At 38.8% G+C, this 60,948-nt stretch overlaps 4 protein-coding genes across 6 annotated transcripts in view; 2 read left to right on the plus strand and 2 right to left on the minus strand.

Moving 5' to 3' along the window:
• cmc1 (C-x(9)-C motif containing 1) overlaps positions 1-14 on the minus strand; it is a 5,840-nt gene extending 5,826 nt beyond the window's left edge. The window contains exon 1 of the mRNA XM_026293376.1: positions 1-14. This exon is cut by the window's left edge and continues 95 nt beyond it. The gene's annotated coding sequence lies outside the window, so the exon portion shown is untranslated.
• A 13,896-nt stretch (positions 15-13,910) lies between these two features.
• Positions 13,911-19,180, plus strand: eomesb (eomesodermin homolog b). Of its 2 annotated transcripts, none has more exons than XM_026294386.1 (7): positions 13,911-14,146; positions 15,304-15,985; positions 16,131-16,297; positions 16,575-16,696; positions 17,201-17,359; positions 17,553-17,614; positions 17,856-19,180. In XM_026294386.1, exons 2-7 carry the CDS (start codon positions 15,462-15,464, stop codon positions 18,631-18,633), a joined length of 1,812 nt encoding a protein of 603 aa, XP_026150171.1. In that variant the 5' UTR covers positions 13,911-14,146; positions 15,304-15,461; the 3' UTR covers positions 18,634-19,180. The 2 variants fall into 2 exon arrangements, with proteins under 2 accessions (XP_026150171.1, XP_026150173.1); XM_026294388.2 differs by having other exon boundaries at positions 13,914-14,146; positions 16,131-16,285.
• An 845-nt stretch (positions 19,181-20,025) lies between these two features.
• On the plus strand, positions 20,026-47,940 carry LOC113122146 (ankyrin repeat and IBR domain-containing protein 1). Of its 2 annotated transcripts, none has more exons than XM_026293213.1 (20): positions 20,026-20,167; positions 22,415-22,699; positions 23,718-24,018; positions 24,799-24,981; positions 25,693-25,810; positions 28,691-28,899; positions 29,964-30,052; positions 30,185-30,329; positions 31,486-31,652; positions 32,313-32,401; positions 33,205-33,335; positions 36,582-36,716; positions 38,340-38,426; positions 38,824-38,890; positions 39,746-39,891; positions 40,322-40,500; positions 40,613-40,664; positions 43,580-43,691; positions 43,851-43,894; positions 44,769-47,940. In XM_026293213.1, the coding sequence occupies exons 2-20, from the start codon at positions 22,512-22,514 to the stop codon at positions 45,693-45,695; spliced, it is 3,369 nt and encodes a 1,122-aa protein (XP_026148998.1). In that variant the 5' UTR covers positions 20,026-20,167; positions 22,415-22,511; the 3' UTR covers positions 45,696-47,940. The 2 variants fall into 2 exon arrangements, with proteins under 2 accessions (XP_026148998.1, XP_026148999.1); XM_026293214.2 differs by lacking the exon at positions 20,026-20,167 and adding an exon at positions 22,154-22,224.
• Positions 47,941-49,567: 1,627 nt separating this feature from the next.
• On the minus strand, positions 49,568-57,015 carry LOC113122570 (protein lifeguard 1). Its single transcript, XM_026294005.1, has 11 exons — positions 56,980-57,015; positions 55,977-56,085; positions 55,555-55,723; positions 55,103-55,181; positions 54,587-54,640; positions 54,057-54,147; positions 53,853-53,890; positions 53,104-53,191; positions 51,279-51,368; positions 50,718-50,765; positions 49,568-50,144 (listed from the first exon to the last, which is right to left on the minus strand). Exons 2-11 carry the CDS (start codon positions 56,079-56,081, stop codon positions 49,992-49,994), a joined length of 915 nt encoding a protein of 304 aa, XP_026149790.1. The 5' UTR covers positions 56,082-56,085; positions 56,980-57,015; the 3' UTR covers positions 49,568-49,991.
• Between the last annotated feature and the right edge of the window lie 3,933 nt (positions 57,016-60,948).

Genomic DNA, 60,948 nt, shown 5'->3' on the forward strand with positions numbered 1-60,948 from the left:
GACGTAATACCAATGCTAGGTTGACACAGTACGGAGGCCCTCTGGTGACAATCACGAAAAAAATATATGAGCATAAACTGATAACAGATCAGTGCAAGAAAAGTACAGAATATTGTAACTAAGTTCAAATAGTTTTGCGTTTGAGTATTTTCGTTTGATTTTTTTCAGTTTCAGTGTATTAATTATTATTATTAATAATTATTAGATGCTTCTGTTCACTTCTTTTTGAAACACATCAAATAGATGTTAGCTTCTTAAATGAATATTGAACTCTGATTAACTAAACCTGAACTGCATTATTTCACGGATCACATAAGGTGAGATCAGGACCCAAACCTGCACTTTCAGGCGAACACCTTTTTTTGAACAAATGTAATTTTTCAAGCCTTTGCTATACATCTATCTGTAGCCATTTAGTTTCCCAGGTCCTTCAAGCTTATGCACTATGAAAAACTCCAACTTTCCTGAGGTCAGCATGGCAACCCATGCATTTTGAGCAATCAAATTAAATGTTTCACTCAGAATGTCATTCTTACATATCTCACTCGATTCACTCGTTCCTGCGCCTCAATTAGTCAAGGATATTTTTCCCAATGTCAGAGAAGCTCCAAACATACAGTCTGTGGTTATAAATAACGCTCAAGTTAAGTTTGTTACAGCTACCTGCCTATATCAGTGAGCTAGCTAGTCCACTAGAAACACCTCCCATCCACATATAAACAAAAGGGCTTTATTCTTTAGGCTATTAAAGTCTGAAGTAGGAAATGTAGTGTGCCTCAAAAAAATGATCTAAATTAAAATCACATTTTTCCCAAAATCATATTAAGCTGTGCTTTCATCCCATTTAATAAAACAACACATTACATGGGGTGGGCATAATATCAGTTTACACCTGAATGGAAAACAAAACAGCGCAAGAAGAGTTGCCACTTTCAACTTAATTTTGAAATCTTCAAAGTATTTGATATTCACACAGCAAGATTTTCTTGTGTAGGTGTTTACTCTTCACACAGCTAGATTTTCTTGTGTAGGTGTTTACTCTTCAGGTATTTATTTGTATTTTTTTACATGTCAATGCAGCAAAAACCTTAAGTAGTAAAATTAATGATGGCTTAATTTATAGCTGTTTCAGTTTCAAGTTCCTTCATTGTGAATATTGACTGTCACACTGGGACACTTAAAAATAACAGATCCATTTTCAATGCTATTATTAATGTGCACTTTTCCTTTGTTTAACAGTCCAGAAAGTGCTGTAAAAACATTTTAATAACCTATTATAAAATTACTGTGGAAAGTCATTTAACAAGTTTCCCAGTTTTGGCTATCAGACAAATTAAACAATATTCCAATAAAGAGCTGAAGATATGTAGCTGCAGGATTTAATTATTAATTTGTTTAATGGAAGTGTCTTTTTTTTCTCTGGCAAATATTGACATTGTTCCATATGCTGTCTGTGCAGAATGGCACAAAATAAAAGAAAAATATACATAAATCTGTAATTTGGCCCCACTGGCAACAGTGGATTACAAAGGTGGCAAAATGGTGAAGAACTACTCCTCAAAGAACATCAAGATTCAACCACAATATATCTGAGCCTGGACCACAGACTGTATGTGGAGCATAGTAAGCCTGACCACAGTCAGCGGTGTGGTGGACTGACTGTCTAGATCCTATGCAAAGGGTCCCCACCTGTTCAATCAAAGCGACAGGTACACACTCACAGACCCACACACACCTTGAAGGAAAACACAATCTTTAAACATACAGTTACACTAAAGACTACATGAAGAAACAGGCGTAAGGTACCCACCTCTACATCCAAACCACACATGCACACCTGCTGCGCCTTCACAACTCACTCACCCACACACCACCAGCAGAAAGGATACACTGAATCTATTGCCTGTCTGCCTAAGGTTCTCACAGCTTTCTGACCTTGCAATGGTAAAGCTGCCACTTTCTTCTATGATGGAGCACATTCTTTTGTTCTACAAATCAAAGGCCTGAAAGCAAAAAACTAAGAGTTTTACAAAAAGAGAAAAAAAGATTATTTCAACAAACATAGACCACAAGGCATCACTTACATGTAGCAGATGCTTTTTTGTTTACACCAGATTTCGTCTCATAACCAGATGGACCCATACATCTCCAAGACCAACCAAACACCTCCCAGACCTACTGACACCAGGTGGGCATCTGCAGATTTAATATAATCAGATCTCTCCAACCTGCAGCATTAGCCAAATTTCCACAACATGACCAAGTGGGGCTCATACGAATGATTGCACAACCATTCGACTGAACCGAATCTATGAAAAACGATATTTTAATTAAAATGTTCAAATACTGGACAACCCATGGACATTATTCAGTAAGTTTCATCCTGCATGAAATCCAGTCAAAATCTGCACTCCACAAATATTTGAAACATACTATCCTCAAAAGGTCTCTAGCACTGTGAATTGTTCTTTATAGAAAAACGTTATGTGAAATTTTCAACATAAAACATAGGCCTGATGGCAATATTTTGGTGAGTAAACATATTACAAGAGAAATAAAAAGGTGCATCATCTATTTTATTTATTTTCTTATTTATTTACAACGTTCTCATTTGACCAAAATATAAAAAAAGATCAGCACACAAAAACACAAGATACCTATTTATCAAATGCAAAACCTCTTGTTAGTAGTCAAGTTGAAGAAAAAAGTAAACCAGTGTTAAGATGCAAAACTAGTCAAACTGAAATACTCATGTAGCTACTGTTGCTCTACTCACTGCATTTTCAAAAAAATCCAGGATGGCCTCCACCTTTTTCTGTGTGCATCTCACCACCACAGCCTCCAGTGAGTCCAACCTTCTTCCAGTAACAGAAACAGCTTTTTTCACCAGTTTGTCCTGCCACCTTCCATCCTTTCTGCTTTATTCTGGGACCTAAGCTTTCTTAGGAGGAAAAGTCATCTCTGCCGTTTTTTATATAGAACATCTGTGTTAAGTGACCAGTCCAACTTACCGCCCAGGTGTACACCAAGATATTTTTAGGCTGGCACCATTTCGATGTCCATACCTCAAATATTGACTAGATAAAAATGGGGCTTAGACATTTAAAAATCCACTACCATCTCCTTGTTTTTAGAGGTGTTCAGTAGGAGGCAGTTTTGGTGACTCCATACACTGAAGGCTTTTGTCAGACCACTGTAATACTTTTCCTGTCCTTTCCTGATATACTCAACAATAGTGGTAACATCAGATTACTAATGAATGTGGCAAGACTCAGTATTGAACCTAAAGTATGCTGCATATAGTATGTACAAGTATGGAGCCACAACAGTCCCCTGTAAATCTCCCGTGCTTTCCACAACTGTACCAGAAATGCAATTCTCCAGCCTGACGAACTGTGGCCTTTCTCTCAAGTAATCTGTGATCCAGGAAACAAGGGGGGGGGTCTACCCTCATCCCTTTGAGCTTTGAGGATGATTGGTGGGATGGTATTGAATATCCTTGAAAAAAATCAAGAAACACATGTAATGTGTCTTTAAAAAATATCCTCATCGATCCAACATAATAAAAAAAAGTCCATTTGGCTCTCTGGTGGAAACTGCTCACTACTGCAGGTAGCATGCTGGCTGATATGGCAGGGGCACAGGCTCCCAACACTCATCCAATATTACCCAAGCAGCAGGGACCCATGAACCTGGCAGAAGGCGGTTAGCAAAGTTAAACCCTCTTACTACATGCCTCACTGCTCAGGGCCAACCACCAACTCCGCCAACTGTCCACTGACAGCCACAAAACAAGGCCCCTGTCAGAGAATGTGAAAGGGTCACTGACACTGACACCTACTGCATTTGTTAGTCAGAGAAAACCAATGACTAATTTGCAATTTAACAATCTTATTTTTGAAAGTAGAGTACAAGAGAATCCAATTTAAGCACTATTAAAGGCTTAGAAAATCTGTTGCAACAAGGAGGATAGACCCCAGCTGAGATTTTAACTTATAACACAATGGAAAATATAAAGATTTAATAACTAAAACTTTAATTATTTTGTTGAGCATAATGCTTATCTCAGACAATGTGTTTTCCTAGAGGCTCATTTTCTACACTGCACACAGCCAGAGGGAGTTGTATTCTGTCTTTCTCATCTACTCTGCCTCACTCCCTTATCTATAGCTTCCAAGACATCGTTCCACCGGCAGATGGGGTGTGGAGATGGGATTTTAGAGAGTGTTTAAGCCCAAGCCATGGGGAGTCTCTTCAGGGTCGATGGAGAACAGATAATCCAACGGCTCGGGTGATGGGATTACAAACCTACAGGCAGACCTCTGCTGTTGACTCCTGCTGTGGGGCACCTTCCACAGGTCACCCCTGTGAAATTTGGCAGTGGCAATTATTGTCAATTCAAGTAAGCGTATCTTCATGTTAGAATGAGTCACAGCTTGAAGGTCTCATCTTGTAAATATTCTGATGGAATAGTAAACTCATCAGAAATAGTCATTTCGGTTTAGGTTTAAGTGGCTGATGGCAAATTTGAAGCATGAGTTTCTATTGCTTCTCTCAGCTTTCTAACCAGATCATAGAGTATGTGTGTCAAGATGGACATAACAGAGAATGATGATCAACTGAGCTACATTGAAGTGAGACAAGTTTTCAACAAATGCAACACTGGTATGTAAGAAATTTAGAAATGACCAAATGCCTAAAAGCTAAAAATCACCCATCCCAAGTTTAACAATAATAGAAGTAACACAAATATTTCTGGACAGGTCAACCATCTTTCAAACTTAAAGTTACACTGTGAAATTTAAATGGGCCAGAAAGCACTTTTGCTTAATCTGGCTCTGGTCATGTTGGCACCACCCAAGCAATGTCAGGATGCATTTCCTCTCAAGCAAGTGAAGGGGTCTGCCACTGTGCTGCAATCTGCACCCGCTTCTCAGGCAGGCTAAACCCTTTGACACCACAGTTTTTAATTAAAATTACATTAGGAGTAATCAGCCAGAAGAGGTGGGGATGGAGGTCAGAGGGATCATGGGAGGGGTGTGTGAGAGGAGGAAAGGTTTGGATAGATGGTAGTGGGGGAGAATTTGATCTCTGCTGCCAGGTCAATAAAGATGTTGTCATTGTGATACCTGGCCAGTTTGTGCTAATTTTTCTAATAGTAATGATTTCTCCTTCAGTCTTAATCTAACATACATGTGAAAGCAAAAGACGTAACGATAAGAGTAAAACTCATAAAAAATACAGACAGGGGGACTGTGCTAATTAACATAAAAATAAATGGTAAGTATAGAATAAAGGTTTGACAGCTCCTTGCACTGTCATGTTCTGATATGCTCAGCTGTGATTACAAAAACATGTAAAATTAAGTTTCTAAAAGGGTCTTTTTAAAAGACATGTCTGCCATTCACACTGCATCTGTGTAAGGGATAGACCAAATGATAATATGACTTCCTTCTTCCCAGAAACAGGAGAGGGTTGAAGATAGAAAGGTACAAAGACCCTATTCGTTCTCACTTGAGGGGCTCTCGGCAAGATAATTATAAGCTTTATGAAAGTATACTGCAAAAAGTGGACGAAACCTACTGAAAGAATGGCTAGACAGGAGAAGAAAATTACTTTTCCCCTCTGCCTTTGCTTTATGCCCCCTCTAACAAGAGATGAGACGGCAATGGATGGAGGAGGCCTTCTTCAGGAGGCATCCTGGGGCTTTTGCAATGAGGCAAACAGGAATGAGGCAGAGCATTCAGCCCTTCTTGTGTTTCTTCCATTCATTAAGGCAGCAAACCTTTGACCATTTTACAATGACTGGAGTTTTCCCTCATTACATGGTCCATCATGATGAAAAGATGAACCTAACAGAGATGAGGGCGACAAGAGCAGAAATGAAGACCCTGCCATTTGAATAGGAGTTTGGTACAGAATCCAGTAACACTAAACAATACCAAAGAGAACATCTTGTCTTTTGATCAAGTTTTTTCACCATCTCCCTCCCCTGTATGTCCTTTTTCCACCTAGAATATGATCCTCTCTAGGCTTCTGTAGCCACATAGCCTACACTGTGCTGAGTGTCTGAATGTGGTTAATTATCTAAAAGGAAAAGTTTGTACCTGTTGAAAAGCTATCCTTGGTTGTTTGGCTTGTTAATACCAACAGAAAGAAACTATAGTGGATGGTCAGAGGACACCACATGCTGTGGAGAGCCTTTCAGACATATCCCTAATAAGAATGCAGTGGTGAGAGCTCCTCTGAATGCACGCAGGAGAGAAGGAGATAGGTAGGAAGAAGAAAAGAAAAGAAAGGGAAAAAACATCTTTTACCTCTCCATCTATAATTACTCCAAATGAAGAATAGGCTGAAGAAATGGCCAGGGAGACTTTCCATTATCACAGAAAAAAAACCCATCAAGTAGAGATGGCAAAGCACAAGATCGATAGTTTTTTAATGGATAAAAGAGAAGTTTTTATAACATCTCACAAGTAACGACGAACATGCATCAACGTGTGTATGTGTGTGAGTGTGCTTACGTGTGTGCACAAGTAAAATAACATTTGTGACTTCCAATTGTACAAAAGCACTGTCCAGACTCAATAAAATGTGCCATTAAGTCTTCACTCTCTCAGTTCTACAGTCAGTATGCTTCTACAGTCAGTATGCTTCACAGTAGTCTTGCTACATACACGTTTTAATCAGTTCTTTCTGCATGCATTCTCTAAGAATTATTTTAATATGCAAGCACATTCTTTGCAAGCATCTTTCTTTTCACTTATTTTATCTAATGAAATGGATCAAGAAAACTGTTTCCTCTTTTCTCTGTCAGCATCAGAGAGATGTGATGTGTCTGTTGGGTTGACAGAGATCTGTGTATGTGTACGTGTATGTATGTGTGTGTGTGAGGGTGTGTGTGTGTGTGTGTGTGTGTGTGTGTGTGTGTGTGTGTGTGTGTGTGTGTGTGTGTGTGTGTGTGTGTGTGTGTGTGTGTGCGTGTGTGTGTGTGTGACCTGCTGACCTGGGAGGAAGTGTCATCTTGTGCTGTAAATGGCTGGTAAATGCTTTCACACTTTCACTGGAAAACTCATGCGGGATGAAGCTTTTGGACAGGTCAAGCTTGGCCCACAGTATTTATCTTGTCATCAGGCTTTTCACACTTTATAATAGTACACAAATACACACAGCTTCTCCACACACAGACACACACCCTACAGGGTTTTGCACTGCAAGAACCACAAATTTCAATGTACAAATGTACACACAGGCAAACACAGACGTTTCCATTGCCAGTTTACAGTTGGTTATGAGTTATCAAAACAATCCCTAATTGAATATTTTATGCTTCATTTTCTTAGCAAAGATAAATGTCATTCACAAATAAGTTAAGTATCTGTCAAAACCTGCTGTTTATTTCTCTAAATGACAATCTTAAGTTACAGTTCTAGTAACAAATGTGTAAATGCTAAGCCTAAATTAAGTCAACAATTGGTTTCAAAAAGCAAATTTAATACCACATTCACATTAGAGGCAATATTAGTCAACCCCTATCTTAGTGGACACACACACTAAGGTGCTCTTGTAGGTAAGAGCCTAGTACCTTGCTCAGCCTCTATGCCATGAGCAGAATATGATGATCCTCTTTGAGAAGGTGCCTAGCACTGAAATATTTTGAGCAATTGACAGTGCTTTTATAGGATCACTTGGTATGTGTAAGTCTATAATAAATTACACTAAAAATTGTGAGAAATGTACCTTGCAATAGATGATGTAAATCAGACCCCTGTTTAAAAGCAGTATGTTTATTAAAAATAGTCTTGTTGATTCATCGATCTATGCATCTCTGTGTGTATGTGTGTGCGTGTGTGAGACGGGTGCAGAAGAACACAGGCCTCACACAGGGGATAGGTGCTAAAATATACAGTGAGAAAAACTTAGTGAGAACGTGACAGCTGAGCAATAGGGAGAATGGGGCCAGTATGGAGGAGTTGTGTTTTGCAGACAGTAACAATCTATTTTTTACTAGTGATGTATTTTCATCCAGAAACAAATGTATTTCTGAAATAAATTAAATTGTTGTTTATATTTTCTATTCCAGGCATATTTTGCATTTTTGGACTATCAACTGTAGCTCAACAGTCATCTATTAAATATATATATATATATACATATACATACATACATATTATATATATATTTATATATATATATACATACATACATATTATATATATATTTATATATATATATATACATACATACATATTATATATATATATTTATATATATAATATTTTACACACACACACACACACACACACACATATATATGTAAAATATTTTATAAAAGATATGTAAAAGATTTTATACTGTCTTGCCAGTTTCTCTACTTTCACTTCCAGTTTCTCTTCTAGCCCTCCTAAAGTCAGCATACACATAAACATGCACACACACACAGCCTACACATAGGCATCGACAGATCAGGGAGCAAAGAAGGAGCCACTCAATTATCAACCTCTCCTCGCTGCTCTCAACACCTCATGTTCCTCTGTTAATGACTGGATTAAAGCTCTGATTAAGATGCACTTAACCCATAAACAGCAGTTCCCATTCACATACCATCAAAAAGCCAATTAAAGCAGGCTGGGACTTCAATTAAGACTGACAAAGCCAGATAATATTAGGGGTTTTGTGGGTGGAAAGGTGAGTGTGTCATTTTAGTTTCTGACAAATTTTTAAAAATTGGTCATAACATTGAAGCTCTATTAGCTTGCATGTATTCATTTTACTACTAAGTACCACATTTTATTGTTTTACACTGATTTGTATTGAAGTGTGTGTTGATTGCTAGGTTCATTGTAGTTGGGAGAGCACTGACTGGATTTTCAATTGAACAAAGAGTTTTCCAAAGAGTGTGTTTTGGACAAAATCAGAAATTTCTACCAAGAAAAAAAAAAGAGGGGTAATCATGAAGCAAGGTAAATTATCCAGACCTAACTGTGCCTGTTTATCTGCCTAGTTTTGATCTTTTGTCTTGGTAAACAAGGAATTCTAAGTCACAGGGACTGCTGTCATCCTAGCAGTTGCCAATTCAAGGCGTCAATTCTACTTTCAAAACTTCTAAACAAAGCCGATTAATTAACTCTCAGGCTTATACCTCTGAACCATAAAGAGCTTACAAATTACCTTGGGGGAAGTGATTACAACCATGGAAAACAATAAATCAATCAACAAATCTAATGAAGCCTGCATGCCGTTGGTGGCATTTCACTCTTACTCTCAGTCGTCTGTGGAATAACAATGGGGAAAGAAGGGTATCGTAGTTAAATTGTTAATCATAATGTGATATCACAGTCAGCAGATTGCCCATATAAGGGTACTGTCTGTCTGCTTGGAGAAGGAACATAAATATTCCTTCCACCCCACTGGAGAAAGGGACATTCTTCTTAACACTAGAGAGAATATATTTTGTTCTTGTTTGTTTTGTTCTTTGTTTTTGCTATAGCTGTGTTTTTGTACTGCTGTTTTATTACTGCTGGGTCAATATATAGGTGTGTAATCTCTATGGATGGTGTAAATGAGAAAATACATATTTTCAATCAAATATAATGAGAGAAAATGTACAATGTAGTGATTGAGATATCTGGATTTTCACTATTGAAATAAAGCATTACATAATAAATAAACAGTTGACCTATTATATACAGTATTGTACTGTCTTAACAAGATGGGATGCTCAGTTGAACCCTGTAGGCATTTTGTTTTTATGATTTCCCTTTTACTTATCGAGGTCAGTGGCCTTGAAGTGATAATTATGTGATGGGTTTTGTGTGATTGAGCACTGTTGATCCTAACCACTAACCCATGCAAATGAAGTCAGGTCTGAATTCTCATACTGGTTTTTGTAACTTCACCAGCACATCTTCAAAACTCTTTCGGGTTGTGTTACTGTAACAGGACTTGTATGGCATTAGATGTATCACTGTCTCTGAGAATCAGCTTGATTATATTAAGGCAAGAATTTATTGCTGTGACCTGAGATTAAATTGTGACTGCTGACACTGGCAGATTGGTGAGCAGACATTTGTAACAGTACAGATGGGATGATAATGAGAAAGTGCTCTAAACAAGCCTTAATAGGCACTGGCCTGTGACTTCTAAAACTTCCAATAAGATAAGTGCTTTTGGGAGTCATGGCTTTTGGCTGAGAAAAGCTTCCGGGAAGATCAATCCCTTGTGTGAAGTTGTGATCAAGATGAACTGGCAAAGGCTAGCTCAGACACTTTATAATCAGTGAAATATCATCCTCTCCTAAACCAAATGGAAAGACAGTAAAAACAAGAGATAGAAATATTTTACTTTTGGTTTGGGCAAAAATAAAATATTTGTGTTTGGCCAACGTTAGGACTACTTCATTGCATAAACTTCTCCCTTCCATCTTGAATGCCAGCATAAGAGCTTTTATAGTTTTATTGAAACATATTTCTATCTATCACTCCACTAATAACTCCCAGTGTTGGTAATAGCTCAGAATTATGATGATGCTCAAGTATTGCATGAAATTGGAGAATCTAAAGCTAAAACAAAGTGAACATAACTCCCAAATTCTGGCATTTTTTATATAACTAAGTAGGGTGCTTTTGAATGTGTCATTTTATTGCTCCTGGATTGCCATAATGCTATTTTTTTGGCGAGATCTTTTCTGCAAATACACCCTTAATCTTAATGGGACTTATTGGTTAGTAAAGGTAAAATAAGTGGGACTTCATTCACCTCTTGTAATTGTAAAGAGATATTCAGAGAGATAGCCTTCCAGTGTAAAGTCGTGCAAACAGGATCTCATTAGCAAATGCAAATGAGAAAACACCAAATCTTCGCAGAGAGGCAGAAGTGTATCTCCATGGGATAGCTGGAACATGACAGCACACCAACCGCCCCCACGCTGAGCACCAAATGTGATGGTCCACTCCTGCTGCTCCTCTTAACAGGATGTAGGACCAAACCATAAATGCAAGGGTAGGGGGGGGATGAGCAGAGGGTCACAAGAGACTTTCACCTTCTGCCATTTAAAATCTTTCAGTAAAAACTTTGTACAATAAGTTGTTGTTTTCAATATATGTTAGTTATCAATATGTTCTATTGATGTGTGCATCAGTGTTTCTATTTTTGCCACATTTTAAAATATATATTTTAAGTAATGCATAATGCATAAACTCTTCAAGCGTATCAGAACATGAAAGTTTAGTTTTGATCTGGCAAGAAAAACTTTGCACAGATGAAGTCTGGTCTTTATGCACTGCTAACTAATTAGCAAACGGAAGTAAAAGACTTGTATCCACGAATGTTAATATACAAGGTGTTAGTTTTTGGTTTATTGTTTATTTTTAAACAAAATTACCATAGTCTTCTTCATGGGCAAATAACATCAAATAAGGGGAGAACATATTGGTTTCCTATATGTATCCTTTAATGTATTTGTGAAGGCAGCTGATCAGATGAGAGGGCAGAAAGCTAAGATCACTTTCAATCAAAGCGATATGTTTCTATAAGTTATTGAGAAGGAGTTTACCAGGACATGAGAAAGGGAAACCCTCAGAACCAATCAGAACTCTCCTCTGAGAGCGTGTCTGTCGTGACATCACAAGCTGCGACGGGCAGAATTCCTGGTGTGGCTTCAGACCAACAGACCTTCTGCTGCCAGCAGGATGGCTGTGGCCTTGAGCAGGGTGGCGATGGCCAGGTCACTAGCTTTTTCCTCCTGCCTGGCATGAGCACTGTGGGAGGGGTGGACAGCAGGATGGCAAGATGTCAGAAACAGCCCTTTAGATGTGTCAAAAAGCAAGCACAGCTAGGGGAAGCTGCTCATTGAGCGTAACAGAGTGAGTAGTGAGGCTACTCACACATGCTGCCCAATAAACACATAACAGCCCAACAGCATTGTGGAGTGTATGCAAGTCCTTAAAAACAAGAGATAAGCTGATTTTAGAAAGAAATACCAAGATTTTGTCATCAGAAAGAGCCATAAGCGACCGTCCCATCCCTGTGTGTGAAGAATAGAGTAGAATGGAAACCAGGAAAGAATTCAAATATACATACATCCCTCGTCTCTGAGGTTAAAAAAAGTGAAATAACAATTTGTAAAATCTATTCTTTGAGTAGAAGTGAACAGATTTCTGAAGAAATTTGACTGCAGCAAATTCTTACAATACCTTTGTCAGCAAGTGTGAAAGCCTCTGCATTGCAGGGACACAGACAAGCTTATATAGGAACTTACACAGAAACTTTTCAAGACTCCACACATTCACACTTCTGACTCACTGGTTTTACCATCAAAGCACATGACCATATGTGCTTGTGTCTCATATGAGTAGTTTGCCAAATAGAGAAAGAGAAAGTCAGGAGGAAGGAGAAAGTTCAACATGCTTGGATTTTAATACAATACAAACGTCTACTTGAGAATATCATTTTATATATTGTATGTAGGTTTATATAACAGATAAATAGTAAAGTATAGCACCACAAACAAACGTCATATATTTAAATGAAACAGGCAAAGAGGGAAAGATACTTGTGGTGTAAAGTAAATTTAGGATGACCGAAACTGCTTTGCACACAGAGCTGTAAATTCTTACTCTATATTCATGACTTCCTCAAATAATCAAACAAGTCAATCAGTTTATCAGTGCAATCAGCAGAAGTGTATTAGCTTTAGACTGTTTGCTGTTCAAATAGTTTACCCAAATAGTTGATTTGTCTTGTTTGATATGTAGGGTGTTTATTTCAGAGGTAGTGACTCACTTCACTAATCCCCTCTCTGTCTTTATCATGTAAACTTCACTGCAGGCAAACAGCAGATGCAGCTGAGCATCGTCTTGTCCTGAGAGTGGGTCTTTAAGCTGTTAAAAGCTGTGCCGTCAACACAGTAATGCAGTGCAATTTAAAGCCTGAATTTGGTTTCTTTTGAACTGAAGGAGGAAACTGTCTGAGTCCTTTAAAGAGCTGAAGTATCTGTGAATTCTTTGTTCTTTCATCTCGATTCTTACTGTGTAATGGTGAGATTCATCATCAGCATATAGATTTTTACTGCGGTGAACCGCAGAAGACCATCAAGTTGCACAATTTGTATGTGAGCTTAGGGCACCTCACTCTTCATTCTTGATTATCTGTGCTATAGACTTTAACCAACTGGTGACCTGTCCAGGGTGTACCCCTGCCTTTCACCCAAAGAGAGCTGGGATAGGCTCCAGGAGATCCCTGTGACCCTGGTTAAGGAATAAGCAGGTCTAGATAATGGATGGATGGATGGATGGATGGATGGATGGATGGATGGATGGATGGATAGACTTTAACCACTGTACAATGGCAGTGATACAACTGACTTTCAAGATTCCATTTATGTAGCTAATGTAGGAAGAATTACATGAAAATTAAAGAACTGTGTTGATTATTTTATGCCTTTGTTATTGTCAGGGAGGTACATTTACTTTCTAAGCTCTTCTTTCAGTCTGTTGTATACTGTAGCATCACAATGCTGACACATGGGATCTGGCTCTATCTGAGTTGAAACTGAAATTAACAGTAACTTTCACATTTTGAATTGTATAAATTCTTAGGATAATTTTCTCTTTTTAAATTTTCTTTTTGATTTGCAGATATGACAGAGTATTTTAAGAATGACAGTAACCCCAAGTTATGGCGCAAGAATAAGTAAGGTCACCATAGACCCTGAGCCCAAGAGATACACTCAAAGCCCCGATGGGACTGTTTTTCTATTGATGCATCTTCCTGAGATCAGAAACAGTTCGCGGATGCTGAGGATCCCCTGCCCCTCCTCTGGAGATGAGAGGAGAGTCTGATAATAGGCTGCTATCTGTGCGTCATGGCCACAATGAGAGAGGAGCAGTGAAAGCGGGACTACGCCTCCACACTCTGATCAGTCAGCCTCCATATGGTTGAGGCTTTAAGCTATATGCCCTCCTCGAACCCTCCTATATGCCCTCCTCGAACCCAGCAGGTACGGACTCAGCTGCGCAAGTTGTTTCACACGTTGACGTCCAGTTTTGATTTAGTTAGATTTTTTTTTTTCGATTTTTATTTCTATTATTTTTATTTTTTGTCTCCAACTTGATTTGCAAAGGGAACCAAGAGGAAGAGTCACTTGGTAAGTTAACGTGGTTCAGCCATTTGAACAGTTTATTACCTACATTGTCTGATGAGGGATCATTTTTTATTCAACAGTGTAATTAATAAGAACAACTAAAAAACAACAAAACCTTATTTTAATCATTGCAGTTATATGCAGGGAGCTGGGCCATATGAATTTGTTTTATTTGTGTAGTTATACAACGAAAAATATATAGAGATTTTTTTCCTGGAAAGTCGTTTTGTTTGTTTTCTTTTCTCACACGAACTGTCCGATCCAAGAAACATCACCGGTTTCTTCATATGGAAAAATAATTGGCTATTTCTCCTTTCACGTCGGGTATCCCGTTGGGAAACAGAACGGCATCAGAACTGAATGAATGCAAATTCATTAACTCTGAATAACATTATAGGATTAACAGCACCACGTCTATTACTAAAAAAGTAAGAAACCCATATGTTCTCAATTTTTAAAAAATCTTTATAAAGGTAAATGTTCTGCAAATCGATATTTTGGTATTTCTGTGAAGTCCTATAGGCTCATTCTGAAGTCTGAAAACTAAAAATAGCATCAGGCCTATTTGTCTTTACCGAAAATTTTGCGGTTTGCATTAAATTCGTTCTAAAATATACAACGTATTTCAAGAATCGTGGGTGAGCTTTCACTTTAGTTTTGCACCACAAATCTACCCCCTAAAAAATCTGTGCCTTGTTTAAAGTTTGTCATATGATTTACAAGAAATTGGCTCTTACCTCCAGGCGCTTCCTCTTCAGCATCTCACCTCATTCATTCTTCACTGGTGACCAGTTCAGTTTTTTGAAGAGCTGTGGTTATATGAACTATTGATCTGACACCCATCTTGTATTTAACTTCTCACTGAATTCTTAAAGACATAACCTGGCCCATGGAATCAGTCTCTTTAATCAAAATTAATTCCCCTTCACCGTGAATATATTGTGTTTAAGTTGCTTCACTGATTTTTAAAAGAAGACAGGTCAGATTTGGTATCACAGAAGCCACACTCTCTCACAGAAATCGTCGGCTTTGATAAGAAGGCCACTTTTCCTATAACCACTGTATTTTCGATTAGGTACAAGTCGTCAACTTTGCATTTGAATTAGGCCATTAAAGTGCTGGGGACTCACGCAGCCTATGTCGTTTGCTCTTAATTATAGGTCTAATCGCCAGATGCAGGCAGAAGACGCGTTTAGCAGAATACACCTGGTATAAAGTAGTGAGTCTTGTGAGGAGAGGGAAGCTCTGGAGAAGGTTGGGCTCGAAGAAAGAAACCTACCCCTGTGAGGAAAGACTGAGTAGGGATAAAAGAGCAGTCATGCTCGGTGGTGAAGGAGAGAGCAGCGCCTTTTCTTCTACGAAAGAAGCAGCGGATGAGAGGCGCAAGTCTCCAGCTGTGGAAGGGGACGGTCCGACCCCTGGCAGCAGGTACACAGAGCACGGGGTGGGTTCTGATCGGTACTACATCCCTCCAACTTTATCTAAACAAAGCTCAGAAACAGCGAACCCCTGCTCCTTTATTCCCTACACACCCAGCGGAACAGTTTACAACCCGTCCGGTGCCGGCAGGTACCCCTCATCTCTCCACCTGGGCTCCGTGTTACCTCCCGCGGGGTTTTCACCCTCCACAGCCGGTCGCAGTCACTTCAGCCCGACCTACCAGCTCGGGCAGAGCACCGGCTGCCTCTACCCACCCTACGCCGGTTCAGGTTCTGCTCTCAGCAACATGACTCTACCCACCACAGGCCCGGGGACGCGGGCCCAGGTCTACCTCTGCAACCGACCGCTGTGGGTGAAGTTCCACCGGCACCAGACCGAGATGATTATCACCAAGCAGGGCAGGTGAGACTGCTGATATTTTACATATTTTAAGTACTGTATTTACTGGTGACTGGTTAAAAAGCGAGATAACAGGGACACTTTTGAAGTGAACAGGCCCATAGTTTCCAGTACTGTTCATGTTGACTCTGTTGTTTTGTGTTCGCAGACGAATGTTCCCATTCCTCAGTTTTAACATAGCTGGTCTGAACTTAACAGCGCACTACAACGTGTTTGTGGAAGTGGTGCTGGCCGATCCGAACCACTGGAGATTTCAGGGTGGCAAGTGGGTCACCTGTGGGAAGGCGGACAACAGCAGCCAAGGTACAGAAACAGGTCAATATTTTTAAACATTTCATTTATGTTGAATTAGACTGAATCTAGTGGCCAACAAATAAAACAAACATCAGAAACGAAATAAGAAAGTTAGACGATCGAAGTGGTGTGGCTCTATCGTGGCAGAATTAATTTAAATTATAAAATGTTGATACAAAATGAGGCTTATTTTTATTTTTATACTTTTTAAATATAGGCGTATTTTTGGCAACGAATAATTTATAAAATAATCTGGCCTACTACTGAAGTTTAACGTTGGGAAATGTATTTATTTCAGGGAACAAAGTTTATATCCACCCAGAGTCCCCGAACACAGGGGCTCACTGGATGAGACAAGAAATCTCCTTCAGTAAGCTGAAACTCACCAACAACAAAGGAACAAGTCATAGTACTTCACAGGTATGTCAAACTAATCAATAAACACCACTGAATTAATGCCTTTATTCCTCACCAAAGATATAAAAGAAACCTTTTCTCTTTTTTGGATTGAATTGAACATTGATTGATTGATTGTCTTCAGCATTCTGATTGTTTTATTTTTATTTGAGCATAAGCTACAGTAAAACTAGAGCTACTTGATTCTCTCTTACTTATTTTCAGTCATAAGATTAATAGCCTATTTTATGCAATTTGCAATTCATTTTTCAAATCGGTGTCAAATCGTATTTGGAAGGAAAACTATTTGTATTTTTCTGAGCAGCGCGCAATTGGAGGATTCTTTTGTTTTCAGCTGAAGTTGTGCAAAGAAAGGGTTTAATCCAATAGAACTTAATGCATTGTCCTAAATTCAAGACGCTGTTATTGGTAGCAGAACAGTTTAGAGTCATCAGACCGAGCACAGGCCTATTACCTTTCAGCATGAATGCAGCGTTAATATACATATATATTTTCCTGTTCATGCAGATGATCGTCCTGCAATCCTTGCACAAGTACCAGCCGAGGCTGCATATTGTCGAGGTGACCGAGGACGGAGTGGAGGACATTAACAGCGACATAAAGACTCAGAGCTTCACGTTTCCAGAGACCCAGTTTATAGCCGTCACTGCCTATCAAAACACTGATGTAAGCATCAAAAACTCCCATCCACTTCAGCTCTCTTATTTTGGCATTTCTGCTCATTCAGTGGACATAAATAGCAATAAGCCAGTGTCAATGAGCTGCAGTTTCCCTGTGTAATTTGACAAGCATAAGGTTTGGACAGATAAATGACTAATGTTCTATGTCTTTTAGCTTATTCTTACTTTTTTCCTTTCAGATCACACAGCTGAAAATTGATCACAACCCCTTTGCCAAAGGATTTAGAGACAATTATGATTCGTGAGTATTCTACTTCATTATCATATTGCTTAGCAGTTATCCTCTGAATATAGCAGGAATACATTGAAGTTAGCTTATGTAATCGATAGCATCAAATGTCTTGTATGTATTGTATTGCATTTACTTGTATATATAAAGTTGTTTCAAATGAGTGTGCAAGCTTGTTTTGAAAGTCATTTTCACACCAACTTTTTTTCACCCAGCCGCTTAACTTTTTGTTAATAAATATATGTATTTTAAGGATGTACACAGCTCAAGAGAATGATCGCCTTACACCATCTCCAACCGAATCTCCACGAGCCCATCAGATTGTCCCAGGCGCCCGCTACACCATGCAGCCCTTTTTCCAGGACCAGTTTGTCAACAACCTTCCTCAGAATCGCTTCTACAATAGCGAGAGAGCAGTACCACAGACTAACAGCCTCCTCTCACCTCAGAGTGAAGATGGAGTTTCGCAGAGATGGTTTGTCACCTCTGTGCAGCAAGGGGGAAACAGCACTAGCACAAGCAATAAGCTAGATCTGACACCTTATGAGGGTGAATACTCAAGCTCCCTGCTTCCTTATGGCATCAAGTCCTTTTCCATGCAACCATCGCATGCTCTCAGTTACTACCCAGACTCTCCTTTTACCACCATGTCAGCAGGGTGGGGGTCCAGAGCAGCATACCAGAAAAAGGTCACTCCCAGTCTGCCTTGGTCTCCCAGACCCAGTCCAACAACTGGTTTCCCAGACAGCTCAGAAAAAGTTAAACTACAGATAGAAGAGGAGGTGAACAGTGGTGGAGGCTCGACATCCTCCTGGACAGAGAGACAGCCATCAGCTCTTTCACTTGACAAGGCTGACTGTTACTCCATGGCCTGTAAACGAAGGCGCTTGTCTGTTAATGGTTCAAGCACAGAAGACTCTGACATCAAGTGTGAAGACTTGGCTTCTGCTGTCACCAATGATAGCGCCTATAAAGAAGCATCCTTATCGAAAGGCATGGCTGCTTACTATTCCTTTTATACAAACCCCTGAATGTTTTTTGTCTATAAAAATATTGCCTCATTTTGTCATTTTCATTGTTCATCTGCTATCATGAATATAAAACATTATTTTGCTTAGGCTATTTGTTATTTGCACACCCAGAGATTTTATGTTATTTTATTTAGTGGTGACAGGAAATATTGAGGACACATAAAAATAATGGCATTAAAAGTCACAGGATGTGTGGCACGATAAGAATTGCCACCGTGAGATATCAGCTTATTTTATTTTTCTAAAATCTGTTTCCTGTATTACATATTTTTAAATACCCCATTCATGTAAATCTGTAAATGTGAATTTTGAAAGTGCTAATGTTTTTTTTTCTTAATCTGACCTAATGTTTTAAAACATTGCTTTATGTTTTGTGGATGCATACAATATCGTTTCTGCCTTTACACTGAGGTTATGTGTTTACAGATTATTTATTAAAGGTCTGTTGATATGAAATTTGTGCATTCAAATGTCAGAATAGCATGTTGTACATACCTTCATTTCAGTGTTCAGATGTTTGATAATAAAAGGCAAACTTCCTACCTTTCCTATGTGTTCTAGCAAGTATCTGAGTGGTTCTTTTAAATTAAGACACTTTCTTGTGTTTAAATGAAACATACTTTACATATACATTTAAATATATAAACATTTGCATGGTCGACAAATGCACCAGTTAACGATGGTCTGTAATTCAGCTCATAGCTTAACAGTTAATTTAAATTTTGATTGAGAAATACAGCGGGCACAAGGATATGATAAAAGGTATATATATATATATATAGATATATATATCTACAGAGAGAGATTGGTCATCAGAGTTTGGTCAAGAGATAAAAGTACAACTTTCTCTATCCAACATTATTTGTTTATGTGGATTCTATCGCACTCTAGCGGCCATTTATTGTCATCGCAGCTTTTACAAATCAACTATTACAGTAGCCTGTTGAATTGTGATGATTGAGTGCATCTTATAAAACTTTTGAGTTTAATATCAGATTAGACCTGAACATCCCTTAAAGCAAAGGATTTGAACTTTTATATTTATTTTGAAGAGTCTCCCTTCTCTCTCAGTGAGATGCCGATACGCATTGAAGGCTTATGTGTCCTTCGTATTTCAGCGCAAATATGCACAGTACAAGTAAACGGTGGGTTAATATATAAATTAGAAATTAACTAATTTATTAACTAGATTGCCCATTTAATTACTTTCCAGCAGTTCTAGAATTCATTCTTAATTAATGTCGGCGTAATTGTAAATGTAAATTGTAATTGTAAATGTAAGTGCTTAATTATGTTCAATTAGCAAGTAACAATCGCTCATTCTCAAAACAAACAAACATGCCCTCTTACTCTGACTGTTTTGGGGGTTGTGTTGAAACCTGGCAACCCGTATAACACCCTGCACGGAGAGTTGACAGAAGCAACATCGTTTCTGTGAGCTCACATTATTTACAAGGAAACATTGCCTCGCATAAGGAGAAAACTCTGCCACAGTGAGTTGACTGGGTCTACAACAGCGGCATGCCCTATTCGTGTAAGTCGGAACGCTTGTGACTTATTTGCTTCTTTGCTCAGAGTTTATAAAACTGCTAGATAAGTTGGCTAGCGGGAAGGTTAGCTTTAGCTTGCTAGCCGACCTGCTAGCGTATGCACTGACGTTAGCCAACGCAAATGCTAGCGTCATGATGTTTTTGTTTTGAATAACACACAGCTAGCGAGCAGCGCTGTGTGCCGTGGTTAACATCAGGCCCTTTGACAGGCGGGACGGCGGCTAACGTTGTCTGATGTCAGTTTGCAGGTGGATGTTTTTATTAACTACAAATGTGTCACCGTTGTCGCGGACTGCATGTTAACACAGAGCTGTCGGTGAGCTAGCGTTAACTAGCGAAAATGGTAAACATCACACAACATTGGTAAAGGCCTGACTATGGAGTGAATGGCAAATGGCATTAAAGCTGCGCAGACAAATTGTTTACATATTTCTATTAATAACGCTGGTTAATAACGCTCTTACTGTGAGATAACACAACAGGTAATTAGATATCAGTGGCTGGCTGTGTTATGTGGGAGTGTAGTTAACTATTGTCAGATAGGTTAATTAGTTACATTTGAAGAGTAACCCAATGATTATGTTTATGTGATGTGATCTGTGAGGTTATGTAACGGTGCAAAGATCAGGTGTTTACAAGGGTTCACCAAGGTGGGACATTGTCTGTTTATCTTCCTGCCTGACTGTGTGTGTGTGTCTATGAGTTTGTGTGACCTCACTTAGCAAAGAATTGATTGGGGTTATTGATGCAAGGCAAGTTCATTTTTGACATCTGGCTTCTTTGTTTCCATGATTTCTTTTGTTTAATGTTACAGGTTACATATTATGTGGTAATATATGTTAATGTACAGGCCCTATTGCAAGGGTGGCTAGATATCATCACCTAATCTTATCAATACTTCAACACATTTAGGTGTACATTATTTAGGTTGACTAAATGAATAATGAACGACAAGTATCTTACTGAAACTATGTTACAGGTAGTGAGGAGGAGACGAGTCCCTTAGGCTCAGCTCTTTTTCCACTTAACCTTATTCAAAGAGGGGAATTATGGCCATAATTTATGCTGAAGGTGTTTGTGTCTGAAGGTGTTTGAGTGTACCATGTGACTGACCCTTAATTTGATTCTGTCCGGGTAGCATTAAATAAGCAGTTGCTGTTGGAATCTGCAGTGCCCAAATGAATGTGTGAAATTTTATATTTTCAGAGTTTTGCCCTGGTAATTTTGTTTCATTGTATTACTAAAAAATCTCTAAACTCCAGTGAGTAAGTATTTTTTCTAGAAAATGATCAGGGGGTTATGAAGTTACATCCTGTCCCTGTCTGTTTTGTTTTAGTTGAGGAGTCAGACCTATCCTCTTGACTCTGTTTACATGAACTGTGGAAAATAATCATTTGACCTGTAAATGAAATGTAAACATTTGCTTAATATTTCCATTGTCACACTTGCTAAACTATCAAGAGTTAGGCAGTAGGTAGGAGAACTTGAAGTGTATTCAAAGAGAAGTTTCATTTGCTTGTTTAAATAATTTTCCTGTACGAAGGCATTACAATATTAGTGAGAATTCAGAATGAATATATTTTAGCATTATGAAGTAGCACATACTGTGCTGCAGGAAAAGATGTTGGGTTCTGTTGATATGTGCTATAGTTCCCCAAAATACATAAAATACATAAAAACATTATGTTGCTCAAACAAGCATGACCATATGGTGTTATGGTGGAAGCGAAATGCTGACTCTCTGCATGTTGTGCTTGTGTTGAGGATATCTTGCTTCACCATGGCAAGTGTAGGATGGGAAACATTGGCACAGAGAGGCGGAAGCTCCTGGTGATGCCAGAGGGAATTTGTCCTTCTCTCTGTGTGAGCTTTGTTGGCACAATGTGTGGTTATTCAAAACAAAAAATAAATAAATAAATAAAAAAGAGAAACACAGTGACCTCACTTTCTATAGAGCAGTGATGATGCAGACACAGGGGCTCGGGGCAGAGCAGCCTGAGCAACCCTTGGAGATGCAACTCGTATTCCTGTGATTCAGAGGGTGAGGAAATGATTAATGCTCTAGAAGTGCTTTTATTGAGACAATGAGAAATATTTGTTTACTGAGAGAAACGGCTAGAGGTTTTTAATGACAGACAAGCTCAATGGCAATTTTTTACCTAGGAAGGCCTTGTTTGGATCTGGACACAGTCATAATGGAATTTAATTACTGTTTTTCCTGTTTTCTTTAGGACATTCAGTATGTTGGCGTATTGGACCTGAACAGGTTGAAAACAGCTGAAGAGGCTGCTGTGTCAGTCAGGGCTTGAACCCAAGGTAGGGGAAGAGATGGGGAACACAGCCACAAAGTTTCGCAAGGCTCTCATCAATGGGGACGAGGTGCTAGCCTGCCAGTTATATGAGAGCAACCCACAGTTTAAGGAGGCTCTAGATCCCAACTCTACGTATGGAGAGTCCTACCAGCATAACACTCCACTGCACTATGCTGCTCGGCACGCCATGACACGTCTACTCAGGTCAGATATATGGTCCAGATGAAATCAAACAAACATTAATACAAGCATAGAATTAAAACGTAGACATCCAGAGTCCCTTAGGTTTGGACTCATTACTATCAGTGAGAGTAAAATGTTGCAGTGCTTCAAGTTATGTTGATCAATGAATTTATTTTGCCTCTCATGTGGCACCTGTTCAGACACCAGGTGTACATCTCTTAGCAATCTTGGTGCTGATCAGTCAGTCCCATCTAGTACTGTATTGCTACATTGTAATAATTTTTTTCTTTTTTTTTGTCTATATGTTTCTGTCCCATCTGTCTCTCCACATAGCCATCTGTTAGCAGGAATGCGACATGCTGGGCTGAATAGGATGGAGCTCCAAGAGCTTCCCATCCCACAGGCTAACAACCCTGCATGTGTTTGCCTTTAATCGTCTCAGACCCTATCTTTTCTTTGCTAATTGGATGCTTGCTCAGTTTTGGTTTTCTGCATGACCGTAAAAATGCCAGGCATGTGTAAAATGACAGCAGGTAATGGTAGAATCAGTTGGAATCCGAAATTGTATCAGTTACATAAAGTATCCACATTCTGGGACTGAGACTGTTACTAATTTGTATTAAAATTACACTGAGGTTCAATTTACATTTTCACACAGGTCTGTACTATGAAGTTCTGTAGTATTCTGAAACATACTACTTAAAATGCTCTGGCATATACAGTTATACTAAAATCAATAACAGAAACAAGTGATTTGTTGTTTTTACTTTTTTTGGTTTGTCAGATGATGTAATTGTTTTCACGTGTTTTACTATGATGTAAAAACATATTAAGGCCCCCAAATAGACTTACAAGTTAGAAGGGGGGGTGTAGGAACAAAACAACGTAGGAAAATTTGAAAACAATAGTAGGTTTCTTTTTAGAGCTAAGCCAAAATAAGAAGTTAACTTAAATGTGTTTATCTGCTCCCTGCACAAAGCCATGTCCAGTGAGCAAAAGTTTATCAACTGTTAATCCTGTCTTTGTCTTATTATTTTAGGTCTTTTCTCCTAAGCAAAGATGGAAATCCCAACAAGCGTAACGTGCACAATGAAACATCTCTACACCTTCTCTGCATGGGGCCCCAGATCCTGACCTCAGAGGGGGCGCTGCAACCTCGTATCTCACGGCCATATGAAGACGAACAGCGTCGTGCAGAATGTCTACAGATCGTTCTAGCATGGACTGGAGCTAAGCTGGACCATGGAGAGTATGAGAGGGCTGATATCAATGCCATAGACAACAAGAAAAACACCTGCCTGCACTATGCTGCTGCTTCAGGCATGAAGACTTGTGTTGAGGTGAGATTTCAAAATCCTATTGGGTATTTTTCATTCTGGGCTAACATAAAATATTCAGTAGTATGACATACTAGGTAGAGATCAAAGGCTCCATCAATGTAAACTGAAGAGGCTTACTAAGACAGGGACCAATTTGAGTGGAAGGAAGATAAAAGGGGCTAGGGTAACCCTGATGTTTACACAAATGATTCAATATCTACCCTTTTGTACTATGAATATTTGTAGTTTAGGGGCTGGTGTGTGGCCTTGTCTTAGATCCAGTCATGACCCTGACTAAGGGATAGTAGTTTGCATTCTCATATCAATTTTATTAAGTTTGATCAAAGCTCTGCTTGGATCTAACATGGTGCATCTTTCTTAATTCTTTGGGTAAGATGCATCACACATTACTTAAGCAGTTTCTGTGTGTGTGTCAGTATTTGCCTTTGTTAAGACCTGAGTTTAGTTTTATAATATATTTTGCATATAATCTTAATTCTCATCATGATGGATTTTGTGTAGAACTTGAACATTTATTAGATGGATTTAACTATGGATGCACTACTAAAACTGGTAATTGCAAGTGATGAGGATGATCCTATGATATTTATATTTAAGTTATATTAATTACATTAATGTAATAATGCCATGTATACACTAAATTTGAGGTTGAATTGTGTATCATAGAAATAGTGTTACTACAGTGTTTTTGTAATCCTAGGTGTGTCAAACTACATATATAGTAAGTGTGCTTTAGGATATGTTACTGTTTATTTTATGCTTTTATTTTCTCTTGTTCAGTTGCTGGTGCAGAGAGAAGCGGACCTGTTTGCGGAGAATGAAAACCGTGAGACTCCATGTGACTTTGCAGAGAAGCAGCGCCACAAGGAGTTGGCCCTGTGCCTAGAGTCACAGATGGTCTTCTCTCTTGCCCCTGAGGCACAGGGTATAGAGGCAGAGTATGCTGCCCTCGACCGAAGAGAGGTACAGAATAACATACCAAAAGCCAGTGGGTGTACAGCTTTTAGTTTGTCATGATCAACTGGTGTCACTTATGTGTCTGTACCAAAGATCCAACACTTTCGATTGTTATTGCATTTTTAGAAAACTCTTTTAAATAAGCTACGCTAGATAGTATAGGGTAACTACAGTTACAGAACCTAAGCTTTAAGCTACACTTATTGAACAGAAGAGACATTTTTTGTAAGAACCGAAATGGTTTCAGTCATAGTTTACAGCTTTGTAGTTTCTTCCTGGAACCAGGCACTATTTGACTAGAGTTTTGAAATATTGCAGAAAATCTTCTGGTCAGTCCACCACTTCACATTGCAAATGCTTTGGTTGGACATGCTCGCACGCACACACGCAAAAATTAGTCTCAAAGTAGTCATAAGGCATGCGACTCATATCATCATTGTCCTGTTAACTCATTGGGCCTGTATTAGTTATGTGTCAGCAGTTATCTATATCTAATTTAATTTTAATACTACTTTCCTTTGCTCCATCTTTCTTACACTCGTTCCTTTTGTTCCTCCTGATCTCACCCTCTGTGTCCCTCTGCTCTTATATTACTTTTCTTTGACTACCTGTTTTTTCGCCTCTTATTTCCCTTCATTCCCTCTTCTCTTTTGTCCATTTGCCATTGTCCCTTCCTCCTGCCCTTACTGTTTTCCTCTCCTTTGCTGTCTTCTCTAGCTGTACGAGGGCCTGCGGCCTCAGGATCTGCGGAGGTTGAAGGACATGCTGATAGTGGAGACAGCTGACATGCTGCAGGCTCCTCTCTTCACTGCAGAGGCACTACTACGTGCCCATGGTACTATTAAACCCACACGGAGACACACTCAGTTGTACACATACTATTGTCTGCTGGTTCTTAAAATGAGTGGCACTGGGATTGTCTAGTGTTTGGAACAACATTAAATACACTGCATGAGTGAACTGAGTATACTCCTGTGCAATATCACCAAATTGTTAAATAATTGAAAATTGTATCATCTTACAATAATTGTAGTCTTTTTAAGTTAGATTGCAGTCCTTTTAAAATACATTATATAGACATTACAGTCAATCCATTGTGTACACCTATGACCACTACTGACAAAACTTACTTTATTGGCAATTTCCAATGAACTGCATAATCAAGGTTCTAAAATAATGCAAAAACCACAGCTTTCTCAGGTTTGTCTCAGGTTGTGTCAAATTTAGCATGACTCCACATGTAAGAAATTGAAGAACTAAGAAACCAGACCTAGTTACTAGTTATGTAACCTTGCATTGAAAAACAAAAAGGTAAATGCTTTTGACTTGGCACAAGAAATATCTGTGGAAATTGGTGCTACTGAGAGTGTATGAAGTGATCCTTTACAGACAGCATCCAAGAAGAAAACAATACTCACAAACAGTGCTGAAGAACATGGAAAATTCCAGATGTATATTATTGGTAGCATAACCTTTGGTCCTGAGGCTCTCGAGCAGAGAGCAGCTGAAAGATGACAGATCATCTCTCCAAAGACTTGTGCAACACTGGTATTGTCCATGCCCAGGAGGATTGAAACTGTCATCAGAAATAAACATAATCAATATTTCCGAATTATAAGAGTGGAATTGCACCAATGAAGGATGTACTGACTTGCAGTTCATTCTTAAATATGGACCTTTTGTTATAGTTTAGTGAAGCATAATAAGGTGAAAATGTCAAAAAAGGCACTGAATTTAAATTCTTTTAAAAATCTTGAAATTTTTAAAGGTTTCTAACTCTTGTTTCCTCAAAAAGTTTTACCCTATAAAGTAAACCATATGTTACTGTTTGTAAATAAATCAGTTATTGTTTTATTTAATAGTATTGTGAACAGATGAGTTCATGCTACACTCCAGTATTTTATTTGCAGTCAAAGACATGAAATGTAAGCTAAAAGAATTTCACTTGTTTCACCTTATTATTGTCACAGGCTCCAAATGCCATTTTACTGGACTTTCTTGTTTGTTTATATTTCTAATTATAAGCTACGTAGCATCATTTCTGTCAGTCATACATAAGTATTGCCATTCTGATATCAAGTTATTCACTCATAAAGAATATTTGTAAATCTATGCAGTAAGTCTTAAACATAGATGCTTGCTTTTGTGTCACTTACCACACTGGTTTCAGGCAAACAGTGTGTCTTTGCATTTAAAGCCAGAATGAATATAAACTATGAGATTAGACTCTAAAAAGACATGGGGTGTAAAATTTGTATCTTCTTACAGTTACAGATGTGAGCAATGATATATATGAATTTAAAGCCAAGTTATAAACCTTGTTGATGGTTGGATCAGACAGAAAACAACAAATGCATTCAAAAGACATGTGACCAATAGGCTAAATTATTGATCCTGCTGAGGAGAGTCAGTGAATTTCCACAGAAATTAATCAGTTCATCAACCTTATTTTTTGGTTTCAGGTTTATGAAAACCTTTAGCCCACTTTATTTAAATTAGCTTTGTTTATGTTTGTAGAGAAAACCTCAAAAAATGTGTCAAAGTGTGGGGGCTGATATTCTGTCTTAAAATACTACATCTCTAATTCAGTTGCCTGAGTGACTGGCTGTACAGCTGTGTGTGCTACATATTAGACATACTTTTGGGAACTTGAAGGGGAGAGCATGGCCCCAGAATTGTGCTATATTTATTCACCTCTATCATGTGAATGCTGTCTGTTTAATAATGATGAAACATTTCAGGATTTTTGTTAATCTCGAAAAGAAGGGTTTTGGGACTTATGTATCATTTATTTCTTGTTCTTTACCCACATATTTCCAATTTCAGTTTTCTTATCACAGTTCTTGCTTTCCTGATGAACTGCCAGGCTGTCAATCTTTTTAGACTTCTGATAATTTCCGAGCTCGTTTTTGACATTTTACACTGAACACGAAGACTTTTAATTTCAGAGTCCCTTTAATGGCCAAAAGCATGAAGATAGGGTCGTAGTCATTGATGAGTTTTAATTGAATGAAGATGAGGGAAATTGGTGCTATATTCATTATCTAAACGAGGCCATTTAGTGTCTGAGGCATTTTGTGAAACGTGTCTTGAGGCTGATAATGGCCTAATTGCACAGTTGACCGGGTCAGAGTTTCTTATTTTAGGAGGTTTTTTTTTTTTTCGTCAGAATGTCTGGTCTCAGACACAGTCCAAAAATCATTCAATATTTATACTGAGAATCTCTTAAACCTGTTCTTATGCTTGTGTGAGACTGAACAGCTATTCTAAAACAGAAAAGCAGATGGCCGCAGGTCCATATTGTTGAATGTTTGAAAGGCTTAGGTGGTCGTGTTGCCATTGCAGTGGGATTTATGTGGGCTTTGGTGGATATAGTGTTGTGCTCACTAGTAGGTTCAAATATAAGACAAGATGGGCTGAACAAAAAGGTTTTTATTTGAATACCTTTTGTGTGGATGAAATGAGAGTTTATGTTACACATTTTTCAATAAGCACCTTTTACTACATTGTACATTTCTTACAGTAATATTCTCCCTTTTATCCTCTCTCATTTTATTTTTGGTTGACTGTCATCCAGATTCATGCTTCATACTTCACTGTCATGTGCTCTTTACAAAACTTAGGTTTCTCATTTACTTTGATTATGTTTCTCATTGTGCTTTTTAGTATATTACAAATTATTATTACAACTTACGTGTTTACGTTTTTGTATCAGATTGGGACAGGGAGAAGCTCCTAGAGGCCTGGATGAATAATGCGGAGGAATGCTGCCAACGCTCAGGGGTACAAATGCCCAACCCACCTCCAAGTGGCTGCAATGCCTGGGACACCTTGCCCTCGCCCCGGACACCGCGTACGACTCGCTCCTCCATCACCTCCCCAGACCAAATCAGCCTTATAACTGCTGATGAGGAGTCTTCTCTGGTGAGAGATGTCTTCAGGTTCCCTCTCATACATTATTTGTTAACAACAATTAAAAACAAGAGAGAAAAAGAAGTGTCACTTTAGTAACAAAATACACGTCCAAAATCTAGCATTAAGATGTCAGTCTGCAAAACTATATTACCAACTTTGTAGCATGCTAAATGTAAGTAAAAAATTATATTTGCAGTTGTGACTTCTCACAGTTCAGCATGTGCAAAAATACATTATCATCTATCTGTATCTGTTAACAAGTATGATAGTAAGCTTATCTGTATAATAAGTGCTGTGCTAGAAATTAGTTAATACACCTGATGGTGTTGAAACTTTTCCGCTTTTAAAGTAACGCAGCTGCCTGTTGGGAAACAGTTTTTGCCAACTTGGCAGATGTTTTATTCGAGAGTGTTTCAGTAAGTGAACAAAACTATTGCTAGATAACTGAAGATGATTGACTTTATCAATTATATGTTGTGTTTATTATTCTTGTTGTGGCTCTGAGAAGGCGTGTCTTGAACTGCACTGTGTCAATCGACCGGCTTTACTCAAGGGCCAGTTTAAAGGTTATAGTTGATTATATTGCATTCTGCTCTTTCTCAAATCAATACTTACATTGTTGAAGTACACTGCCTCCTTTATGTCTTTTGTGAGTGCCAGTCTTTCAGTGTAACAAGGCACGTCTGTTTCTAAGGGTTTGCCTGTGTAATGTGTTCGTTTCTGTGGGTGTGAGAAAAACGTCTGACAAAACAGTAATCTGCAAGTCATGTGTTAATGAGAGTTCATCATCTCGTCCTGGTTTTTGTTTATGCATAAATGGACTACGGACTACAATTGTGTGTACTGAGGCACATTTACACTAAGTCTTTTTCAAAGACTCTGGGTTTTCAATCACAGGGTAAATGCTAAAATTGTGTTGAATTTTAATAGAGTGCTTTTTGGAAAATTTTAAGTTTTGAGTTTTAAGAAATGCTCAATATATTTAATAGGTGGCTTTATTTATATTAATAGTGTTGAATCAATTTACACTGTAGCCTTAAGCCAAACTGTATTTTCTTTTACTGGTCTTACAGTGTGGTATCTGCATGTCTTCCATCTCCGTTTTCGAGGAACCTGTCGATATGTCCTGTGGCCATGAGTTCTGCAGAGCTTGCTGGGAAGGGTATGCAGTTTATTTGGTTTTCAGATTCCATGGAATGGTCAAGGTTGTCCTTAATTTTTTTCCCACTATTTCCCATGCATGTTTTTAGGCATGTAGTGACTTGCTGTCTCAAACGTATGTATGCTTCCTTAGGTTTTTAAATCTAAAGATTCAAGAAGGTGAAGCTCACAACATCTTCTGCCCAGCCTTCGACTGCTACCAGCTAGTTCCTGTGGAAGTCATCGAGAGTGTGGTGTCTAGAGAGATGGACAGGCGCTACCTGCAGTTTGACATTAAGGTAAATGACAGGAAAATCACAGTTGTGCAGATTGAGAGCCTTCTACACAGAATAGTAAAATTGTATGGTCTCCATGGGGGATGAACACATGATTGCTGCAGTTCAATTTAAATGATATTGAAGAGCACAAAGCACCCAACAGCGATAGAAGTAGAGAGATATTCTTGGACATGAAAGGCAATTTCTGGTAGCGAATTGCCAGATTTCTTACTTTGGGTATGTACATACAGCTACATGCTGGTATAGACCAGTGTGAATCGACACAAAGTACCAAAATGCTTGATACAGCTCTTCTTCAGTGCACCATGTTTTATTCACCACTATCCTGTCTTTATCAAATTGCCACATGCCATTATCAAATCAAAAATGATAGTCACTTTAGTTTGTTTTTAACACAAGCATTTCTCACCTATGACTCCTCCTTATTTGAAAAATCTATCAAATCACCAAATGGGGAGGAAGCGAAGAAGAGAGAGAGTGATCGGCCATGAGCAGGCTTCCCCATGGGCAGCGCATTCTCAGCCGGTGAATCCAGAATATAAGCCCGCCTGATATTGATTTGTGTTCGGGCTTGTCTCTGATCACTCTCTCTCTTTCTTTTCTTCACTTCCTCTGACAAAACCCTCTTGGGTTTCTTCACTGGCTCTGCCATGGTGTTGCTTTTGAGAGTTCTGTGTAAGATTGTTTCGTCTTATAGTTAGCTACTCACGCTATGAGTAAAACGTGATGTATGCCGTAAAGTAGGTCTCACTCTTCCGCTGGCAGCTGATCCGCAGGGCTGAGTGATCCTACCCGAACATGAAAGTTACATAGTGCTGTTGCAGCTGATGTGAGGCCGCTCAGGCTGCAGCGGCAGTAGAATTATTTTAAAGTCTACAAAAAGCTACATAGTGTTGCTTTAACATGATCTCATTTATACAGCATAGATACAGTCATTATATTATTATTTTTTATTGTTGGGTTTAGATTGAATTATGTGCAAAATAGGACAGCATTGTAGTTGGCTGACTGATGGTCTGCGCTTAAAAAGGAAAACATGCACAGTGTAGAGGTTCTACTTTGGAAAGAAAGACCACAGTAAATCCCACAAAAAATACCTGTAGTACTACAGCAATAGATTGTTGAATTGCTGATTTGAACCTTCTACTTGTTACAGGCATTTGTAGAGAACAATCCAATAATCCGCTGGTGTCCAGAGGCAGGATGTGAAAGGGCGGTGCGACTGAATACCCAGGGTCCTGGGACTGCCACTTCAGACCCTCTAAGTTTTCCTCTCCTTCGGGCTCCTGCTGTAGATTGTGGGAAGGGCCACCTGTTTTGCTGGTAAGTAATCAGTTTTGGACTTTAGTTACTGAAAAAGGAATATGGCAGCCTGTCTTGAATTTGCCAAACAGAAAGCAGAGAGCATGAGGAAAATCATTTTCTCTGCTGGTAAGACAGAACCTGAGCTGGTGCATCAGATCACCAAGCACTTTGGTAAAAACTAGGTACTGCAAATGATTTGGCTAATACCAATCTTTTATCTAGCTATCGAGCTCCTTGCTTTGATTAATATTTCCCAAGATGTTGAAGTATTCCATCAACTTGTAACAAATGTCTAAATAGTTTAAGATTTAAGTTTAATAATAAAATATGGAAAATGAGAAACAATGTTTTGTTTGTATTGGATTTCTGCTCTAGTTATGGATAGGCCATAAGTGCATGTAGTGTGGTTCTGTTGGATTCATTTGACTATGGCATTGACTGACTACTGGCTGTAATGGAACTGGACACTGGTGCAATGTTTTTCATTTCCTTGACATAAGGAAGCCACACAGTTAAAAGGCAAAATGGGCAATTTGTAATGGTTTTGTTGGCATCTCTAGGTATGTGACTGTGTGTTCATCATTTGTCTTAATTTCATGTGTAATGAAGAGACAGAACATTTATTCTGAATAATTCAATACAACTCCTGCCTTGACCTGTGCCTTTTGTATATTCCAGGGAGTGTCAAGGTGAGGCCCATGAGCCCTGTGACTGTGAGACCTGGAAAATGTGGCTACAGAAAGTGACTGAGATGAGACCCGAGGAATGTAAGTATTGCTATTTATTTGCTTATTATAATTTTGGGGGTATTTCACCTTATAAAGTCTTTAGCATTCTCATTTAAATCTTGAATGTCATGCTATTTTGATAAACAAAATGTAAAATGGTTTTAAAGAATAATTGCAGAGTATATATATTTTTATCAATTCTAACAGTCTTTATATAAGTAGAATCGTAGTAAACTACCTAATGTTGAATTGCTATGACAAAGAATTTGGTTTATTAGACATTTCCTTTACTAGCCTGCATTTGTTGGGTTGCATTCAAGTGATTGATTTGGAGCTAAATTGCTTGGAACTCAACCACAGTAATTACAAACTGTTTAGCGCTAAACCAATTAAAATCCACCATGCTGATGATAAATTATTAATTAAAATGAACAACCCACTCATTGAAAGTGCACAATGTTTAGAAGCAGTAATTGGACTGTGGGCAACCTAATAGATGATTTAAGGTAGCCCATGTGCCACTTCGTTGACGTGACAGTCGAAAGATAAAAGCAATTATTTTGTTTTGGAACTATCTTCCCCTTCGATTTCCCCAGATTCTGTTTTATCGTGGCATTTTAAATGGTACATCAGAGGTGCTTTGATAATAGCCAATTATTCTGTTTGTATGTGGGGGTGGGTGCAAGACCATCTTGGGAAATGTTAGCAAAATATATAAGCAATGCACATTAGTCAAGCAGGACAATTTCCCACTCAGTGCAGTGGTCTGTTTAGACACTGTGGTAATAGCCATTTTCATTATGCCTTTATTTGTTCTGTTTACCCCCCCCCTCCTCTTGAAGTGGCTGGTGTGAGCGAAGCTTACGAGGATGCAGCCAATTGCTTATGGTTGCTCACTAACGCCAAACCCTGTGCCAATTGCAAGTCCCCCATACAGAAAAATGAGGGCTGCAACCACATGCAGTGTGCGAAGGTAAGTTAGGCTGAAAGGTGTCGCATACTCGTCTTATTACTGCACTATGTAATTAGGTATCTCAGACTCTATTCTGGCCAGTTGGTTTTTTGGTAATGAGTAGATTGTTTTCTGATTGGGGAACACTACTTGAATGAACATATATATTGGACACATACTGTTGGTTATTACAATTAAACTGCAAAAGTAGCCATTAGAATTTAACTTGGAAAACATTTGAACACAGGTACAGTGATGTTTTGGCCTTTGGCCTAGTTAATAGTTTAGCGCACAGCACAGGAATCGGTTTAATGTGTTAAATAAATGTTTGTGGAAAACCTGCAAGCAGTTTAAGTTTAACAATGTTTCATCTAAAGTGACATGCAATTTGAGGAGCACAGACATACTGTCAAAACATTATTTTAATTCAGGATATTCTGTGAGCCTTTTTATTACACAGAGATAAAGCCAAAATATCATCTTTAAATACAAGCTATTTCACAATCTATCTGTAGAGGGCTTTAACATTTTTGGACACTTGTCTAGCCTTAAATAGCCTTATATATCATTAACCTTAAGTATGTTGGTCAATCCAGCACCCAGCACTTCAGTTTTTTGAGGTGTAGTAAACATAGTAGCCTAAAGGGGCCACTATGGCTCTTTATCACAGAGATGTACGCCAGGCATCCATTCATTCACACTTGACTGTTTTCCTGTAAATAACCTGTTGTATTTGTAATGGCCATTATGGGTATCAGTTTGCTAAACTACAGCCTAGATCCTTCAGGTCTCATAATGTGTGAGGGCTGCTGGGTTAGAAAGTTCAGCGACTGTTAGGAAGGAGGGTTAGGGTTAACATATTTCTTGTGTCTGGGCAAGAGGTTGCATATTGTAGCTTCTAAGTGGGACTTGAGTTTGTGAGTGGTATGTCAATGTTGCCTTCAGCTAACTCTAACAAAGGATTCCACTGGTTTTAATGGTGGTTTAAAAAGGAGTAAATATACAGTAAGTTTAACAGCACCTAGACAGTTGTTATGACTTACACAGAAAAGGCTGCTGCTGTCTGAAACCTAATCCATTCTTTACAAACAAAATAAAAAAAGTAGCAGCTAATTAAATATTTTTCTGTCAGGCAGGTTTTGTTATGTTGTGGCACAATTCTGGATTTCTGTGCCTTATTTAACTTTCAAATGGTTTGCTCTTCGTTATTCACTTTTGGGCAGTTCTTTGCTCCTGAACTCATTTAATATCAATTGCGAAATAACAGATTATGAAACAGGTGAACTTGTGTTAAATTGCTAATAAACTTGTACTACGGTGTTGAGCAAATAGGAAGATTTCTTGTTCTAGTGAAGGTAACTGTAGCTGTGGTGTTTTAACATAATTATGAAGCTGAAAATGGGGGCTTATGATATCGTGAGGTTCAAAAACGATCCATCAAACAGCTTGACATCTTAAGGTCTATAGGTAGTTATGGCTTCTTTTTTATGGAGATGGATACTACTTTCTTTGGATAATACAGAGATAATTGAGATTTTAATAAAAGACAATGGTGGAAGCATGAATGTAGGTCTAATAATCACACAGCACTGCTGGAGGGCAGGCCATGAAAGGAGCACAGTGCAGTCATACAACCAGGCTACTTTTGTCTTTGTGACAGCCTTGTCACTGTTTACATTTTTGTTGAAGTGGCGGGTTAGAGATGGAGATTAGTTTGGGAAGAATAGAACAGTTTTCGCAAGCTGATAGGCCACGAAGGGCTCAGCCTCTTGACCTGTTATTACCTGATAAGAAATGGCTTTGCCCCTGTTGCTTGGAAACACGAAACACGTGTTGCCAGGGAACATTTCTTTGCCTTTTTGCTGTCATTTTCTTCCCTCTGGTGTGCTTCACACTTTTTTATCTTAAGTCTCTTCATTTCAGATGCTGTCTTTTGGTGTCTCTCCCTTCTTCCATTCATTCCCCTTACCATTTTGTATTGATTTTCTCAAGTGTCATGTAAGCATAGTGTTTCAAGGTAACAGAGCCAGGCTTTAAGGTTTAGTGTTGCTTGGCCTAACTTGTCACCCACAGAAGCACTTGTGGCATGGGGAGAGAAATCACTTACACCCAAATAGGCTGCAGATTGGAGTGACTGTAGTGTTTTGTTGTTCTATAATACCCAGTGGGACTTGCTGATCTCAGATGTACCCTGAGTGCCTTCTAGTGGCAGCAGGTTGTGAGGTTTTGCCACAAGGTTTAAACTACTGCCTGTGTCCCCTTTTAAACTTTTCCTAAGTAAGGGATCGCCAATCTTGGATTACTAGGAATGGGGCTCATAAAGATATCCTTCACTTAAAATTTTCTTATTTTGAGGGCAGTGAAAAGTATATATAAACGTGTTTTTATTAAGAATTTATATCCTTATAGAGCCATATCTGACATCACATCAACTGAGTTGTGAAGTTTTTTCATCTTTTACTTTGGGGGAATAATCAAGTGAAAATATAACTGTATGTTATGTTTTTGGAGCTGGATTATTTCATATGCCATGACCCAGTCTTGTTTCCTAGCAGGTGGAACAGATATTATTGTATTATTTCTATGATGCTATCCAGTTCTTGATTTTGCAGTTACTTTATGTATTATGTCTGTTTAATGGGCTATCTGTGGGTCCTTTAAAAAAATCTTAAAATGTCTTCAATACACTTTTACTAATAAAAGGCCTAAAAAATATTAAATTGTCCTAAATTGAGATTGGACGGGTCTTGAATGTTTTTTACTCATGTCACCACAAAAATTTCTGTAGTCTTCCTGACTGTAGAAGATTTTTTTTGGTACGTGCTGCATCAGTTTAACTAACCCCTTGTCAAGTGCATTTGCTGTGGTAATATGTATGTTATGCGCTGCACATGCTACTCTTGCAGTGTAACCACTTGTCTATACTGCAAGTGTAGACGTAGCATCTTAGCGTGTACAGGGCTGATTTAAACTCCTACAGATTAGACATACAGTACCAGTCAAAAGTTTGGACACACTTTCTCATTCAATTCAATGGTAAAGTGTGTCCAAACTTTTGATCGGTAGTGTACATTGTACTACACATTTGTTGTACTGTTGATTTTGAACGGACACCAGTGTGTTTACTAGAAAGAGTATATTTACATTTTTGTTTTTTTGTATTTCCATTGCAAGTTTGGTCTTTAATTTCATTTTAAGTTGTATTAAAAGGTTTAAATGAACTTGATTGTACTGGTAATAACCCTGATTTCCATTCTCTCCCTATAGTGTAAGTATGACTTCTGCTGGATCTGTTTGGAGGAGTGGAAAAAGCACAGCTCGTCAACAGGAGGCTACTATCGTTGCACTCGCTATGAGGTCATCCAACAGGTGGAGGAGCAGTCAAAAGAAATGACTGAAGAGGTATACACACATCCAAACTGTAGTGGGACATTTTTTAGTAGTGTCAAATCCCCCCCCCCCCCTTTGGTGGGGGGACTGCAGTCACAGCACAATGCTACAACTATTGAACTTTGTTTCATCACACATTTAAGTATCTGTATATTTAAATATTTGTATAGTCGTCTCACGGCTCAGATTGGCTTGTGTTTTGGTTTACTTTATCAAACAGTGTGATTATCATAAAAATATAAAGATTGTATGCAGCTACAGTTGGGTTTTTCCCTCGCTGCTCTATTTTTCTCTTTCTGTGTACGTGTATGTGTGTTTTGTTTGCTTCTCTGTCTCCCTAATTACCCACATGAAATCTAGTTCTGCAGTGCATGACTGGAAAGTAGTTTTAAGTCAACAAAGACCCAGTGGACACACACAGACACACACACAGGCTAGAACTAAGCAGCAGTGGAAGACATATCGAGCATGGGCATAAAGGGCTTGGTCAGATCGTACAGTGCACTTGATTGAAAAAGAATCTCAGACAGGTGGCTTTATAGTTGACATTTAGAGTGATGTTTTAGCAAAAATAGAATATAGCATTCATAAATATATTGTCAGTGTGCAATCACTGGAAAATACCAACCGTTTCATTTTCTTAATCGTAGAATAAGCCTTTAAAATCAACATGTTTCTACAGTAGGGCAGAACGGACAAACCAAACACTGGCTTCCTCAGGAAATCCTGAGGGGATTTCAGGGGGGTGAAGTGAGAGTGGTGCTAAGAAGGCTGTACATTTTCAGCACTTTGAAATTAAGTAGCTGACTGATTAATGCTGATTAATAGTGATTGCACATTGAAAAATGAAGACAGTGTTAGGGCTTCAGTCATCGATATGATCTCCTGGGGCTGTGCAATATGGAAAAAAAAAAAAAAAAAAAAAAAAAAAATCATGATATAAACCAAGTTGTGTGCATCAACCTAACTGACGTGCTCGAACTCTCTTCCAGCCACGTGATTTGCAGCGCAACTCTATTTTCATTATCATTGGCTGTTCATGCTTTCTGTCAAAGCAATCACAGAATGAGTTGTTACAAAGTAATATCACAAGTGGGTGGTAACCAAAACATGTGCTAAACTTGTGCCTCGCTGTTCAGTTTTATATTTCTGCTCTGTGATTGGCTGGAGGACCTGTCCATATCGAATAAAAAATGGCCAGCTCTTATTGACCTTAATCTTACTGCGATGCAACATAAATTCGATATTTGGCACAGTCCTATGATCAACAGTCAACACAAGCCTAATTATACAGACAGCCAAGAGCAATACTTATGTTTGTGTGTTTATACATGAACAAGAATGTACTTTTGGAGTTTATGGAGTTCATATGAGTAGGAACACACATGTACACAAACACACACACACTACCAAGGAGCCATGCACAATTGATTTTACCAACCTTCATCCAAAGTCTAAAGAATTTTCATTTCACTGGCATTTATTCCAGTCACAGGTGCTGACTGCACCTGTGGCACTTTTCACTTTGACTGCTGTTGGCCAGAGTGCACCGGAATACCTACACTCATCTGTTAGGGGCAACAACATGCTCATGAGTTTATTGACTCTGACTGGTGTCTTAACATGGTTTTGCAGGCAGAGAAGAAGCACAAGAGCTTTCAGGAACTCGACCGATTTATGCACTACTACACACGCTTCAAGAACCATGAGCACAGCTATCAGGTAAACAGGTCTGGCTTTGTTCTAGTGATGCCTGTTTTGCATAGTGTACAGACAGTCAATGCAGTTGGTGTAGCCAGTAGGAATTTGTTATCTAGTGTAAAGCTGGCACAGGGCTTTACAGGTGGGTATGTTCTCTGAAGCATATTTTAAAATGATGAGAGTACAGTATTTCTATATTCTGTACAGCAACAATATTACTGGCGACTTTGCTGTTTATTTTGATGATTGGAACTTGTTGTGGCAGCAGTGACAAACACTAGAGTGCCTTGATTAAAAAAAGTCTGCTGATCCCACCTTCATTCATTTTGTCTCTTTTTTTGTTTTGTCAGACAGTCTTCTCAAATCATTTTATAAAAGCTTAAATAAAGACTTACAGCTCTTGTTTTTTTCACCATAGCTGGAGCAGCGCCTGTTAAAAACAGCCAAAGAGAAGATGGAGCAGCTCAGTCGAGCCCTGAGTGAAAGTGAATATTCAGTCTGCTATATCAGTATCAGCCTAACATGTTTAGACACATCTTAGTCTTATTGAGCTTTGGGAAATAGTCAACAAGTAGAAAAAAAAACACAGAGGGGGTTTAATAATGTATTAACTACAGTGGGTTTTGTTCACATTCAGCAGAAACACCCAAGTTATAAGAAAACCCTGCTTTGTGAAAAAGCTTTGTCTTGAGTTCCTAAAACCCCATTTGTATAGGCAATTATAACTGGTTTAGCATTGCAAAGTTTTGTTGTGATGCACAAAACTCAGTTTAAATCTCCATAATTGTGGCTGCCAGCTCACAAAGAAATAGAAATGGCCATAACTCAGTAGTCATGAGTTTGGCCTATTTGAAAGTTTGCCCGATTCTTCCTGAAACATACAGTTGCAGGTTTTATTTCTTAAAAGTTGCACTTGTGATTAACTATTACTGCTCAGATGCTGATACCAGTCTTGATATGGATGAAAATTATAATTATTCTATTGTAAGAAAGTGACAAATGTACAGAATTGTGCTGCCTTTACCTGGGACTATTCAAAATGTACAGATAAGTTACTACTGTGATAGATCTTTGCTTAAAATGTGCATTCAAGTGACCAGATAAAAATTTGAGAATGTTACTTACCTCAGAAGCTATTAAAAGATGACAGTTCATCAAAGAGCCTCTCTTTGCATCAAGTTAGACCCCAGAGATATAATTTAAATCACTATCTACCATTTACTTATCATTTTTAGTGTTTTCTTAGAAGTGTAGGCAATTTAAGCTGGAATGAGGGATGTGTTTTATAAAAGTAAGGCAGATATTCATTTTTGTTATATGATATTCTCTCTTGTTCTCAGGGGAAGGAGGCCCACCAGACACTACATTCATTGAAGATGCGGTCCTAGAACTACTAAAGACTCGCCGCATCCTCAAGTGCTCTTATCCTTACGGGTTTTTTCTGGAGCCCAAAAGCACAAAGAAAGAGATCTACGAGCTTATGCAGGTTTCAGTCCCACTTATTGGGGAAAAAAGACAAATGTTCACAGTAGCCAGTTTTACATGGGCCAATAGGGATGTGAGACTAAAGCCTTCTACTTCATGATCTTCACAGTCTGTCCAAGTTATATTTGCACATCTCAGCTTTTGTACTTAAAGATTTATGTTTAGCTCTTATATAATTAATGATCACAAGCATAGACACAAAATGTACTTACCTGTCATTTTATATTTTGGCCTTTGAAGTACTGTTAAAGTAATGGGTAAGTCTCCCATCGGTCTGAATTTCTTAAGTGTTTGTAAAATACATACTTAGTAGCTCTAAAAATAACGTACACCTACATACACAAAGTTAAACTTTAAATTGTGTATTCATACACTAAAATCACTCATTTGCATAAAAAAATCCTCTCAGTCAGCTCTCTTTCTATCCTCAGACGGACTTAGAGATGGTGACTGAGGACCTGGCACAAAAGGTTAACCGACCTTACCTGCGGACACCACGCCACAAGATCATTCGTGCTGCATGTCTGGTACAGCAGAAGAGGCAGGAGTTCCTGGCCTCAGTAGCCAGAGGAGTGGCCCCCAATGACTCTCCAGAGGCCCCAAGGCGCAGGTAAAATATACACATGCTGCCCACCAGGTGTGTAAAACTAAAAAAAAAAAAAAAAATCAGCAGTTAATTACATTCTTTAACAAAAATCTCTCTCTCTCTTGCTCAATTATAGTTTTGCTGGAGGAACATGGGACTGGGAATATTTAGGCTTTGCATCACCGGAGGTAAAGGAATGAACCTTCATTTCAAGTAAAGGCTTGATGGCTAAAACCCCACATTTAAACAAAATGTATGTTTTATTTGACACTCCATGTTTTAGTCTAACAAATATCAGATGTAATAATAACATCAATACAAAAACAGCCAAATGAATAGGTTAATCCCTGCAGAAGATGATGTTATAATACACTGGCAGTTCTCATCAGCAATCACACCCTTTTTTAAGGCTGAAAGGAGTTAATCAGTGTTCTTGAAACACATACCTGTGATTGGCTGGACCTGCTGTGTGCCTACATTAATGCTTTTTTGATGCTAATGTAGGCACTACTGTTAAATTACATTTAATCAGTATGACTAATTACAGAAAACTAAGTCATGGTTATTTTGATAATTAAACTATGCAGGCCTACATTATAGCTTTTTTATGATGTAAATACATAAATCTTTTTTAATGTTGCTGGTTTGACTCTGGCTGTATTAACACCACTGACAAACCATGATGACCCAAAGATCACAAGGCGATTCCACACAGTGGAGCAAGCCAGATGGTTCATTTTCCCCTGTGCACCCAGTGCTAAGCAGGTTGCTCAAAGTCACTGCAAATTAGTAACAGGCGTTTATAGTTAACACTTACAGTCATAAAACTGTCAACCACATAATGGATTATTGACCTGTCTCATTTTTCTGCACAGCCTGATGCATGCCTACATGCCAGTCTGATAAATACATTTTGAAACTCTTTATTCTCTGTCTGCTCAGCACCATGCAGTGAGGCATAGATAAAACTTCTGTTTGAACAAATATTTTTATTATCCAAACCTACACCCAATGTGTTAATTTTACAATTTTTACAATTTCTACACTAAAAGTAACAAGCAAGAAAAACCTAGGTTGGTAGTTTGAAAAAGACGGGCCTTTCACAGATGTCAAGAATTTGTGAAATGAGTTCATAAGTTCCTATTTCCTAATCTTAAATATACCCATATATGAAGTAGTTTGACAAGGTAACACAAATCTGTTCGTACACTACATGGTCCAGGCAGGAAAAAAATGAAATCTCATGACATGCCGTTATAGTTATCTGCTGTCTCACTGGTGTGAAAAATAGAAAAATGACATAACAGTGATTTTTAGAAGCCTTTAAACAGCTTTTGTTTTGTTTTGCTACACTGTTCATCTTAATTAGAACTTACTAGCAACCACATTGGTATAGAAGCCACACGAAAGTAGTGTGCCTTATCTTCAAAAGAACAATTTATGTAAATTTAGGTGAGATACTTATCTTACCTCCTACAAGATTTAAATGACACCAAACCTATCTTTATTATACTGTTGTCAACAAATTATTCTAGGCCTGTGTATTTATATGAAGAACTTCACAATAAATCCTGCCACCAGAAGCTGACCACCAAGCCATTAAAAAAATGTTTTTATTTTTGTCCCATAATTAAGAGCTTCTGTCTCTCAGCTGCAGTAGTTAATGGGAACACCATAGTAATAATCAACGCCTGATGACATTGCCTCACAGGCACAGCTACAGATGGCCCGCGCTATGGTTCTTACAGTGCCTGCAAATCACTTCATAGTGGACTATTTTTAGAGCAGTGGACGCATGAAAGACAGAATTTGGGAATAGGCTTTTGATATAATGAATGTGGCTCAGTGACTTTTGCAAATATATGACATCATCGAATGGAGAATGTAACTGAAAATTTCACATGATATGAAAATGCTGGGAAATGTAATGTATGTAACTTTTACATGTTGGGTTATAATGAGATAGTAAACTTGCATTTACCACTGCCTTATAGAGACTGGCAGTGTCACTGAAAAATAACCCACCTGTGTATGTATATGTAGAATATGCCTAAACTTAAACTTGGCACATACTTTGTGCATTGTATTTGACATGTTATATGACTTAATTAGGCTGTATTATTCATTGTGTGATGCCATTATTTCATTGAACCACAATTACTGGCTCTCAGTCTCTTGATATGTATGACTCATTGCTGTCACCATTATTAAGGTGATACCATTGCATGAAGATAGATATCCTATAATTAGAAATGTGCTTATGCATACCCATCTGCTACACTGTAGTGCTTTTTTGTAATTTCATTTACAAACACTGTGCAAAACAGTCTATAATAATAGATTCAATAGATTCTACATAATTTAAACTCCCCTGAGTGACACTATGCCAGAAATATCAAATTAGAGGGTTGTTATTTTTCATAATAATAAAAGATACATTGCATAGTCCCACTGCTTCTAATACAGAAGACATCCAATAATGAAAGGCATCTTTTTGGTTGATTACATCTCGTGTGTTAAATTATTTCATACCTATTATTGACTAAACTTGGGTAAAATATGCATTTTAATTAATTTGTAATGTTCCAGTAAATAAATAAATTTATAAATATTTTTAATAACATTACTTTCAGTTTTGATGAGGTCTTCTGGTTACTTACTGAGGTAAATTGGGCATACTCACATAGTGTTTTCAAACATGTGATCCTCTGTCCTCGTTAGCTAATTTACAATTCCCTACCAGTGAGCACGTGTTCTGTTTGGAATCAGTCTAGACTGGAGCATAATGATCAAGGGCCTGGTCTGGAGATAAAGTGGTTGAAGCAGTCTCTAGATGCTATCTTTCTCGAAGCAGAAAACTCATCTTTGAAGCAGACTGTTTCACTGCTTTAACTGAAGTTAGAAGCAAATTCTTCTGGAAAATGTGATTAACAAAAGGTTTTAATCGAATTAAGTAAAATATACAACTGCAACTGCTCAGAAAGTGATATGTTAATGAGACTTGTGGACATAGTGTCCAACAGATATTAGAAAGACTTGTACACTTTAGTGGTACACCTGTTAATATATGTTTATAAAATGCTCTGTGTTGCTGTTTTTTAAGGAATATGCTGAGTTCCAGTACAGACGGAGGCACAGACAGCGGAGGCGAGGTGACATGTCCAGCCTCCGCAGCAATACACCTGACCCTGATGACCCCAGTGACAGTACTTTAGGTACTGCAGTAGAATTAGATAGGAATTAGGAAGAGTTTCTAGATGTAGTAATTAACAGTGGGTTAAATTTACATCCAGGTGCTGTTGTACATATTCAGTAGGTAGGTTTAATGACAGTATTTTGACTGTGGGTGTTTTGTCCTTTCTGTTTCTTCAAAGACCCACAGGATGTTGGAGATGGATGTAGACAAGGCCATCTGATGGTGAGTACAGAGTTGCCATTTTTATCTTAGTCTAGGGCTTTCAGCCTTTGACAGTTATCAGACTATGTAGAAACAGTAAAGTAGTAATCCAATCGAACTGGTTTCTGAAGGTCATTTTCTCCTTTTTGTTGCGGCTTGATTCCTGTGAAACAAAATTTAGCTCTACCACTTTTGGGTTAGATTTTTTAGTTTTATTTTTCTGGTAATGCATTTCTTCCTACTGTAATTTTGTGCACTTTTAATTATACAAAAACATAGTATTGAATCCACCGTATAAAACAGGACTACAAATTTTGATGAATAAGAAGTTTGGCCTCACTATGTCTGGCTAGAAAATAAACATGACTGTACATATGTACAATATAGGTACAACTGTGTTGTGCTTGAGTAATGGTTACTAGAAATTTTTTTTCTTTTCTTTGTGAATGGGCTTTGTGCTGACAGCCACAGACTGGCTGTGGAAGTTGAAACATACTGAGTGGCTTAGGTCACAGTTATTTCATTTAATTTCTTATTAATAAAAAAATATACTGTATCGTCAGCCTTGTCCTTTACTGTTAAGGAAATTAAGTATTAGAAACATAAAAGTTAAAATGTGACACCTGAAAAAACAACCTTGACAGAAGAAGAATATAGCATCTATTAAAAAAGACATTACTTGTAGGTAATTTCTCTTGCCTGTAGATGGCACACAGCATGTCTGCATCTGCAGTTCTAACCTGCTGCTGGTTCCACTTTCATCGTCAATATGTGGAGCAGGTTGGCCTCGAACTGCAGGTTGGAAACGCCTGGTGTTCTACAACTGGATCACATTGGTGTGGCCTAGTTTCAGGAGCTCTGCATTACTGACACTGTGTCATTCATGTTCTTGTAGGGTCTTGGTTCCCTGGATGATGACGATCCTAACATACTACTAGCCATTCAGCTGTCACTCCAGGACTCAGGGATGGCAGGGAATGGATCAAGTCATGAGGTCCTCACGAATGAAGCTTCAGTCGGTGCAATTGGCACCTCCCTGCCTTCAAGACTTGAACAGAGTGCTCCTGGTGTAGAGGTTCTCCCCAGAGCTTCCCTAAGCAGCTCAGAACTTTTGGAGCTGGGAGATAACATGGCTAGAATTGGCAACATCAGCAGCAGCAGCAGCCAGTATTCTGCTGTCACTGGTGTTTCCCCGGCCATACAGCACTGTGACGGTCACCACTGGGCCTACGGAGCCTCTGTGCCCATACCAGTAGCTCCAGGTGGCAGCAACTCATCAACAGGCTTCTATTCCTCCGCGAGTGACAGAATAGTCTCGACCACATGCAGCAGCCATGATCCATCCTCATCTTCTGCATTAGCAGCAAATGCTAACCTTCTGGGCAATATCATGGCTTGGTTCCATGACATGAATCCTCAAGGTATTACCTTGGTCCCTTCAGCTTCCTCTGACACCAGCTCCAACCTGGTTGCACCCCATGCAGGCCGAGGAGGGTGTCATCAAGAGGAAGCAGGTGCTATTGTGCTGCCTGAAAACAGGAAACCTCAGGAAGCGATAGCAGATGTGGGTTTCTGCTCTCAGCAACTTGTTGACATGGAAGAGGAGGGGTGTGCCATCGCCGAGAGGCCGACCCAGTTAGATCTGGTTGGGCTGGACACTATGGCGTTACCGTACATGGTGACCCTAGATACAAGCGCAGACCATGCTGAGCGTGGAGGCTCCAAGGTCGGCCATGTTGACACTCCACGATGCGAATCTGTGTCTGACCAGCTGCCCAGCACCAGCTCCTCTGAGTGGGAGGAGCAAGTCCACTTGGTATGATCTGACCGACTAGGAAGGAGCTTACTTGGAAAGGCCAAAAACTACTATAGGTTTCAAAATTAAATAGAGTCAAGGAATATATGTAGTATGTAGTAGCTGTTCAGGTGGAATGTATACAGAAGGAGAAATGGAGGGAGAAGTATATGGATTTGGACTCTTAGTCTAGCATTGCAGTCAAAGCGGTTTTCTGAATTTACTGTATTGTCATGTTTTCAAGGGTATGTCTCCTAAAATGATTCTCTACAGACAGAAATATGTTTTTCTGACATTCTAGAGGAAATAAGAGATTTAGAGACTTAGAGCTTAGTACAGGTATTATTTTCTTTCCACTGGAGTAAAGGCGTACTGTATGTATCTGAATCAGGGCTGAGGGAGATGTTTCAGCTGTATATAGTGAGCAGATTAATATTTTGTCCCAATAATTAATCTGTAGGGTACAGGCTGAGAGTTAATTTTCACTTCTGTCCGTATCTGCCTACTTTATAGGTGCCAAACACTGACTAGCAAAAGCACAGTTTGCAGTCACCAAGTGGTTCTTCAAAGCAAATTGTGCCTGCTTATTATAATCTCAATGACTCAGCTCAACTTTAATGTGGAAGTCTCAAGCCATACTTTATTTGGGATTGTGGCTGAGTGATATTTGCAAATTTCTAAAAGCTAATAGTGTACTATGTGAATCTCTAATTTAAGACCATAATGGTTGTGTGCGTTATGTAAAACATTTACATTCAGAAACAGTTTTGTTTGTTGTTCAGAAACAATAATTCAAACAAAGAGTCAGTGGCCAAACATTTCAAAATCGACTTGACAATGGTTTTTCATCTCAAAGCCTCAATCCCAGCACACTTTGCATGGAAAAAGTCTTCTGTAGCAGTATATTCTGAATTCCACTGCAGATGAATGTGGGCTGTGACTAAAGTAGAGTGCGCGTGGTCTCATTTCTAAAATGCAGTTAAAAGAGATAATTGGGCAGGTAACATTCAGACTTCAGTGAATTAATTAATCAAGCCTAAGTCACTGTAATTGATCTCTTTGTCTGATTGAAGTGTAATATAAGCAAAGCCTTTCTAGAGTTCTGCAGATGTGGACTGCAGGGTAATGCATGGGGAAAAAAACATGAATGTGTATTGCATCTCAAACACAGGGGCAGTCTATGTCTTTCAAATGGTTCTCTACACAGTTAGAGATACAGTGCCTTTATGTCAATCACCATTATTTAATTCTTTTTCACACGTTTTCTGAGTACTAATTACACAGTATTTACAGTGTAAACAAAACAAACACCTGTTACCTTAAAGTCATTTCGCTCACATGAATTTTATAGTGTGCACATATGACCTTTTTTCTCTTCAAAATATTTGTAGCATGAGGCTTTTTGTTGGTTCTAGTAGTATGTTAATTAATAACAGATTTTTATATGATTTGGTATAATGGGTATTGATTGTCATAATTGAAATCTTTCAAATCTCCCAAATACTTTTTTTTCTCACTAATTCTTGTGCAGTGGGGCTTTTCGTCCTATATGAAACAGCTGTTTTTTCTGTGGTTGAAAAACTAAAATCACTGTATTCTCTTTGGAATGAGTTGACCTACTGTATGTGTATCATATATCTTACCTAAAGACACTACAATGGAGGACAGTTGCAATATAAAGTAGGTATCTATTTGAAATGAACTGATCCATTCAAGAAAATGGATTATGAATAACCAATAAGAAATGAAACACCGTGTTTTACCGTGTTTTTACCTTTAAGACTTAGTTATGTTTTTGCACAGACTAATGTCTGACTGAAGTAAATGACTTTTCTCTTTTAGCAGACATATAGAGCCACATTAAACCTAAAAATAGTGATCTCATTGACAAATGTAATGATAAACATTGTAAGTTATAAATCTGTGAGTGCCATATGGTTAGTGGAGCTAACGTGGTTGGACTTGGTTAATCCAAATGGGTTAAACAGAGGAGACGGCATATGTTGCCCTTTCTGTGTAACAGTATGCGGTGCATGAAATGGATACAGTACAAATAAATGGAATTTGTACTTCCTTTGTATTTCACCTCTAATGTTCAGGTGATGTATTTTAAAATGGCATATAACATTTTGTAACTCATTCAGATTTTCTATTGTAAAGCAACTAATCCTTGAAATGCTGTTTGCACTTTCATAGTCTATACTTGATACATTCCCTCTTTATATGAAAACTGTTTGTTGTGTGACGCCAATAAACAATGTGTTGAATTTTATCTTGTGTTTGTCTTCATACAGTTGACATTCTAGAGAAAGCACGTGGCTAGATACAGTGGGGACGGAAAGTATTCAGCCCCCTTTAAATTTTTCACTCTTTGTGTCATTGCAGCCATTTGCCAAAATCAAAAAAGTTCATTTTATTTCTCATTAATGTACACTCAGCACCGCATCTTGACAGAAAAAACCAGAAATGTAGAAATTTTTGCAAATTTATTAAAAGAGAAAAACTGAAATATCACATGGTCATAAGTATTCAGACCCTTTGCAGTGACACTCATATTTAACTCACATGCTGTCCATTTCTTCTGATCCTCCTTGAGATGGTTCTGCTCCTTCATGGGAGTCCAGCTGTGTTTAATTAAACTGATTGGACTTGATTAGGAAAGGCACACACCTGTCTATATAAGACCTTACAGCTCACAGTGATGTCAGAGCAAATGAGAATCATGGGGTCGAAGGAACTGCCCAAGGAGCTCAGAGACAGAACTGTGGCAAGGCTCAGATCTGGCCAAGGTTACAAAAGAATTTCTGCAGCACTCAAGGTTCCTAAGAGCACAGTGGCCTCCATAATCCTCAAATGGAAAAAGTTTGGGACAACCAGAACTCTTCCTAGACCTGGCCGTCCAGCCAAACTGAGCAATCGTGAAGAGCCTTGGTGAGAGAGGTAAAGAAGAACCCAAAGATCACTGTGGCTGAGCTCCAGAGATGCAGTAGGGAGATGGGAGAAAGTTCCACAAAGTCAACTATCACTGCAGCCCTCCACCAGTCGGGGCTTTATGGCAGAGTGGCCTGACGGAAGCCTCTCCTCAGTGCAAGACACATGAAAGCCTGCATAAAGTTTTCCAAAAAACACATGAAGGACTCCCAGACTGTGAGAAATAAGATTCTCTGGTCTGATGAGACCAAGATTGAACTTTTTAGCGTTAATTGTAAGCGGTATGTGTGGAGAAAACCAGGCACTGCTCATCACCTGCCCAATACAATCCCTACAGTGAAACATGGTGGTGGGAGCATCATGTTGTGGGGGTGTTTTTCAGCTGCAGGGACAGGACGACTGGTTGCAACTGAAGGAAAGATGAATGTGGCCAAGTACAGAGATATCCTGGAAGAAAACCTCTTCCAGAGTGCTCAGGACCTCAGACTGGGCTGAAGGTTCACCTTTCAACAGGACAATGACCCTAAGCACACAGCTAAAATAACAAAGGAGCGGCTTCAGAACAACTCTGTGACCGTTCTTGACTGGCCCAGCCAGAGCCCTGACCTAAACCCAATTGAGCATCTCTGGAGAGACCTGAAAATGGCTGTCCACCAACGTTCACCATCCAACCTAACAGAACTGGAGAGGATCTGCAAGGAAGAATGGCAGAGGATCCCCAAATCCAGGTGTGAAAAACTTGTTGCATCATTCCCAAGAAGACTCATGGCTGTACTAGCTCAAAAGGGTGCTTCTACTCAATACTGAGCACAGGGTCTGAATACTTATGACCATGTGATATTTCAGTTTTTCTTTTTTAATAAATTTGCAAAAATTTCTATATTTCTGTTTTTTTCTGTCAAGATGGGGTGCTGAGTGTACATTAATGAGAAATAAAATGAACTTTTTTGATTTTGGCAAATGGCTGCAATGACACAAAGTGAAAAATTTAAAGGGGGCTGAATACTTTCCGTACCCACTGTATGTGGATTGCAAAGCTGACAGATTCTGTCCTTTAATAGGGTTTGGTTTGTGGATTCAGATTTTCCACAAGCATCATTTCACTATATTTAAATTACAGGAGAAATTACCACCTTTAATCTTCTCAACAGAGATTATTAGTTTAGTAAGATTATTCAGCATACTGCAGTGTACAATTGATTGGCAGTTACATGACTATAACATAACAGTATGTTGGACAACAAAAACATCCTCTATATGCTCAAAAATAACAGCAGATGTGTTTAGACCCGACAGTAGATATTAATATGAATCTAGATACATTGTATTTATGTTGTAATAGATAATTAAACAAAAGTAGGAGTTTTACATGTAAGTCATGGAGGTTGAGTGTCAGCGGCAGAGGCCAATGAGCTGTAGCAGGAGAAGGAACAGCGAGACGATGTCCAAATAGAGGTTGAGAGCTGCAAACACATACTCCTCAGGAGAGAGTTCATACTTCCTGTGTTTTCCACCCAGGATAAGCTGGGTATCAAACACCAAGTACTGCAGAGAGACAGAGTGAGATGAGCTGCAACGCTACCAGCACTGACATCTGAAGACAGCGTGTTTGTGTGACAAGAGAGACAGAGGCGGTTAGAGGAAAAGAAAAGAAACACAAGGAGCAGTTCTTGCTTGAGAGAGGGGACTGTGCAGATAACAGACCATATAAATAATCGGGTAGTCACATTTGTGACTTGGTGCTGACAGTCTGTTCAGCTCTGTGTGCAGTCGCAGTTTGTTCCACCAGCTGACAGAGATGGGTCGCAACATTTGTTGTTAATGCCAAAGGCACGCAGAGAGGTGACTGTGAAGATGAAGCCCACTGCTGTTAAGCAGTGCATAATTGAAATTAAAGGGCACAAGGACATCAGAGTCACTCACTTTACACTAACCACAGTGACAAACTGGTGGCAGGATACTTGGCCCTGGGATCAAATCTTGTATCGCATGCACTCTCCTGTCATTAAGGCTACTTTGATGATGGTGTCTTTCAGTTTAAAAGGTCATTTCAGTCTGTTTCTCATTTCAACCTGCGCTACAAAAAAACATATGTCATGCAGGTTTGAGTGTACTTACTAAAGAAAACAGCAAGGTTCCCAGGCAGGCATACATGATGTAAAGATACTATTGAAAGAATCAGACAAAATCAGCAGAGGCATTCAACAACCCATTCATTTTATGCTAATTTACAATTATTAGTAAAATGATAGATTAGTATATGTTCTATACAGACTTTCATACAGTAGCTGAAAAAGTGAGCATACACTGCTTTAAACAGCAGTGTTCATTTTCTAATCCAGTTCATTTGTCTCGTGTAAAAATAGCTATTTAAAATCAATTGAATGCTTATTTCTGTAACTTCCGAGCTTAAGGCTAAAACACAAACAGTGGTCAGAGTAAACAGCAGTGTACATTTAAATGCATTAGTCTGAGATCAGTGCACCTCCTGGGAGGTCTGAGAGCACATGCTCACTTCTTTATAGTCTGCTCAGGACACAGGTCAGCACCAGTACATCCTAAGGATAAAAGCTATGAGGCTGTATATACTGTCTGTCTCTAAGTTCACACTGCTGCAATTCATTTCAAACCTATTCTCACCTCAAACAAAGGTGTAAACACAATGACTCCTTGATTTACCTGTGACCGGAGGATTGCACAAAGCAATGCGAATGAAAAGAGAGTCCAGGCAAACACCCACAGACTCCCATTTGCTGCAGTGAAGTCCCACTGGTGCCAGAAAGGGAGGAAAGAGAGAGACACTGAATGTGACAAGCCTCTCAAACAGAAAACTGTAGACAGAACATCTCTCGTTTAAATTCATCATTGCTGTAAAAGCCAAGGCACCCAAGGTCATCTGCATTGCAGCTGTGTTGGGAGGCGCTGTAGATCACTAGATGATGGAGACATTTTGCAGCTCAACACACAAAAAATCCTAACGATTTTGGATATAATGATCCTGTATAATTAATCAACAAGATGCAAGGCATGCACAGAGGAGAGGAGCGGAGGTGGCCTTTTGGCCTGCATGCCCTTTTCACATCGACAGAAAAAAGATGGCAGGTACTTCATGAGAATCACTTAACACTGATCACCTGAGGAACATGCAAGGCAGTCTGTATGACATTTATATCACAGTGACAGAGACAAAAGAGCTCTGTGCACAGTGTGCCCTGCACAGCCAGAGGTGCGGGCAGCTGCGAGATGAACACGAAGTTACACAGAATGAAGTACTTGTTTGGATTATTCACACACAGACAATAAAGCTATATTTCTATCCATATTACAGCATTAACCTGTTTATGCAGGCTATTCAAAGCTGATAAATATGCTTTTGTGCAGCAGATCAATAATGAGTCAAAAGCATTTAAGCCCAGATACAGTATATTCTCAGCATTGTCATTAGACACCTGCTTTTTTTGTTTTATCCAGTCTAGGCAGAAAGAATAAATCTCTGCAGCTCCATCACATACAGTCAGTGGCAACATGTGTGAAATGCCAAACTGAATTTAGCAGTAATTAAAATCGACTTTAAATGCAATCTGAATTTAGCCCACATCTTTTTCCCTTGTTTACTTTTCATCTCCCTGTCTGTATAACTACCTTGTTCTGAATATAAGCCATTTATTAAAGTGGCATGCCAAGTTATCAATGATGTGATTCTCAAAAGGTCTCTTCACTTGTGCAAACTGACTTTTGTTATAAAACACTCATGTTGTAACCTCTAATGAAATTTTAAGCATCAGTTACAGCATAATCTATTTTATATAAATCAAATTCCATCACTAGAAAAGATTCATAATATTAAAGTGTGGTGCTCCCACACACAAAATAAAATGAAATGTAAACTATGTTTCTGAAGAGACGACAGTTTGACGAATCAGTTGTTCACGTTCAAATGTTGTTGCAATTATATGCAAGTCAACAGTCAAATTGTCAGTTTTCGTCCTTTAAAGTGCGTCTGCATGTCACTGCACAAACCTTACCAGATATGACTTAATATTAAAATAGATATTGCTGGATGAGCATCATGTCCCCAAGTGTCTCTCAGAAATAACCTTTTAAAATATGAAGTTTGTTTGCTTGTGTGTTTGGCAAAAGGAGACAAACAAAAACAACAGGGCAGGGGGCTTGACAAATAACCAAGGTTCCAGACCATTTCTAGACTCCAGAGTGAGGGCTGACCACACAGAGGTTTAAACTCTATCCATCAGGGGATGTAACAAATGAGCTTGATATAACTGGACAGCATCAGAGTTCTAAAAACCTTTTCCTGACTGAAAATAACAAATACCGCAGCAGAAAACCTGGCCAAAGCTTAGTGATCCTCTCTGACCACACAGGAAACAGGGCTCACTACAGTATTTGGACACTTACCTGACTGCATAGCAAAGTTGCTGCAGTTTAGGACCTTTCACTTTCGACCACACTGCAAACTGAGTTCAGACTGTGGTACAGATCTTACCTTTGACTGCATAGCAAATACACTCAGGGCAAAAGATACCAGCGCTGTTGCCCCCACAGCCCACAGAACAGCTTCTGCATCAAAGTACCTGCAGAGAGAAATATCAAACAGATATGCAGTGAGAACAGCACCCTATAATATCATGTCTAACTAGTCAGAGAGCAGAGTGGATAGGCAAACAGTGGGTTTCTGTTCTTTCCTAAAGGGAAAACATTTTAGTTTTATTAGAAATGTGGCATTTTTTCCTGAAATAATCTGAATTATCTACCTTAACCAGAGTAATAGTGGAGACCCCCACTGGACGTGCACTGCATAATGTATTGCCTATACTCATTTCATATCAGTTACAGCTTCAGTTATGGCAGTACCCTATAAATATGATAATATGAGTGCAGTTTTGATAGTCAGGCCTCATCTTATAGCTTTACTGACAGAGTGGCATCCTGCTAAAAACGAAATACCTCACAGATGGAAATGGTTACTTGTGTTTATGTAGGCACTGGTAAAGGGAAAAAAATGGTTTTGAAATGTTTGTTTTTGAAGTGCTTCTGATTTATCTTCAGCACCACCTGCAAAATATGACTCCATATCCTTTTTAATTTGGCAAACCAACTATGATAACATCGTATCAGGGCTGATGGCTTCATTGCTGGCATCGAACACACTATCAGATATGGATCAAATAGGGTTGTTATTGTGTAAATGAGTAAGCATCAGGTGGGGATTTGTCCTGGGAAACTAACACTCACACTGCAATAGATCCAAGCATCAGGCCCTCTGCAATAGTCTGAGATAGAGAAAGAGACAGAGAGAGAGAAAGAGGGAGAGAGCATGAGACAGAGGCAGGGGGAGACAAATGGAAAGTAAATACATGACCAAAAAAAAATACTGTGGAATAGAGCAGGTGTGGTGGGGGTTTAATTTGATGCCTGGCTGGTACCGCGTCTACTCACAAACAGGCCCAGGGCGATGAAATTGAGAGGGACTTGACGACGAAGGTTGTCGCAGCAGGACATGGCCACAATGAGCACAATCACTGCTGCCCTATTTCACAAAGAATATAGAGTGTATCGTAAATAGCAAATAAACAGACTGAAGACAGCAAAAAAAAAAAAAAAACAGTTGAAAATGTGTTTTTATATGCATAGTGTATTTGGCAGTTTCTTGCAGTCAGACTGATGTGACACTTCGATTTATTTCATGGATTTCCCATGAGTGACATTTTTATTTGGACAGCTCACAAATTAGGGCATTTGCAGATGGTCAAACTGGTTAAAACAAAAAAGTGTATTCGTTCTGTTAATGCATGTCACTGGCTGTGAGAGATGTATGAACTGTACTGTGTAGATTTATATTAGTGTTTTGTGGACTTTATAATGGTCTCAGCTTTTAAATGTGTTATTTTTTTCGTAACTTGCATTCTGTGTCAAAATAAGAACAAGTGTGCAGTGTCTTCACAGTCTGAGTGTTTTGGGCAGCTTACAACATGGCATAGGAGAACCAGGTGTTGGTCCATGTCCATTTCCTGAGAGTGTCCCTGTTCGATTAAAAAAAAACAGAGAGAGGGAGAGGGGATTGTTTAATAGAGTCGCCATTTATTTGATAGCGGTAGTAGAATGATTTTATTAAATATTAACAGAGGACAGAGCATTGCGCACATGGGAGCTGAATACAATTTATGAAAAGAAATTACTGTAGCAGCGTTCTACCATATCCATTATACAAAACATATAAAGCTTTCAAGCTACTGCAAGCAAAATATTATGCAGTAGAAATGCTCTTTTATTCTCTGCCATCTTCCCACCTCACATATTTATGATTATTTGAGCAGTACTAGGTTGCATGGTGTTTTTCTGGGGACAGCTATAGTACTTGTGTTACTCTAATGTTGGGCAATATCACATAGACTAAAAAAAGGTGGATACTTGTATACAATAGGTGCCTGACATGGGTTTGCCGGGTTTTTTGGAAGGAATTCCCTTGTGTTATGACGCCTCACCAGTACAAAAATGCACAGATGAACCCAACTGTCACCAGCAGCTGAATCATCAAAGTCAGGTAGACTTTCCTTATGAAATCTGCTTAGAACGGGAGACACAGACACATAACAGACAGAATGGTAGACAGTTATAAGGCTGAAAACAACAACAACAACAACAACAATCTTCTAGAGTGAAGAAAACAGACATGTAGGGTTGTTTATGCTACACCACCTTTCAAAACTAGTTTTCAACATTTCATCCTCTCATTTAAAATGATTTGTGTTGTGTGGGAGGTGAAGAGCTGAAGCAGGGTACAGCACAGAGCAGGGAACAATTTTCAATTTCAAATCAATTTCAAGAACACACTGCAAAGCAAATAAGGGAGTAAATATTATTCCTTTTCAGCTTTGGCCATACAAACAAACATGTTCAAACATTTCTCTTGGTCTCTCCCTCTGTCTTTCCTCACCTCTTCGTAGGGCAGCATCACTAAAGCTGCTATCCTCTAAACCACAGGAGTAGTCAGGTGGAGCTTGACCACACTGCTGGTTTCCTCCAGCTGCTGTAGTGCCCTCAGAATTGAACATGTCAGTGTAGGTGCCAGGAGGAGTGACCACTGCAACGTTCCCCTTCCCCACCTGGATGAAAATAAGGTGAATAGAAGACTTAGCTAATTCTTGAAGTGAATGAATGAAAAGTCAACCATCCCTGTGTAATCAAATGGGCAAACAGTTCTTGTGGACAGTTTTATGATAGTTTTATTATCAAAACCTGATAGTGTGTACTAACAGTAGGGTATTAAATCCAGACTGAACTGGAACAAAGTCAGTTTTTAGTTCACTCCCTCCTCTGTTGTCTTCTTTATGAATATGTTCTAATATTGCTGCTAACCTGATAGCTCATCCCTGTGTAACGATTCTCTCCACTGTCCTGAAAGTTGTACGGAGGGGGACGAAGTCCATTTCCATCATTACTGCTGCTGTTAGTTTGGTCCATTCCGCTGAGAGAGAAGAAATGTCACACATAAAGGTAAGTTAAGGTCATGGCTGAGACACAAAAACATCTTTAGAAACAGCATCAGTAGCTTCATCATGATAAATTGGCAAATGGGCCAATGTCAGTGTGGAACAAATAAATGGATAATTAGAAAATGATGCATCACACAAATACCGAAAGCCATCCATGACTAACATAATTATGGCCTTAAGCCACCATTTAATAGAGCTGTATGTATATTTAATGGCCAAGTAGGTTGTGGTTGACTGAGCTCAGAAGAAATTCAGTTGTCAACAAGGACAGTCAGTCAACACAGGGATTTTATTTTATATATAGTAAAGACATGACACTTTCAAGTCCTGGGTATTGCATTAATTAAAGAAATCAACTGGTTATTGGTTACACAATAACCAGTTCTGTATGATATAAACCTGCAGTAAACTAATGACTACACTGGCTAGGTAAGAACCAATGCTGAGCAAACGCAGCATTCACACATTCAAAAGAATACAGATCTGTCTATACATGGTTTAATCACAACATACATACTACCTGTAATATCAGTAATCAGCAGTGACATTCAAAATATGTTTGAGCTAAGAGTCAAACTTATTTTTAACTCAGGTACCCCCCAAAGTAAAGTCTGATGTACAGAAGAAAGTGAAAGTACATATAAACATAGACAAAAACATATTCTATAATATTTGGAAGTGGACTTTATTCCCATTTGCTTTCATATCGTCCTCAAACATCATCACTGAGAAGTAACCCCCCCTTTCAAAAAAAAGCCCATGTGTTTTTTTTAAAGTCTTCACAAAGTGATCAATCACAGTTTAACTTAAGGTCTGTTCAAACAAATCAATTAAATACAGCTCTAATCCATTATACTGTGCCTTACCTCTGCTGTGACGGCCAGGAATCTGCACTGCTTCTCTTCCTGTAGTGTTGGTTTCCCTTGAGGGCAAAGTCTACCTGCTATCAGTCAGTTCCCACAGAGACAGGCCTTTAGCTCCAGGGGGGAAAGGATGTATCCTTCTTTAAGCTCAATTGGATACTTGGATGAAGTTCTCAAAATGCCATTAAACCAACCAAGCTGGCACTTCATCAGAGCAAACTCCATTGTTACCTTGTTCTTCCACCAGTGCTGATCCACACAGGCTTTTAACACTGGTGCTTTCACACAATTCGACAAAGATTTGTTTTTCCATTTTTTCATAATGATACATCATTAGCCTGCTGTACGTGATATGCCTGTAACATTTCATCATATATTGTACAAAATGATCAATGCAGCCCAGTGTGCACTCGTCTAAGTCATGTGACCTTTCTGGCTCGCCTTGGTTACACATTAACAGCAACCTGCCTGTGGAAACCATCCAGCAACAGAGAGACGAATGAATGATGTACGCCATCAATCCAACCCACACAAAGGGATTACAGACATTGACTGAAAAAGAATAGATAAAGACATACTGAATGCTGAAAATACATGAAGTAATGTAGGTCAATACAGTCTTAGTGCTTCTCCATGGAGAACTGCCATCGAAAGGGATATAGTTGAAGATTTGAACCACAATGAGAAACCAGTCCAGGATGAATCCATATTCTATGAAAAAACATTGCTCAAATAAATTGTAATTTCCATTTTTCAGCTTTGATTGCATTTAATTACACTAAACATTTTGATGTGATATTTGAAGTGATTATGCCTCAGGGACATAATTAAATACTTAACCTCTAGATGAAATTTTAATTATTATGTTACCAATGGACAATGGATGCTCCTCCCACACAGACAAACTCTCAGCCACTCCGGGTTTTGATTTAACTGAAGCTACTTAATACATACAGAACAAATTATTTAGAAATGACAGTATCAGCAGGTAATGATATGATATAATCTACATACATACTATATATAAATGATGGTATATTGGTGTCAATTAAAAATTCACTGGACCAATGCACATCTCTAAGAAGAGACTTGTTTAATCCAAATATTTCATAGCCGCAAAGTATACATATTTAAGGCAAACACTAGGGGGCAGTAGTCTCCTGTGCTTCTCCTATTAATTGCAGTGAATTTGCTGTGACTTTCCCTTTTCTCATGTTGCCACCTCCCCAAATAACCAGCAACACCAAATCCTCCAGAGACGGCCCTTAAAACAGCAGCCTGTTCATCTTAAGTAAAGGATCAAATTCACAACTACATGTGATCTTTGTGTTGCTACCAGAGGAAAAAAAAACAGTTCTTTCAGTTTATTAGAAAAAAAGAGAAGTAATTAATATCCAAATAAAGACTTGTCACGTAGTATCATGAGCATCATATTTACAGGCACAAACAACATTTCTGCCACAAAATGCAGATTTTCACTCTGTTCTCTGCTGATTGGTGTGTCAGTCAACATGGGCTAGATTTACACTGTCTGCTCAAATCTGATGAGCTTTCTCTCAGTCATGAGATCTGAGCTGGATTTGAATGGGTGGCACAACAAACAAAGACACATTTGAGCAAGCAGTTGAAATCAGGCCTGTGTTGACACACCAATCAGTGCAGAGCCCAGTGTGAGGCCGCATTTAACACAGGTCTGATCGTCTGAGTGCTGTCCAAACAGGAGCAACACATGAGGGTGAAACCGCACAGAGCACAATGTGTGCAGAGCAGAAAGCTGTGGCCAGGCCAGGAAACACAGGAGGATCGAGGGATCGAGGGAAAGAAGAAAGGACAGAGGAGAGGCAGGAGAGAGGAAATATGGAAGAAAGGAAGATAACAGAAGGAAGGGCATATATATATATAAAGTAAGGATAAAAATGGGAGAATGAAGGACAAAAGAAAAGAAAGGAAACAAAGACAGAAGAAAGATAGCTAGCGATAGTGTGTCCACTTGCAATGCATAGAGAGTGTGACAGCTCTGTTTTGTCAGACTGCTATGATGCTCTTTGGGGCTTCTGGGACTGAGGATCATAGAGAGGGGTATTCTGGAGAGATGTAGCCATCATGTGAGTTTCTCTTTTTGCTGCATGCAGTTGTAAATAACTGCTTCCTGGCTGTTCTGGCCACAGAAGGATTTATTTGGAGAATTGAAATGGTTTGTGTGGCCTCAGAGAGCCTCAGTGCCGGTCTGGAGGTCTTTGTCACTGGACGCCTCTTCATTTCTAATTTACAACCCTCCTGAAGCTGCTAATGTAGAATTTCAGCAGGATATATGGCTGATGGGAGAGTTCTACAGTGTCTCACACTACACAACGGGTCTGCACGTGCTGTAAATAACAAGACAGCCTGTACTGTATTCCAATTAATAATATAATGCATGCATGAATAATATTTCAATAAAATGAACAATATGATGACCAAATCAGTATTGCACTGGGTATCAGAATGACTTGCATTATGAGTCAAACTAACTCAATGGACATAATTACAGTAACTGAACATCCAGTTGATTTAATAAATGATGCTACTGTAGCTGAGAGTGCAACTCTGCAGATGCATTTATCCTTATTAGAGTCAGACTTTACATTAGCTTTGCCTACAAATGAGCCCTCTATTACTGAATTATAAATAAATATATTCAATGAGGAACTTAATTGAATGCCATCAATTGTGCTGCAGGTATTACCTGAACTACATTCACTCAAATTGTCCAATAACAGTGATGTTTTCATCTGTGAGGTTGTGAGAAATTCTCACAATAACAACATATCAAGGAAATGATGTAAGTCATTATTCTATTAACATAGCTCTGGTTCTAGGAGTGGTATGACTGAGCCAGACCGTATAAACGTTAGACTGGTTGGTACACTTCTCTTAGGTGCTAACTGCTGGGGTAGTGGTCTGGATTTTGGTGCTACTCTAGTCTGTCTCAAAGTGTGTTTTGTGGATTCTTTGCTGTTATATATTGGTTACCTTAGGAAGCAAACAAACAGGGGGCCTACGGTCACCTTAGTGCCTATGCCAGTTATAACTCCAGGTCAAGTCCAGTGAGCTTCTGTGCACTCGTGAGAACAAAACCGAATAGTGATAGACACTGAAACGGATATTAAGACATAGAACAGAGTTGTTTAGGGTGGCTCCTATGAGTAATCATCACATACCCGCTTGTGAAATCGGGTTGGGACCAAACCTAGTTCAGGTCAAAGATGATCAGGAGGACACTGACAACTTTTACTGCAGTGCACCAACGCTGTTGGACATTATCTGCCTTTCTAACTTTTCCTGACTTATTTTTACTTCAAACACTCCAACAGATTAACTTTTTATATGCCTCAAAATAAAGATGTCACACCATTGTGGTACTTTTACCAGTAAAACTGGAATATATAACAAGAGCGCTGATAATGAAAGACATTATTGCATTATTCATCCACATTGCAGGCTTAAAAAATAGCACTCTACTAGATTTCATGTTTCAGTACCCAGACAGCTGAGTCACCAAACTGAATTTTCAAGCTGTTACAATTCTGTGCGAACATACTGTACACTGCTAGATCTAAAGCTGCATGACAGTTCTGAAGGCATCACAGTTAAGTCTCCATTTACCCACATATTATTTAAACGTGACATGCTACTTTGAGATTTGTAAATTCTTTGAGATCTTGGATTCAATTATGAAACGGTTTTGTTCAAATTAGGAGAATGCGACTTCAAAAGAGCTGAAATAATTTATGTAAGAAATCCTGTTTTACTAAGGATTTTGGCTGTGTTGACTAAATCTAACTTGCATCTGAACTTATTGCTGTTTCTTTATATGTTTCTGTCTAAACAAAAAAGTCTATTTTCTCTGGAAAAGTTCTACCATTTAATTGGAATCTACCGATTTGTGATTCAACCATCCCAAAATCATCTGAACACATTCTGACTGCTCAC

Source organism: Mastacembelus armatus, chromosome 16, assembly GCF_900324485.2.
Source record: "Mastacembelus armatus chromosome 16, fMasArm1.2, whole genome shotgun sequence".
In the NCBI taxonomy this organism is placed as follows: domain Eukaryota; kingdom Metazoa; phylum Chordata; class Actinopteri; order Synbranchiformes; family Mastacembelidae; genus Mastacembelus; species Mastacembelus armatus.

Bases quoted from the DNA above. Each gene is read 5' to 3' on its own strand.
- eomesb (XM_026294386.1), top strand. From the start codon at position 15,462: ATGCTCGGTGGTGAAGGAGAGAGCAGCGCCTTTTCTTCTACGAAAGAA. The intron at 15,986-16,130 runs GTGAGACTGCTG...TTGTGTTCGCAG, and splicing joins ATTATCACCAAGCAGGGCAG to ACGAATGTTCCCATTCCTCA. The intron at 17,615-17,855 runs GTGAGTATTCTA...ATGTATTTTAAG, and splicing joins TTTAGAGACAATTATGATTC to GATGTACACAGCTCAAGAGA.
- LOC113122146 (XM_026293213.1), top strand. From the start codon at position 22,512: ATGGGGAACACAGCCACAAAGTTTCGCAAGGCTCTCATCAATGGGGAC. The intron at 22,700-23,717 runs GTCAGATATATG...TTATTATTTTAG, and splicing joins GCCATGACACGTCTACTCAG to GTCTTTTCTCCTAAGCAAAG. The intron at 28,900-29,963 runs GTGAGAGATGTC...CTGGTCTTACAG, and splicing joins CTGATGAGGAGTCTTCTCTG to TGTGGTATCTGCATGTCTTC.
- LOC113122570 (XM_026294005.1), bottom strand. From the start codon at position 56,081: ATGGACCAAACTAACAGCAGCAGTAATGATGGAAATGGACTTCGTCCC. The intron at 55,724-55,976 runs GTTAGCAGCAAT...ATTTTCATCCAG, and splicing joins ACACAGGGATGAGCTATCAG to GTGGGGAAGGGGAACGTTGC. The intron at 51,369-53,103 runs GTAAGATCTGTA...TTCTGGCACCAG, and splicing joins TATTTGCTATGCAGTCAAAG to TGGGACTTCACTGCAGCAAA.